The following is a 72,089-nucleotide window of genomic DNA, read 5'->3' on the forward strand; positions in this document are numbered from 1 at the left end:
ACAGACAGGACAGACAGACAGAGAGAGATACAAATGAAAATGCAAAGAGAGAATGAAGAGATGGAATATAAAAGTAAAATAGAGGAAATGGAGCTGGCAAGTGAAAAAACGTATTTCCTTTTCAAATACAAATTTAAGTTTTGATTTTGCAAAGAATATTCGATTAGTGCCACATTTTAGAGAAAAAGAAGTAGACAAATATTTTACTCGTTTTGAAAAAGTTGCTGAAAATTTGAAATGGCCAAGGGAGCATTGTACGCAATTATTACAATATATACTCACTGGTAAGGCTAGTGATATATACAATTAACTTTCAGTTCAGCAAGGTGGCGGCGATGATACGATTAACGAATGCATATTGAGGGGATATGAGTTAATCTCTGAAGCTTATCGGCTAAAATTCAGAATCTATAGAAAAGAAGGTGGACAAACTCATGTCCAATTTGCAAGAGAACAATAGCAGTTGTTTGACAGATGGTGCTTAGCCAAGAAAGGTGAACGAGATTATGACAGTCTCAAAACAGTGGTATTACTTGAGGTTTTCAAAAACTGTGTCAATAGTGACATTAAGTCTTATTTTGACGAGCATCAGATTGAAACCTTGTAAAATGCTGCTCGAGCTGCTGATGAGTATTCTTTAACTCATAAAGTTCCTTTTGTAAATAAGACTTCTATTCAACAACAGTCTTCTGGCAGAAAAGTATTTCAATCTAATACAAGCCCTTCTAAAACTCAAACTGGCTCTTTTAAAAATCAAGCTTCTGATAAGCTTTATTCAAGATCCAAGTCTCTTCCTACGTGTACCTATTGCAAGATAAAGGACACGTCATTTCTCATTGCTACAAATTGAAAAATAATCATCAGAATCAAGACAGACCTATTCTAAATGCTTTTATTTCTAAGAGGTCAAGGTCACGGTCATGTTTTGAAAACAATACATTTGTTGGGTCTACAAAAACCTTCTGATTTGATTATGGAGAATTATGAACCATTCATATCGAAGGGTTCTATATCACTCTTGGGTGATTCGCCCAATCCTATCCCTATCAAAATTTTAACGGACACAGGAGCTTCTCAGGTTCTTTTATTGTCAGGTATTTAGCCTTTTTGTGAGAAGTCTTCTTTTAATGAGAGTATTATTTTTCAGATAGTAGAGTGTGGCTTTGTTACGTTTCATCTCCTTGTGTAAATTTGCCCTCAGACTTAGTGTCAGGAACTTGACAGTCGGCATAGAGTCTGTTTTACCCATTGATGGCATTCGTTTGCTACCAGGCAACGATCTGGCTATAGACAAGGTTGTGGTTAATCCACTTGTAACTAACAAGCCATGCTTGGATCAGAAAGTCGATCCAATTGAAAACAAATTCCCTGATTTATTCCCAGCTTGTGCAGTTACCAGATCTATGGCAAAGAAAGTTCTTGAGAATGATGTTGATAACGAAATTATTCCTTTAGCTGACACAAGTATCGGTCAGGCTTTTGATGAGATCGCCTTCACTCCTTGTTTGTATCAATCAGAAGGTATTGATCACAGTGATTCTCTTTTAGCAACTCATTCTCTTTATTCTAATCAGGGTAATAAACGACAATCACTTGTATTCGAATAGGTAAAATATCCTGAGCTATCATGTTCGTTTCAAAGGGTCATTAGTGAAACTGAAGCTACTGAAGTTCATGTCTGTTATTTCATTAAAAAAGGAAATCTTATGAGAAAATGGAGACCTTCTGATGTACCTGCTAATGATCAGTGGTCAGTGAACTATCAAATTGTAATTCCAAAACCTTACATGCAGGAAATACTTATCTTGGCCCAAGAAACTCCTTTGGATGGTCGTTTAGGGATTAATAAAACTTATCGCAAGATCTTGACTCCCTTCTATTGGTCAAAAATCCAACGTTATGTTGGTAAATACTGTTGATCTTGTCATACTTGTCAAATGATACGAAAACCCAATCAGAAAATACCTAAGGCTCATCTACTAGGTACTCCTGCCTTTAACGAACTCTTTAGTAGAATTTTGGTAGACTGTGTTGGTCCCAGACACAAGACTAAGTAAGGTAGCTAATATCTGTTGACCATTACGTGTGCGTCAAAGGGGTTTCCAGAGGCAATTTCTTTGAGAAATATAAAATATAATACAATAGTAAAAGATTTGATAAAGTTTTTTTACTCAGTTTGGTCTTCCCATATCTAACCAGTCTGATCAAGACTCAAATTTCATGTCTAGAATTTTTCAGCAAGTTATGTACGAATTAGGCATCCAACAATTCAAATCTTCTGCATATCACCATGAGAGCCAAGGTGCATTAGAAAGATTCAATGAGACTTTGAAAGATCTGATTCGATCATATTGTTTTGATACTGGTAAAGATTGTGATGAAGGCATTGATTTACTATTGTTTGCTGTTAGAGAATCAGTTCAAGAATCTTTAGGCTTCAGTCCCTTTGAACTGGTGTTTGGACACAATGTACGTGGATCATTGAAGATATTGAAAGAAAAACTTCTTTCTATTGAAGATTCCGTAATTAATCTACCAGATTATGTTTCCAATTTTAAGTATATCTTGTCAAAGCTTTTGAGGTCGCAAGAGCAAATCTGCACTCTGCTCAATCAAAAATGAAGTCAAGATATAATAAAAACTCGAAGGAAACTAGCTTTCAGCCTGGTAATAGAGCCCTGGTTCTCTTGCCCATGCCACAAAATCATCTTCAGGCTAAGTATTATGGTCCCTACACAGTTGACAGGAAACTAATTGAATTAAATTACATCATAAATACGAACAAAAATTTCCGTGATGATAAAATTGTAAGTTCCAAACCTAGTAAACAACACCCGTACAGGATGAACCCTCTCAAACAAGAATGCTTGAAGAAAGAAAGTCAGTATTTGCTGGATAATGATTTTATAGAGCCAATTAACCTTTTGGAAACCCAAAGTTATCGTCAAGGCTAAAAAGCTCTTTCTGAGAGAATTAAATGCGGTCTGTATTCTTTGAATCATAAATGCTTGTTCATTAAAATAATCGTTATTGCCAAGAAATCTATAACAAGATACTTCAAAAGCTCAATCTGAGACTGATAATTGGAGATGTTAATACTGACAACGGAGATAAATGTCATAGTAATAAGTGTCGCAGTAACAAAAGAGTTACACAAATATCAGTCATGTATCTTTAGTTTCTCTCTCCAGTTCCCAGTAAGAAGTAAATGTATCTATTACATTGCAGAGGACAGATGACACCCACTATCTAAACAATATTCATTGACGTTTTTTTCTATTCCTCCATCTTTAACAATCGATTAGGTCATACAGTTGCATTTTTTCTTATTTGAAGGTTACACGAATCAGTTAATCAAATTCATATGACAGCCTTGAATGTTTTATATCTATTACGACTTATTATCTTTTTGTCTTTAACTTGACTGAAGCCATCAGCGGAACCATGAGCCTTTTTAGAACTTGTAAGATGGACTATATGATTGTTTGTGGATTCTTAAAAGCGTTATTTCTTTTTTTCTCAATTTAACCCTAGTGTGGCATTTTTCGTAAAGGAAATTTTTATTCAACTATTCTGAGAAAGAAAAAAAAATTGTTTCTCGATAATTCCTTTAGGTTTATGCTATATTATGCTTATTATTATGTTCAGTTAATCTAACATCGTTTCATATGACCATTTAAGAACACAAATCAAAAGTTAATTCGTAACGTTCGATTTTGATTGAAGTTAACCGCTAAGTAACTGAGCTAATTGTTTGGGGACAAATTAATGCTTCACAATAACGTAAATAATTCGACTAACTTGGAGCTGGTTCAGGTGTTCTGACGCTTATTTTCAGGCATGTAAGATTCTATCTTTTTAATATACAATTGATACATATAGATGTGAAAAAGAAGACATTAGGAAAATAATTTTTAATATTAATCAAATTATCCCGAAGATGACGTACGTGTAATATTAAAAGACATACATACATTTAATCAAAGAATTTGTGTGCGTGGTTTAGGTGCTTTTAAACGTGTTTGTTTACGTAATATCTTGTGTTTGTGTAGTTCATCTATTTGGGGGAGGTTAAGGGAATTAATCATCTACTACTGCAGAGAGATAGACTTGACACATTTAGGTCCCTCGTATTTCCATTGATTATAGTTAACTGTTTGGCATCTGGTGAAGAGCAGAAAATGCGATATAAATTGTGCAAGAAATACGTGGAAATGACTTCAACAAAGTAGTTACATTTAATCGTGTTATTTCAACCAACGGTGGCCATTGTTGGCATGTGAGAAAGCTTGCCAGTAGCTTCTCGTGGGTCGGTGGTTGTTTCCTTGGTTTTCCCGGGTTCTTCCTCCACCATTTATACTGGCCGCCGTATATAGCCTATCTTGTGCTGAAAAATGGCGTTAAACCCTACAACAACAACAACGACAACCAACGGCGTAATAAATTTGTAGAAATGTACACATAGGATGAATAAATTTGTACTCGTGTTGCACGCATGCTTGGAAAGAAGAGCGGGGAAAAGGAAGGACCCAATAAAATTTCCATTTCATTTTTAGTTAGTTTTCTTTTTCTTTTCATACACAACTTGTTGTTTGTTTGTTCGTTTGTAACAAACACTCACAATATCATCCTAGTCAAACCCAGAGAGCAAACACAACATGATATTTTACAGCTTTTTGATACCCTCATCGGTCATAATCGCTACTCCCAGCCACATCGTACGGCTTTGAAATTAATAGTTAATGGGTTCTTTGATATGCTCTTCAGGTGTTAGACTAAACGAACATATGCAAGTGCATGTTTTAGACTATATGTCAGTTTTCAAACAGGAATTCTTCTTATTGAGCTGATGCTATATAATGATTGCTTCCATCCTGACAACATGTTGTTGTTGTTGTTGTTGTGGGGTTTAACGCCATTTTTCAGCACACGATAGGCTATACATGGCGGCCAGTATTAATGGTGGAGGAAGAACCCCGGAAAACCCCGGAAAGAACCACCGACCCTCGAGAAGCTACTGGCAAGCTTTCTCACATACCCACATTGGCTGAATCTTAGACTCGAACCGGCGCAGACAGAGGTGAGATGGCAGTGATCCGTAACGAAGAGCGCTTTAGACCACTCGGCCACTCGGGGCCCCGGACAACATGTTGAAGAATAGTATTGAGGTTTCGTTACTAATATCCACCGTCACTTGTATTACCCCATTAGACAGTGGGTTTTAACTTGTCACAGATTGGTTCAGCTATAAAACGGGAAGCATTTATGAAAGCTAATTCTTGTTTAGTGCGTTATGATGTGACTACTTTTATTTTGAACTAATCGGGTACTTCCTTGTTGTTCCGGTCAAAGCGCATACTATAATAATTTCGGAATGCATGTCAATCATTTTGATGTAATTGTATTCCAGATCCATATAAGAAAGCACATCTGATTGTTCATTGGTAGAAGTGGTGAACTAACCAGCCGGTGCTATACTAAATGAATGGGTATAAGAAGGGGACGCTAAAGCAGCTTTGGTTAAGAAAGAAGGTTTAATTCACAGACAGATGCAGGATTCAACTATTACATGCATAAGTTATGTATAAACAAATACTACCTACACAAATAATTTATTATACACAAATAGGACTTGCTAGCGTGCTGTGATATCAAACTAGACTGCATTCAGAATGCTAAACGTTCTCGTCTAAAAAGGATTCGTTGTAGGATCAAATTCACAAGATCTACATCGATGAATTGCTAGCATTCGGCTTGTACAATTTACTTCATTCGGACATACATATATATTAAACAGATGAGTCAGGGGGTGAACTTGCGATGGTACAATCCTGTCTAGTTTACGCATACGAATGAGTCAGGAAAAACACCGACACACTGGAGGTTACTAGCAAGCTTTCTCACATATCCAAGTTGGTCGAGCCGTGACTCAAACCCACGTGAACAAAACAGATATGAGTATATTTAAAGGCGAGCGCCTTAGACCACTGTGCTCTCAGTTCTAAACAAACGTACATAAAATCAATAAAGAGGTTAATAAGTAGACCACTTTCTCCTCCTCCTGAAATTAATAAATAGTCTTAAAAAGCTAAATCCCACAGATGGACAATAATTTGACAAATAACCCTGCCTTAATAGGGTTCCCCATCTACTTTCACTCTCGTCCACTTAATATTTTAATCTTTGTTTCTTTCCTAATCCACCCTCTCCTGCAAATAAAGAAATAAAGACACTGATTTGAAGAAGAAAAAAAATAATGTATCTTTGTCATCTTCGGGCAAGAAAGGATTTCCTTAATATGTAAATCTGATTATCCAGAAAAGTGTGCAGGACAATGTTGGTCGGTCTTCAATCAAGAGTAATGTTGACTGGAGGTGTGTGTCGACAATGGAACCGTGCAAAACGATAGTGTTAATCTAGAATACAAAATGTAAATAATTTGGTTCAAATAATTCAGCTTATGAGATCTTTTGACAGTCTTGTTTAACTCCGATATAGATTGCATAGTGAATGGACAAATATATAGGACACATTGTATAAGTTTGATTGACCGATGTTCAGTTTAGTCATCATATGTCTAAATTTTCCTTAGAAATACATGATGAAGAAAATGAGTTTTCAAACATATCTTAGTTAGATATATCCAGCGAGCACACTTTGTTTGGTAAAACACGCAAGAAACTTATTGGTGTGTAGATACACCAGACTGCAGTTGTATCGCGCATGCCAAATCCAAAGTAACCGCTGACCAATCATGTCGACTTAACGCTATGTGACCGACAATTCAAATATGGTGCGGATATTTTCTTACTATCATTTAGTTCTTGGAAATAATTCAGTTTATATTATTACGATGAATTCTATAAATCGGAGTCAGAGTATTTTATTTTCAAGTTGTTTAGGAGTCGGAGTTATTTTTCAACCAAAATCTCATCCCCCTCCGAAAATTAGATGGTCGGTTCCTAGTACTTTCTCCTCAGAGGGTACTATAGTCAGCAAAAATAGATTATTGTGACTGGATTTTCAAAGATCAAGTGAACAGAAGCACATTTGTATATATAAATTGGGATGGGTGTGTTCATAATTGAAATCACCATTGGCTGACGTTCTTTCAACTGTCGGGTGTTATCAAATCTACATCGAGGTTAATGTGGTGCGAATTGGATCAGCGACCGTTAGCGAGCGAAAATAAGGCAGAAGGTACTTGTAAGCAGAATTATATTGCCTGTACCATTTATGCCAAATTGAATAACACAATTTTTGGCATTTGCAAGTATCTCAGTTTCCTGGACAGTGTTCCGTGTGTGGTCATGAAATACTATGTGCATATTCACCTTTATCACTTACGTTAACGCCCATAAAAGTAAACTGTATTTTTAATGACCTACTTGTTGGGCTAAACAGTGATCAATTTTTGGATTTTGTTTACGGCGAAGCAGGAGAGTCATCACTTATACCAAATCTCATGTTCGTTCATTCTTAGTACAATCCTTTTTTTTCTTCAAAAATTCTTTTATAACCACAAAAAGATAAAAGTATTTAATTTGTATTGATTTAATGAATAGGGTACACGGTAACAAATCTTTTTTATGCAAGATTTCACTTGCGTCCTCTCTCTGTACGTTTCTAAAGTTGTTTATTCATGGAACAGGCAATCGTGAATTACGTCTGACTAGGCAAAGAGTTAGAGTTAAAATTCCCCTCCAAGAGAACATAGTGCTATTAATTTATTGGAATCATTAAATATGTTCATTTTAATATTATAAGCTGAAATAATAAATAAAGAAAAGAAGCATACGAAACAAAAGTACTGTAAAGACAACTTTTCCGGAATCTAAAATAACCCGAGTTCTAACTGCTACTATGAAGAGCAAACGTTCATTCTTACCTCTCAAAAAAAGTTCCGGATTTAAATAGTTATCTTTTACAAATCCTCCTCCATATTATGACAGATTGTCTTTACTAGCTCAGTTTCATATAAATTAGTTTTTATCTATTCTAATAAGTTCCAGTAGTCAAGATTACTACTTGTTATTTCGTTGAACTGCATGTTGTATTTGCGTGGCGAAAAAATATAGTTACGCCGTTTTTTTCAAGCTGACTCGTGTATAGTAAGATCGTGGTGCAATATTTTAATTATTTTTGAAATTTCATCATGCCTAGAGGTTAGGATAAATTGTTGATTGTCTTCTGCTACGTAAATGTTTAATTGATTTGATTGATTTCGTAACTGAAACGAATGCTAATCATTTATATTTTAACATAGTACGTCCTCACCTAACCAGATCTAGTCCCCCTGTGAAATTCCAAGAGGCCGCTTACTCAGAATATCTTTCAAAAACCTGTTAGGACTTTAAATCTTCCGCTAAATCCAATTTTTGTTTATTTATTCATTACATACACGTACGGAGGAAAACAGCAGCGTCCATGTTAATTGCCTAACCAATCATTCTTTACCGTCCATTTCCAATTTCAGCACTCTACCCCTACCCCTAATACTAATATTAGTATCTCTGCTTAGTGGATGGGGTACTAAAGCGTTCCTATGTGTCATCAGTGGAGCAGTCTGGTGTGATTCACTCTGTGCTTTTTTAGCATGTGAGAAAGTTTAAAGATGGTGCATACGTATCCTGTAGTCCTACAATATAAGACATAGCATATTATTTTTGTTTTAATGCTAGGTCTTCCTACCCAAACAACGGGCTTGTATAGCGTGTTCCAATGTCGGTTGACATCGGAACGAGTAGTCAAAGTTTCAGGAATATCTCACACACTTGGCATCCCATATCAACACTTTTCCACAACTTGATATGTAATTAATATACTTACTGTGCTGGTTTTATCCTGGTAGAATTAAAATTTGACACTAGCAAATGGATACATTTTCATGTTCCGGTGACATACATTTGAATTTGTTGAAATGCTATGGTAGTCGAGGTATGTTGAAGTAGGTTCATGCTGGGGATATGTTTCTTGAACAAAATGAAACGCTGCTTACAGTTCCAATAGGCATAATATATTTATATTCATTTCGTTAAAGATATTTCATCTTACCCGATTTTGGCATCCCTGTCTTTCATTGGTTTCTAGCCAACTGAAATGTAGGCCAGCAAAACTTGAAAACAGGTCCATTTCTTTTCTGAGAATTTGAATTTATTAGAGAAAAGTCATCAGAGTAAGTAAAGTTTGACTAAATCATTATGACTTTACTTTGTAGAAAAGCATCATTATTTTAGTTGCCAGTTTTATGAGATATTCCTGAAAATTTGACTTTTGTTACAATGTTTGTCCATCAAAACATGCTACACATCACCGTTAGTTAGGCAGTAAGACCTTGACACCCAAAACACAAATATCAGCATCGAGGTCTTACATGTAGGACTAACATATCCTTAAACAAATCAAGTTTAATTTGTAATTGCATTTGACATCAGAGGTCTCGCTAGGATTTTAAAACTAGGAGTCCAGGACTCCCATTTTGGTACAAATAGGAGTCCCACCATCAAAAGTTGCAGTCCCTTCTTTCCTACAGAATCAACACAGACGTGAGTGCATCTGTTTTTAGATGGAGAGGTTTTTATAATGTAATCACTCACTATAATATAGCTTGATTACAACAGTTCATTGACAGGATCACAAATTTATGGTTTATTTATTTGTATACATACTTGTTGTAATTTTAGGCAAATAAATAGTATCTGATTTGCAGTTTTTTTCCATATTTTTGCAAATACGTGTCAAGTCAGAAAACAGCTTAGACATTAAAGTGCATCTCACGAATTCCACAACATAGCATTGTCCCATACGTTTTTGACCTACATAATTTGCATTTTAAAGTTGAATCTTTAATAAAATAATACCTAGGCTTTGATTTCAATGATTTGTATATTTTTTCTGAATATATTTGCCCGATGATTTAAGAAAACAGACAATCTAATAAACTGGTACATCCCAGACTTAGCAAAGTCCGCCATTATTTCCCATTAGGCCTACTGGTTCACTTACAGTTTCAAACTAATTTTGTGACGAAATATTGTATAAGAAGCAGTTAATATATATCCAGATCACTGATTCTGATCTTAAAACACAAGTTTGTTTGTTTTATCATCAAAGGATAGCATGCAGGAAATTGATAGTTGCTGCCTTACTCGGAAAAGGCTTAATGGTCAATCAGCTATCAAAACAATGCTTGTGAATGGGCAAGAGTTTGTTTGTCAACGTAATTGATATAAAAACTAGGCCTAGCTACTGATGCCTTGATGAATACATTTCGCTACAACACTAGGACTAACCAGGCTAAGGCGAGGGGCATTTAAAAAAATATGGTATGGTCAGTGAATGTCGTTTTCGCTTTCCTAACAGAAGAAGGCGAAGTTTACATTTTTAGGCGACTTGTCACCCACTTATGAATAGCATTTTGTCTAAGTCTCAACATGTCTTGATTCTGAGGTCACGTGCACTGCTTATTCCGCTAAATTCAGAAATGAACACAATAATGAAAGCTAAAGTTATTTATTTGATGTACTTTTATAAATGACCACATGTACATCTCTGGGTCTTTCTGCCTCTGAATTCAATCACTGTAAATATCAGTACATTTTCTCACCCGGCCGCCAGACAGAGCCTTTGAACTTGCCGCCCAGCTATTGCATCATGTTCTTTTTTATGTACTCTTATAAAATGGCATCATGTATATACATCAAGGGGTCTTTCAGTCACTGAATTCTGTCATTGTAAATATCAGCACAGCTAATTGATCAACACTTTTTCCCATAAAGCAGGTGGCTGGAGCAGGACTGGCAAGTCTTTGAATTTTGCCGCACACCTATTACACGCGTATGGAGGACTCCTGCCTCAGTGATTTTCTGCATCCCAGATCAAAAATTGGCTTCCAAATACGTGTAATTAAGTGTTTCCGAGATCTCTGGACATAGTTTTTTTTACATAAATTTGGTATAAACTATCAACCCCAATCTAACATGGGCAAAATGACAGTTTAACTGGAAATCTGATGAAACTGTTGACCAAGTGTAGAATTTTCATTGCAGAATCATTACATGTCATCTGATTGCAACATGTTTTATGAATTGTAAAAGCTAATAAAATTATCTATAATGGGCATGTTTTCTTTTTATATTTGACGTTATATTAATTGAATTATTACTTTATAATCATGTACAGTGACAGATTTCATGCTTCACTGGAAATGAGCCCTAATCATGTCGTGGTTGCGTGACATCTCTCTTTGTTACAAAATGCAGGTTATTAAAACTTCATGGATATTCATGAACTTTTCAATCCAATGAGAGGAGATGTAAACAATTCAGTCAGCGGTTTTAGCACATTCCAGTGATATTCCTACACAAAGAAATAATCCTGCAAACTTTACAAAGATTTTACCAAAAGTTTTGCAATTTAAATAAATTCATCATATATCATCAGAATCTGCATATTCCAAGCTTTATTTTGCTACCAAATTTATAAATCAGAAACATTTATAAACCAACCGCAGTGAGAATTGAATTTTTGAAAACATTTGAATCTCCCCATTTTGACATTGTCCGACATATTTTAATTTCTAAGAGCTGACAACGATGTTAACTTTAATATCAACTGATGTTCCAAAACTAAACTTATTATTAATTTCGTACAAATTGGTGTGCCAAAAGAACATGCTGAGATGATTTTTTTAAATAGTTTTTATTGTATTAACACTTGTTGTATAGCTTACACAGGATACAGCCGCAAAATGAACATGCAGAGCTTATACTTTCATCCACTATAAATAGGCTGAAGTTGTTGATGCTGTAAATATCTGAACTGACAAACGGTCATCGGTTTTAAAATGTTTTCAGGCTTATATTCATTATGTTATTGCATTTGTTTAAATTTTGTAATGGGACATTATCTGATGAAATGATGAAAAATCGCATTACTATCAGACAAATGCAAAGTTTCGGTATGACAATTTTTTTTTATTTTGACAAGCATAGCAAAGTAACTACATGCACACTTAAAGTGGGTTCTTAAATCCCCAATGCACTGATAACATTTGATAGGATCAATAATGTTTTCAAAATACAAAACCAAAAAATGCAAAGTCTGAAAGTGATAAATTATTTTGTAGGTATATGATATTGAAACATTAGTTCTAAGTGAAAGATGGCAGCATTGCCTGGTCCATTCTGCAATTTAACAGTTTTTCAGTCATATAGCTATGATATCTGCAATGTGGCAGTTTATAATGACGTCTAGCACTGGGGCATCATGCTGCAGACATGTAGCATGCTGTCCCACCCAGGCACATTATCCTGACACCAGGCCGGCCAGTCCTAACACTAACCTCTTAATGCTGAGTGCCAAGTGAGGCAGCTGTAAGTACCATTTTTTATAAGTGTTTGGTGTGACTCAGCCGGGGATCGAATTCATGACCTCCCGCATCTGAGGCAGATACTTTAACCACTAGGCCACTGGCGCGCCAAACGATGCAGCTATTAGTACCATTTGTATAAATCTACAGTATGACTTAGCCAGGGATTGAACCCTTGACTCCCGTATTCGAGGCAGACCCTCTAACCACTAAGCCATTGGAGCGGTCCTCACTTTATCTGTCATGGTGGTCAAAGTATGGTTAGTGTAAACATACCAATGTATTGTACCTTATCTAGGCTTAATAACTTTATCACTAGCCAACCTTGCTGAAAAAGATAAATTTACTTAGTTAGTAGATTTTTACTCATTTCATATTTTTTTGTTGTTGTTGTTCTTTAACAATAGTTTTAATTACTGAACTGTAAAGTATAGGATTACTTCTGTAACCTCAGCCTTGTTGAGACTATGAACTTTCCTACCGCAGCAAATTAATTTATCATTGGATTATAAAGGTGGTTTACTTTAAAAGATGCTATTTAATGGATATGTAAGTTGACCATAAAACATGATAGCTAGCAAGATTTTAAAATTAGTCAGTAGGTGTGTTTCGTGAAGTTTTGAAAAGAATATCTACATACATAAATATATATAATTTTAAAGGTATTGAGTCATTTTCAAAAATGCTTTCCTTTTAAAATTGAGGTTTCTGTTTCCCAGTTGTATGAAACTGATTATTGTGTTAAATAATTAAAAAGCTATATTGATTAACAATAGGCATTTAATTTAGTATTTACACAAGTAAAGTAATGATACAGTACAGTCTCTCATGCAAAAATTGTTATGGAATAAAACATTTTAATTCATCAGCTGATGAAACAAATTTTACCTGGTGCTGCCGTCTCTGTGAGTATCCTACAAGTTCTGACAAGTAGAATCTACTCTGTTAACACCCGTGGTTTTTAAATGCTCACCTTCACATGAATACATTATTTTTTTTGTTTAAAACTAAATATATAACAGTTCCAATGTTGTTACGAAGAAAAACACATCAAGCCAGTGTTACCTTGTGCTGCTATTTCTGTGATTACTGTACATGTTCCAATAAGGGGAAATTACTCTTTACCTATTATACCCTGGGGTCTTAAAGCCACATTTTCTCATGAATACATTTCATTTTTTTAATTAATTATATAATAACATGTAAGAGTGATTTCAAAGAAGTCAAAAGTAATTGTAAAGTCATTGTACATGCTAAATATCAGTGATAAGTCCATATTTCCAAAAGTAGTTGAACTATGTTTAATTCAGTGTTACATGAACCAAATACACAGGGACAAATATTTCACCCAAACAAATGTAAAAACTTTACATCTCCAGAACACAATTCAGTTACTGTTTAAAGTTAATCCGTTTGTGTCACCATTCCTGTAATATTTCAAATTAAGCAAATTCAGAGAAATGCAGTATACTTTGTACTCAGTAAGCCATTCAGCTATGGAAAGCCTGGAAGTGTCATAGTCTTAATCTAACAACCACAGTGATAATGTCTAGAACAACAAAGAATATATCACACTTCTATACAAGGTTATGAACAACTTGGTCATCATCCCTGTGATACACAATCGTTTGCCAGCATCTATATAATCAAAAAGATACAGTCACTTTATGAAAGTTAACATTTAGAGTACAAGCACACGGTCTTTCCACAGACATCAGCACTCTGGAATCAGCTGCCTGCAACAGTGACAACCCTAAGTCTGGATGCCTTCATGTTAACTTCAGCGCTGTACCTTCCGTTAAACTATGAAACTATGTGTAGTTTATTTACTTGTTTGGGTCTTAACTGCATCTGGAACAACTTGCACAACACTGCACACTGTCTTTTCTCACCCTGAAAGGAAGGTCATATACAAGTTGGGTTTTCACTGGAAGATTTCCTTCGATGTCTAGACGATCATAAATGAAAATGGTGTCACATAGACATACATTATGAAAATCTTGTTATTGATATTTCTTCTGAATGGAGGGTCATATCAACATTGGAATTTCACTGAAAGACGTTTTGTGATGTCTGGTTCGTGCAAGTCATCTTGAAATCCATTTTATCGCTATTCCTTCTGAACCAAGGGTCATGTTGATATGGGCTTTTCACCTGGAGACTTCCTGTGATGTCTAGTTGTTCCTAGATGAAAATGGTGCCACTTGGACATCCAGTATGGGCAACACAGTCACAGCACAATAGCCAAGTTGAATTACATCAGTATAGGTTTTTACTAAAAGACTTCTTATGATTGCTGGTTGATACTAAATGCAAATGGTGCTGATCCCACACCCAGGATGGATGCTATGGCAGACATCTTGAAAATCTTGTCATCACTACTACTCATAGATTGAAAGTCATATTGACATGGGGTTTTCACCAGAATGATTATGATACCTAGTTGATTCTAAAAGACATTGGTGCCAAATCTAACCTCAAATATGGCTGCCCTGGCATTACATCTTGTAAATTTTAGTATTGCTATTCCTCCTAAATGAAAAGCCATATAGACATGTGGTTTTCACTGGAAGACTTCTGAAGATGATATGACCACCATGATGTTGGACCTAAATGAAAATGGTGCCAATCTTGCATCCATCATAGCAGCTAATTTGGGACACTATAGCATCAAGTATGTGTGTGTGCGTGTGTGTGTATATATATATATATATATATATATATATATGGAGAGAGAGAAAGATACAAGGCAGTGTTCTTCATCAGGATGACAGTCTGCTTTGAGACTGCTAATGTGGCCGTGAGACAGTCTGCAGTGGACCATGTGTTGGTTTGGTTATTAGATATGTCAGTTTGTATACATGTACTTCCAGAAATATTTCACCTGTTTTGTTTTGCTCTGTCACTATTATAGGTAAATTAAACATAAGGGTGCCATAACTCGCAGCTCACAAAGGATATACCATATATACTTGCTTATAAGTCTATCTTTTTTACTGAAAATTGTATTTGTGCAGAATAGGATTGTATTATAAGCACAACATTCCATAAAAATCTATGAGTAATGTTGGAAACATGGGATGTGATACACAGAAATATATACAGTAAGTGCCAACTATATATGCTGCATGGTATAGACTTTGCACTTGAGGTCCAATCTTTGTAAACTGTGTATTGGATGGTATTCCCAGCTTTTGAAAACTTTTAGCCCTGGTGCTATATTTATCAAACTCCTCAACTTAAATGCACATTCAAAACTTAGTTTTTATTTTATTTACTAGTGTAATATACATGTGAGTTTTTCAGTTGATGAATGTTGTTCAGTTTATGGAGTAATTTTATGAAAATAAAATATGTATGACTGAGTTCTGAGAGTCAACTTTTGAGTTTGAGTATGCACATAAGTTACGGAATTTCATGTGTACATTATTTGAATTATAAGTCATTTTGTATAGATTCATTATTGGCTTTTGATGTTTCACATGGTTTATGTTTAATTTTCTCATCTTCTTAACAGGAGGAGCAAGAGGGAAAACAAATTTCAAAGGTAAGAGAAGGGTTTTTACAAATGAAGAGGATCTTCAAACTCAACTAGAAAAGGAAGAAAGAGAGAGGAAATGGAGGGTATGTGGATTTAGTTATTTCTTGATTTCCATTGATAATATATGATTATGTGTCTACTTAATATGCCCGTTACGATTCTCACAAATATCTTTGGGTTGTAGAGTCCAGTTTGTATCCATGGAGGTCATGGAAGCTGAGTCAGGAGAGCATCAGACTCCTGATCCAAAGGCCATGGGTTTGATACCCACCCAGGCCAGGACATGTCAACTGCTTTTGTGTCCTTGCCTTTTGCTCATTTTTCCTCAGAATGATTTAATATATAACATGTTGAGGGTGCTATTAAGACCAACAAAATGAGAACCAGTTTTTATTCAAATGTGATTTCAGTTGCAACAGTGCATAGACATAAGTGTGTAAGTTTGTAAATGTGATTTGTAGTAGCTAATTAAGGAAATAGTTTCTTCAATTCTGTGCCATTGTATTGAGTTAAAAGTACATGGTTCTCAGTAGATTTAAAAACTGAAGAGTCAGTTGTCCCTTAACCCAAACATGTCATGAGTAAAAATGAAAATCTCAAGAGTAAAAAAACTGAAATCTTGAGAGTCAAGTCTTTTGGATAGTTAATGAGCCCATAGCTTGTTATTGGTAGAAACAAATAATATTTAAGACTACTTGTTTCTTGCTGAATAATAAGAAACACTTGTACAGTATTTTGTAAGAAACATACAATCTGATTTTTGTAAAAAGCATTTCTTTCTAACTATATGTTACTGTGTGTATATTTTGTATATGAAACAAACAGGATTACTTTACAGTGCCCTCACAGTCTTTGAAGGTCTTTGACAGTTTGTGAAAAATGAGGTAGCATTTTCAAGGCCTTGAAAGTTTGGGAAAATCTAGCAGATTACCCTGAGGTCTTTAAAAGTCTTTGAAAATTGAAATGAACCCAAACATTTAAATTTCTTTCCAGCATAATCACAAATAAAATTGTCCGAGGCTGTTAGATTTGGATGTAATAGGGTTTTCCTGGTTTCTTTCTTTTGAAATTAGGAAATTAGTTATAGTTTGAATTTCATCATTAAACAATATTGTATTTTGTGCTCGCTGTTTTCTCATATAAGACCACTTTGATGGTCTAGTTGTTAGAGCGTCCGCCTCGGTTGCGGGAGGTCATGGGTTTGATCCCCAGCCGAGTTATACCAAAGACTTACAAAAATGGTACTAACAGCTGCCTCGCTTGGCACTCAGCATTAAGAGGTTAGTGTTAGGACTGGTCGGCCTGGTGTCAGGATAATGTGACTGGGTGGGACATCATGCTACATGTCTGCGGCATGATGCCCCAGTGCTAGACATTACTATAAACTGCCACATTGCAGACATCGTAGCGATATGACTGAAAAATTGTTAAAGCTACGTTAAAAATCCGAATCACAACACACTTCTCATATAATATAACTTGTATACAAAATGTTAGTGAAAATAGTCTTGGAAATCTATGTTTGTGGTCTTTGAAAGTTTGGAAAAGTCTTTGAATTTATCATTCAGAATTCTGTATGAACCCTGTATTATCCTTTGTTATATTTTCAACTTCACAACATATTCTGTTATCAACTTCTGAATTCGTTTTATATTTAAAAATTTGTCAATACAACCATGAAAGTTATTATTTAAATATCAAGGATGTACATAAAAGAATTGTCAGTTAATTTTTTCCTCCTATTGTTACTTAGACAAACTTGGCTACAATCCCTTCTGCATCAAATTCCTCTACAGATAGACCTTCTTCACATTTCCTGATGAGTTTTGCCAACTTCTTCAGATGATTCTGGCTAGAAAAGCCACGCTTGTAAAAGGAGCCACCTGGATATACTTGGCCAGTATACAATAATCTGAAAACATATCACTATTTTTCAACTAGTTCCTGACACATATTTCAGCGATTGTCCATGGAAGTTCTTGGGCACTACCTTAAACTGAAAAATGTCCTATTTAATTTTGTCAGTGTCCACAAGTACACCATAGTATCCCTTTGTCCCAAGCCATTCACAGATGATATTCAAGTCCTGATGTCAGTGAGATGATATACCAGGGGAGGGTGTAGATATCAGGGATTAAGGATTCAGTTCGCTTTTTGAATATTATCCATGAATGATTCTTCAAGTCTATTTGCAATGTTCTCCTTAAGGTTGTCTATATAGTCGTTTGCAGCATTCTGAAAAATATTCTGTCATGCTTAGTGGCCACCACTGCTTTGTACTGGCTCTCTGCAACCAAATCCTACACATTCTGTAGCTCTTCACCATTGTTAATTTTCAGCTGTTCCAGTATCTCATCAGTACATTTAACCATGACATTCACAGCCTCAGTGTCTAACTCGTATTTCTGAAACACACGACACAACTTGTTCACAGTCTTAAGCACATGTATCAGTAATGCTGTGTGCAAAAAAACATGACTACAGTCTTACTTTCAGAAGTAGTCCTTTGGCCTCTGGACAATTAGCTGCTGATTGGTTTTTGAGTGTGGTGACTAGAGCTGGATATAATTTAAGATTGCTTTCACTGCATTCTTCATTGAAGCCAGCAGGTTCCTTTAGGGAAATCTGTTTTTTCATGTCTATTATGTCTGCAAGAACATATTCCATTTTCCTCTGCTCATACCAGATGGCTGAATTGTGATAATAGCGGTACGCATTCTTCATGTTGGTGTGATACTCTTTGAGTGAATCCACATCTTTGCAAGCTTGGCCAGGACACAAAGCTTGACAATGTTTCATACAATGAATCTGCAAGATTCTGTGATTATGCAATTCCCTATTTTAACACCGACATCATTTTTCTGGCCTGTCATGACAGAATCACCATCACTAGCCATAAATATAATCTTCATCATATCCAAACCTATCTTGGCACACAACCTTTCAATTACACACACATGGGTATCAGCTTTTCCATTCGGAATGGCTACACAAGTAATGAAATGAATGACAGTTTCAGAGGTTCCTCTTTTGAAACATTTAGAGTACACATTCATTCTTCTTGTGGATAGTTATGTCTGTTTGTCTCATCAGTGATGATGCCAACAAAATCACTGTGGCTGACATATTCTAAAATGGAGCCTTGTCTGTCTTCATCTATGAAATTCAGTATTTTGTTTCAGGTACCTTCACCAGTATACAATGTTGATTTGTTCTGTAAGGCTGGAGAACCATTCTATTTCTAAAAGCAGGAAGAAAATTAAATCAGCCTATATCTGAGAAACCTTATAGTTATACCATCATCACAGTCCAAAAATTCTTGTAATTCTATTAAGAAATATGTCCATTTTATTCCATAAATAATAAATTATACCAATGAACCACCATCAGAAACATTTTAACTGTAACGCCTACCAAATTTTTTTCTTTTTAGAGACCAAAGAAAAATGAGCTGTGACTGGTCATATTTTTGTATTCCACATTATTCATTATGTCAAGTAAATCTGAATAAATGTAGGACATAATCAAAGCTGTCCTGAAGACAACTTATAAAACTTTTGGCATGAAACAGAATACTTATGTACTGTACTAAATAATTACCTGCAACTCAATGAAGCCATTCTGAGTGTCAAGAGGTAGACCATTTTTCACCACAAAATAGTGTCCTGAACTTTGCAGTCTTTGACTTTTTACTTTCTATAACAAATTTGTCAACCTGCTCTTCTATCCAGTTAGCTATAGTATGGTGTTTTTCATTGCCCTGCGAGTTTCAACAGCAATCAGATCGTCAGGATATTTTTAATGGTCATTCAGGACACTCTTTTGAACATTGGAACTGCCTTCAGTGTCAAATGCGTCTGATTTTTCACTGTCCTTACACCAGTCACATATCATCACTCCATTTCCATCTCTGTCAACATTTCTAACGCATGGAAATCCACTTTTACACTTGTCCTTAAATTTTCTTACAAATTTGAGAGATTGACTCACTTCCTCCTCAGAGCTCACACTATCCTTCAGTTTCTTAGGAGTCTGAGGGCCAGAAAATTTATCACTGGTGGGTCATTCTGAGACTGAGGCAGACCAGAAAATATTCTTTGTGCCATTGAAAATTAAAAGTTTTTTTATATGCACTGAGTATTATGTCTGTTAAATTTTTCCTGAATGATCCATTAAATAAAATGCTTGAGGTTTTAAACATTTGCTGATTGAGGCAAATTAATCACCAATAAAACACAATCCCGCTCAAAACGGCTTCATGAGAAGCCATGTTTTCCCTGTTTTGTCTGATTATAATTCGAGGTGCTATCAAACAAATGCTGATAATTTATCAGAAATGAATCCAGTAAAGTCTGCCAGATGAATCAAATTAATTGCCAATAAACCAATTCAAGTTGGTCCACTTACCTTTCTTAAACCAATTACCCAAGTGCACATCATTTCACTTGTCATTCTACTGATGAAACAGTTCCATCCTCAATTGACTGGTTCTTTCTGGTTTTTGTAATATATGGATAGAACACAGCAGAATATCATCTTTTCTCCTTCTTTTCTTCTGTCTTGTAATTTTCAAAAGCTGTGGATTTCAACCGTAAAATTGTACATGTGGTAGATGGCTTTTAAAACTGTATCTTTGGTCTCCCGCCAGTAGAACCAAATGTATGTGATGCGGACTGGACCGTGTTTTGACTTGATTATTACATATGCTAATCAGTATACATGTATGTTTGGAATATCCTCACCTATTTTTATTTGATTCCATTGCTAAACAGTTCTAATTCTCATCAAGGCATAGTTTTCTTACTTTGCAGAGAAGTGAAATGTATGCTTGACTATCTGTCATCTTGCAGTTGATCTAAAGAACATAAATTATATTGCTCATGTGGTACTTATACTTCCTAGTTGTGAACAATTCAGATTGCAATATTGCAAATAATTTCACCACACAAAATTCATCATTCGGTCATCTTTATAAAAGAAGTTAGCAGTGCTTTGTTACTCCATGACGAAGCACTCCTGTGAGTAAAGAAACAAGCATGTATTAAGGAGACTACCACTAATTTAGTGGACAGAAGGGAATCTCCATCCTCTTGCTCCAGTCAGTGAATATTCTCAGCAATTAAGTAATCATCTAAGCAATACATATTATTATTAATGTGTAAAATATTGAAATTCTACATTTCCCAGTTTGACTATTATACACATACAAATTCCCAGTTTGTGCTATTAGGGGCTTATTAAAAAAATGTTAGAAAAGTAAAATAGTGCAGAACATTTTCAGTTCTGTATTGCATTGAATTCAGTCTTTTGTTAATTGGATATGTGCGAGGCCCAGAAACCATAAAAAAAAGTAAGAGTCCAGTTGTTGAATTCAAAAGTTTGTATCTTCCATTGTTAGCTTAAATGGAGATAACTTTTAATTGTAAAATTTTAATTATGTAAATTGTTGCATTTAATTTTAATGTTGTCAACATAAGTGGATGTTGAGAGGGTTGGGTGGGTTGGGGCATGGACTGAAAAAAAGCAAATTTATTCATTCAGTTGCATATGAGTTAAATTCTTATATAAGGGGTGACCTCTCATCAGTGAGTAGGATTTGCATTTTCAGAAAATGAAGAATGTAAATTTTCATTAAATGAAACAAAACTAATATGAAATACACTGCATATTGATAACTTGCATTTTTGTTACTTTGTATAATACAATCTATAATGCATTAAGTACATGTAAATAAAAATCGGTGAATTCTGTTATAGGTCCCATGTTAGAAATTCGTGTATTGGACACATCTTATTATAAAATATGTATTAAAAGATGATAGTGCTTGTTTGATCTATACCATATTGCCAAGCAACACATGTGACTAAACAGTTGATTACAATGTCCATTTTTGCCGGTAACATGTGACTATTGTTGTTATTTGCATGCTAATTAAATTGACCTTGATTTTGGTCTGACTGTAGTGTGGCAGCCTATCTAATTATATAACTGAGGATATTAAGGGGATGGAGCTATTCAAAGGAAATGAAAACCTGGTAACAAAATATAAATTCTTGAGAAAAAGCAGTACAAATACTAATGAGAAATGATCACAAAAAAATTTATTGACATTCTGCAAAAAAGTAAACTTTTCTTGTCAAAGTAAATGTGTTGCAATCACCGATCACTTTGGAAAATGTACCAATTGATAAGATTCCATTGCTTTTATTAAAGTTTGAGGATGACTTCTTTTATATATGAAGATTTTGCTGTCTTGCTTTGATGACGGGTGCAAGCGGGGGAAAGTCAGTCTTGGGGAACCAAACAAATGCTGTTTTGTGAATTTGACAGCAACATTATGCCTGGTAGAAACATCAAATAGAAAAGTGGGCTGAAACTGGCAGATTGTTGACATAAATGATTAATAAACAAAGGATAGAAGTTGTGGCCAAGGACTTCAGTCAGCATATACATTTATTTTTTTATGTCACTGTTGAAATAAGCAAATTTGGTAGTTACCAAGCCATTGGGCGGGGACTTTGCTTTTTTTGTCAACATAGGCAGATTGTTGATCATACGTGGTGTTGATATACGAGGGTAGGACTGTACACCCTTGTATCTATCACAGGGATGGAGTCCTTTTAGGACACCCACTATGGTCTGAGATTGTTATGGAGAGGTCACTGTAACTCCATGCCTTATTTCTCACATATCTATGGTAAGATATTATCTGTATCACTTTTCCAGTTAAGATTGATTTCACTGATTGAACTTAAATTTGATATAAACTCACTGTTTTGCCAAAAGTTTGAAACCAGATGTGAGTACAGTCTTGGCTTTGTTTGCACACATGGTATGATCTTAATGATATTCAAAATGGACAAAGAGTGAATTGCGGAACACGTCTTGTTGTAATGTGTATTACTAGGCAATTTACTCTTGTATGAAAAGATCATATGACACACTTATACGTCAAGTTACACTGCAAACATTATTGACTCTGACCTGCTATTACCTAACACATTGGCAGATTAGGGTCTGTGTTGTTTTCTTTTACTACTGATTACTCGAATAAACTTAACCGATTCAGATCTGCCAGTGCATTAGACAGCAGCAGATCTGGCTCTTCACATTTGAACTAGACTTATAGAGGAGTATTATGGTACAGCAAACCACTTAATTTTCATTATTATGTATACAGGAGCAGCGTGGTGAGCTTCCAGACGATGAGGACAAAGAGGGAGAGGGAGCTACTGCTAAGGGGTCAGGGTCAGAGGAATCGGAATCGGATTCAGAAGATGAAGAGGTACATAAAGAAAATTCATGATCAGTAAATGTCAAATTTATTAAGTAAGGCAAGCAATACTGTTTACCATGATATACACCCAACACAATATTCATAGCTCTCTGTAGTGAGAATCGATGCTTTCAGGACTTCAGTTTCAGGTCCTTGGTTCTCAGTTTTAAAATTCGGTCCAGATTTTTCTATGGTCAGGATTCACAATTTTTAAAGAAAGCTGGTGCATAACTTTGATTCCAAAATTCTTCAGAGAGCTATTATTATTTTTAAAGAAAAACACTTTTTGGGATGTTTTGAAGAATAAGGAGAGATTAGAAGATACCTTCATATCAAGTGAAATTGAAATTAAAATTGAAATTTAGGTATCAAGTTGAAAGTTGTTACAATTGCTGTGGCAGTTGCTTAGTGGTTAGTGCAGATGACTCACAATCAGAAGGGTCTGGGTTCGTATCCTGTCCAAATCTGGCCATGTTGTTTAATGTGGTATGTGTCTGGACAAGGCATTTTACTCTCAGTACCTCAGCATTATATAACCTTATGTGTTGATGTGTAGGGCTGTCAAAAATCGCGAAAAACCAACCCGGGTACCCGTTGCGAAATTTAACGGGTACCCTGGTACCCGTTAGCACATGAATGACATGTACAACCCTAGACCAACTAATTGTTACCCCCATTTCTTTAATATTTTATATGGCGATAGAGGCTAACCATGTAATGCACTACTCGGTCTGATGCGTCCACACCGATGTAGCTGCGAATGATCTGACCGCACGCTATTAATTAATAAATTTATTTAGAATGACCTTTGTACACAGATGGTAGGTATAATCCAACTTTTAATGATCACTGTGATCAGCCGCGTTAAATCCTTTAGAACACTCACCTTTTTTTAAGTATAAGTCCTTGTTAGAACAGACCACGTTTATTCATCGGCCTTTGACCGCAGATTTGAAAGCAGCTTTACCACATGTCAAGAGTAATGCGTTAAAACCGTCTTTGTGTGTGTGTGTGTGTGTGTGTGTGTACGAAGATTTCAAGGTGTCTGGGTGATAATTGTTCATAATATAAATTGTGGGATTTCTTCGACATGTGTGTTCGGAAATCAAAGGTATCCCTGTGCATTTCATTAAAAGAGCACGCAATGTACCGATCATTTAGCACCCACAATCAATAGTTATCGTCTACAAAGAGGTTTATTACCTGTAGAACAATGCTATGTTTTAACCTTGATATATAATGCCTCGGGGATAACGGTTTGTCCTGTTGCACAATGCCAATGAATTTTATTAATCCAAACTGACTCTCTGATGTATTATTTATTTATATTAATCAGGGATCTGGTTTCTAATTAAAGCCATAGCTGTCACACCTGTTTGAAGTGGTTGGCGAGTGTGGCGATTTTTTTTTTACGGGTACCCGCGTTTACGTTTCAATACCCGGGTTTTTCAATATGGTCGGGTACCCGAGTACCCGTTGACAGCCCTATTGATGTGCCATCAAACACCAATCAGTCGATAAAGAAAATGTAAGCCAGAACCTGTCCTTCAACTGTTGTAATCCAAGGGCTGTACAAAAACTACCTACCCAGGCCAGCTGTTTTGGTAATATTGGGAATGGCACTTAGCTTCTATTTCCTCGGTTGTTTGAGTAAAACCTTACATGGGGACTCAGGGAAGGCACTTGCAGTGTAGAGTAGTCAACTGTTGATCCAAGTTAGAATTTATATTTTAAAACATCATCTGATTTCAGAATAATTAGAGTTCTCAGGCAGGAAGGTAGCCATACATACGTATATATATATATATATATAGATATATATATATATATATATATATATATATATATATATATATATATATATATATATATATATATAAATATAACTTCCCTGGGTACCATGTATGTTTACATGGATCAGCTCTTAGCACGATTTAGATGTTAATGTGATAATAATAGTGCTGTTGAATTAAACCAACCAACTATACATACATATTCATTAAATGACTTCATCAAGAACAGTTTTAGGAAAAGCAAACTTCAGAAAAAAAATACTTTAAATATTTTCTGTTTGTAAATTTATCTCATTATTGCATATATAATGTATTTTTTTAAAATATGTTTTTAATTTTTATTTTTGCTATATTTTTTAGAGCAAACATAAAGGAGTTGAGCACCTTATTGAAATAGAGAATCCAAACCGAGCCGCAAAGAAAAATAAAAAAGTGACAGAGATAGAGGGGACCGAAGCTGTTTTAACACGGAGAGAAAGGTGTTTTCTTTTTGTTTTCAAACTTTTGATCATTTATATTTTGGTGAAAGCTTAACTGTGTAGTATTACTATTCATATTTAATAATGATTTGTAACTTTTCAATAGCGTACACATACAATATTGAACCGCTTCGGTGGCCTAGTGGTTAAAGTGTCTGCGTCAGATGTGGGAGGTCATGGGTTTGATCCTTGACTGAGTCATACCAAAGACTTATTTTAAAAAAATGGTAATTACAGCTGCCTCACTTGGCGCTCAGCATTAAGAGGTTAGTGTTAGGACTGGTAGGCTTGGTGTCAAGATAATGTGACTGGGCGGGACATCATACTAAATGTCTGTGGCTTGATGCACCACTGCTAGGCATCACTATAACCTGCCACACTGCATATATCATGGTGATATGACTGAAAAATTGTTAAAGCTACGTTAACAATATAAATAACTCACACACAAACAGACAAACAATATAGAAAAAGATAACCTGGAGCTTTCATCCTCACGTTAAAGACTTCATCGGCAGACTGATTTAATCTCTACTGACAGTTAACATCGCTTGATGGAATGGTGAGCGATGTTAACAAATTGTCCCAGATCATTTGATCATTTATATTATCAGTGCTTTTTTTTTTTAAAAAATCATCATGTCTTTTAAGTCATCTAAAAACTTTTTCATTTCAAACAAAAGCGTATCATTCTTGATTATTCAGTTTAAGTTTTATTATATTATTTAGTACAATTAAAGATGTTTGCAAGCTATTGTCAATATCTTTACACACAGTAAGACTTATCTCACAAACATTGCACAATACTTGTAACATAACGTATCTACTGGCTTTCGATGGTGTAATTATGCCATCCACAATGTATGCAGTCTACATTGATTTTCATCTGATTTGTTGGCACTAGAAAGCAAAATATATGCAGATTTCTAACTTTACAGACCTCCAGACCATCCATTATGAAGACATAATTTTTGTGTTGAGATTTTAAACGTCATTTTGGGGTGTGGTTTGAACGATTGCAAAGAAAGTTTTTTTTCTTCTTTAAATTTGCCAAGCAAATATGCAGATTATTTGTACATTTTAGTATTTTGTTCATCTTACAAGCTGAGTTTTGTGAAAAGTATATTGGATTGACTGTCATCGAACTGCATGATGCTGAATAATGTTTAATAATTGAATAATTAACTTGCCATAACAAATATCATATAACTCCATATAATAAATACCCACAAAGGACCCCATTGAGGACATAAAGAGAATACTTCATTACACCAAATCTCATATTATAATGATTGGTATGGACCCAAATTGTTTGTTCAGGTGAGGGACTACTCATATATGTAGACATTAAACATTTCAGCTAATTAGATAATTTCAGCTTTGGTTGAGAAAAATTTAGAATTTGCAAAAATATAGTACAAAATAATGAGGATTTGGGCCATTGTGTCTGAGTTTTCAGATATTCCTCAAATCACCTGGATGACAGTACTAAATATTATTTGTTTAAATAATATTGACAGTCTCTGATGAAATATTTCAGGGAAGAACTGGAAAAGCAACAAGCTAAACAGCGATATCAGCAGTTGCATCTTCAAGGAAAAACAGATGAAGCGCAGGCAGATTTGGCCAGGCTTGCAATAATACGCAAACAAAGGGAAGATGCTGCCAAGAAAAGGGATGAGGAAAAGAGAAAAGGTTGGTATATGTTTAAAGATGGAATATATATATATGAGAGATATTTCTCAGTTGGTCTTTTACTTTACACTGGAAAGTGTTTGTTTGTGACCAGTTTGGAGTTGCATTTTAATTTTTATTCAAATTATTTGGATTCAAAAAGATTAATTCTTTTTTCTGGAAATATTTGAGTTCTCATAAAGACTTCTTGGACAAAGACATTTCTTGAAATGTTATTCTGAATTCAAACACTGGAATATTGTATTCTGTGGTTCACAAAGAACTGTAAAGACATCAGTGCTATACTGATTATAGTATATGTCATCACCTTCCATTTTGGATTTTTCAATAGGACTCGAACTTGAACTTCTGGGATTTCTAAAATTTAATTCATGGATTATTTTTGGATTATTTCTGGATTTGATTTCTTAAAACCATAAGTTTCTATTTTTTGCTTTTTAGTGTTTTTGCAGGAAAATAAATTATTTTTTAAGTTTTTCAAAGCTTGCTGTTTTCACTTTTTCTTAGTTACTGTTTATTAGAACCTAAAAGCGTAACATAAGAAATTGGGGATTCATCCAGGATATTTTAATTTTGGCTAAAATATTTCAGAAAACTTTATTTTCTTGAAATTTGAATTCCTCTTGTTTTTTAAATCTTTTAAAAATCCCAAGTATTCTTTTCCATTTTTGAAATCTTTTGTGAAATCGGCAAACTTTTTCTAAAATATCATGAAAAGTAAAGAATTTTTTTGAATATTACTCAGAAGGGGTTTTGAATTTGAAAATGGAAGTACAGCTAAAAAAGTTTGAATTAGAGATGAGACAGATTCAGTTTCAGATAGAAAAGATACAAATGGAAAGAGAGATGGAAGTAAGATAAATGCAGTATCAGAAAGAGAAAGATGAAAGAAAAATGGTTTCAGAAAGAGATGGAAGTAAGTCAAATGCAGTTGCTAAAAGAGAGTGAAGAGCAAGAAAAACAATGGCAAATGCAAAGAGAGATGGGTGAAAGGGAATTTCAAATTCAGTTAAAAGAATTGGAGCCGGCAAAAAGAAAACACTCCCCTACTTTTGATGTTTTAAGAAATATCAAGTTAGTACCTCCTTTTCTGGAAGAAGTAGACAGATATTTTCTTCGTTTCGAAAGAATTGCTAAGAGTTTTAAGTGGCCAAGATAGTACTGGACTCTGTTGCTACAATGTGTACTCACTGGTAAAGCTAGTGATATTTACAATTCATTGACACTAGAACAGAATGCTGACATTGATGTAGTTAAGGACTATATCTTGATTGGTTGTGAATTAGTCCCTGAGGCTTATCGGCAAAAGTTCAGAAACTATGAAAAAAAAGCTGGACAAACTCATGTCGAATTTGCTGGAGAAGAAGAGCAGTTATTTGATAGATGGTGCTTAGCCAAGAAAGTTGAACAAGATTATGTAAGTCTCAAACCACTTGTATTACTTGAAGAGTTCATGAACTATGTCCATAGTGACATTAAGACTCTTGAAGAGCATAAAATCAACCTTGAAAAATGCTGCTCATACTGCTGATGAGTATTCTTTAAGTCACAAGGTTCCTTTTGTAAATAAGACTTGCACTCAGCAGTCTTCTGGCAGAAAATTATTTCAGCCTAATACAAGCCCTTCTGAATATCAAACTGGCACAACTTATAAAAATCAACCTTCAGATAAGTTTGACCAAAGATCCTTGTCTCTTCCTATGTGCACTCATTGCAAGAAGAATTGACACACTATTTCTCGTTGCTACAGATTGAAAAATTGATATTAGAATCAAGGCAGACCTATTCCAAATGCTCTTATTTCTAAGAGGTCATGGTCATGTAATGAAAGCAATACATTTATTGGATCTAATAAACCCCAGTCTGGTTTTGTTATGGAGAATTATGAACCATTCATATTGAAGGGTTCTGTATCACTCTTGGGTGATTTGGCCAATCCTATCCCTATCAAAATTTTAAGAGACACAGGAGATTCTCAGAGTCTTTTATTGTCAGGTATTTTGTCCTTTTCTGAGAAGTCTTCTAATAAGAGTGTTCTTATTCAGGGAGTGGAGTGTGGCTTTGTTAATGTTCCTCTCCATTGTGTAAATTTGTCATCAATCTTAGTCTCAGGACCCATGAGTTGGCAGAATGTCTGTTTTACCCATTGAGGGCATTTGTTTATTACTAGGCAACAACCTAGCTGGAGACAAGGTTGTGGTTAATCCACTTGTAACTGGCAAGCCTTGTTTAGGTCAGAAAGTCGATCCAGTTGAAAAAGAATTCCCTGATTTATTCCCAGCTTGTGCATTTACCAGAGCTATAGCAAAGAAAGCTTTTGAGAACGATGTTGATAAGGAAAGTCTAACTTTAGTGGACACATGTATTGGGCAGGCTTTTGAAGAGGTCACTTTCACTCCTTCTTTGGATCAATCAGAAGGTATTGATCACAGTGATCCTCTTTTAACGACTCATTCTCTTTATTCTAATCAAGGTTATAAACAACAATCACTTGTTGTCGAACAGGAAGAAGATCCTGAGATCTCCTGTTTGTTTCAAAAGGCCATTAGTGAAACTGAAGCTACTGAAGTTCCTGTCTGTTATTTCATTAAACGTGGAATTCTAATGAGAAAATGGAGACCTTCCAAGGTACCTGCTGATGACGAATGGTCAGTGAACTATCAAATTGTAGTTCCGAAACCTTGCAGACAGGAAATACTTAGTCTGGCCCATGAAACTCCATTGGCTGGTCATTTAGGGATCAATACAACTTATCACAAGATCTTAACTCACTTGTATTGGCCAAAAATCGAAAATGTTGTCGGTAAATATTATAGAGTTTGTCATATTTGTCAAATGGTAGAAAATCAGAAAATATCTAAGGCTCATCTGCAGCCTATTCCTGCATTTGACAATACATTTAGTAGAGTTATGGTAGATTGTGTTGGTCCCTTACCTAAGACCAAGGCAGGTAGCCAATACCTGTTGACCATTATGTGTGCGTCATCATGGTTTCCAGAGGCAATTCCTTTGGGGAATATTAAATCTACAACAGTAGTAAAAGCTTTGATAAAGATTTTTTCTCAGTTTTTGTCTTCCCAAATTTGTCCAGTCTGGTCATGGGTCAAATGTTAGGTCTGGAAATTTCCTTCCTATTATGCTTGAATTTGGCATTGAGCAGTTCAAGTTAAAAGTGAAATTGTGGTTTGACAGAACTACAATGGAGAGAATGTTTGAGTCTGGTAATAGAGTTCTGTCTCTCTTGTTCATTCTTCAAAATTTTCTTCAGATTAGATATTATGGCCCTCGCAGAGTTAAGAAGAAAATGAATGAGTTAAATTGTAATATTAGTGCCCCTGGGATCTAAATAAATTAGAAGAGTACCAGTATATTGAAAGAGATCGCCAGTTTAAACATAAAATCAGTTTAGTTGTACCTGCCCCACTAAGTTAAGATTTTAGTGAAGGAATATCATCAGATTCTACTGATATTGGAATTCAGACTGTATGAAAGATTTGGACCAGAAACTTTGACATTTGCAAGAGCAAGAAAGAAATGAACTTAAACAGTTATTATCTGAATATGAGCACTTATTTCCAGATGTTCCTACATCATAAAAAAAAAACTTTTCCATGACGTTGAAATTGTAAGTTCCAAACCTGTGAAACAAAACCTGTACAGGATGAACCCTTTCAAACAGGAATACTTGAAAAAGGAAATTCAATATTTGCAGGAGAATGATTTTATATAGTTCAGTAAAAGTGACTGAGTTCACCATGCATACTTGTTCCAAAACCAGATTAAACTCTGTATGTGCACTGACTATAGAAAGGTGAATATTGTGACAAAAACAGATTCATTTCTGTTACCAAGAATCGATGACTGTATTGATTAGATCATCACCAAATTTGACCTTCTGAAAGTGATGTCATCATCTACAACGACACCTGGAAAGAACATTTAGCAACAATTCGAACATTCTTTGACAGACTCACAGATGCAAGTTTGACAATTAATCTATCCAAAAGTGAGTTCTGCCATGTTAGTGTAACTTTTCTAGGACATATCGTGGGACATGGACAAGTTTAACTAATATTTGCCAATGTCAAGGCTATCTCTGAATTCCCTGTGCCTGTTAATGAAAAGCAACTGATGCGAGTTTTAGGTATGGCTCGATACTATTAGACAGTTTGTTCCAATTTTTCTATAATTGCTGAACCCCTTACAAGTTTATTAAGTAAGAAAAACAAGTTCCTTTGGACTGAAAAATGTCAGGAGGCTTTTGACAAGTTAAAAGCCATACTTACAAGTGCACCAGGAAAACTTCAGGAATAAGAAAAATAAAGTCTTGATTGTGAGGTGTGTAGTTTATGCAGATAAAATGAATGTAAATAACTGATTGGAATTTTAATTTCTTTAAATAAATTACTAGAATTTCAGAAGATATAGCCATATTCAGCCATTTTGTTGTACAGTTGTTGCACATGTTACTTCGGCCCATGCAGGTTTCTGTTAGCACCTTGTCCAGTCAACTACTTGTATCCCTCCTGCTCTTGTTAGTGATCTGTTCTCTTCATGGTTCCCAAAACGACGGATTTTTAAATTTAATTTATAAATTGTCTTAGCCTTTAGTGTCAGTCAAAGTAAGCTTGAAAAGCAGTGATCAGCATCGTCTTCAAGATATCTTTTTTAAAAAGTCACATTAGAATCAACGAACAATTCTTGTTCACTTAGCTTTATGAGGAAAGCATGTGCTGAATTCATGCATGCCAAGTAGAAGACAAATAAGGGGAAGTAATAAAAGACACTTATTATGCCTACATGTCATCGATGGCTAAATTCACAGACCTGCCAACCCTTAGCCGTTAGTCTTACGAAAATGACCCATAAAATACTGACTTAAGAATAAAAGCAAAAACTATGGGAAAATGATTGTTGACAAAAATCGGATAATTGGTTCATCCAGGTTTCATATTAGATGTAATGGAATTTGTCAGGGAACCAGACTACTTTACCTCAGACACTTTAAACTGCACATACTTTTTTCATGTAAAGCATTTGATACTCGTTCTTGATAAGTCTTTTGATTTTCATCTGCAATGGCATGCATGAAACAAACTGCCCGAAAATCCACAGGATTTTAACACAGGACTGGAATAACAAATTACAGGTTTCTTATTTTTGTGCAGTTGTGGTAATTAATGAAGGATAAAATTACATATAAATCCAGAATAATTAAAAAATTATAAATCTACCAGAACAAATGAACTATACTCACGTGCTGCACGAGAAAGTCAGGAATGGCACACATCAGAATACTCTAGGAATTGGAGAAACATTTTGACACAGATTTGGGGAGCATTTCTAGAATGTTGTTAGAAAAAAGGAACACATTAAATTGATATGAAGGTTTTACCTGTAGAAAAGAGACCATCAGTGACAATGGTTTTGGTTGGTTTGGGAGTAAGTAACCCAGATTTCATTAAACAAGCTTAAGCACTGACCAGAAGGGGAGACAGGGCCTACATTCTAAGACCAAATGGGAACTCAACATTAGTACCCTATGGGAATATAGAAATAGGATGGCAGATTGTTAGTATCAAAGAACCATCATCAATTCTGCAGAAAATTAAAAAAAGAACAGGAGAACACTGTATAACAGACATACTTCTAAATTACTGAGATATCCTAATGTGTTGCTGTAATACGTATGTAAACTTGACACCACTTTCATACTAAACTGCATAACTGAGCATCAGAAAATATAACCACAGATAGTTTTCATTTTTTTAAAGTGAAAACTATATCCTTATGTCTGCATATGTTACAGTACAAGTTCTGTGTTTAACTGTTTTTGATTATCAATTAAAATTCCATAAATTTTGGAGTTACATCTCTTTGACTACATGTATTCAAGAGTTCATCCTTTTTATTTGTTCACTTGATTTAGAAATATTAAAACTAGACATTGCAAATATTTGACACAGATGACACAATTATTACTGAAATGGACTGTTCTAGAAACCAGAAAAGGACAGTGAACAGTATGTATGTTGCTTACATCAAGAGCTTCCAATGGCTTTTATTTGCCAATAAGTCGACAATGTTAGGGAGCTCCTTAGTGATAGTCAGATTAGAAATTACAAAAATGTGAATGAAATGACTAATTTTCAAAGCATATTTTATATCCTTGATGCTTTTCATTTTTAAAATCGGTAGTGAGTATAAATCAAATGTGATGGTATACAAATACTAGAAGGTTAACCAGTAGAACAAACATAACTGATCTTTGTTCTGGCTCACTATGCGATTGTTGTTGTTTGCGCTTGGACTGGACTTGTAAGCAAGTATATACAGTCTATTGGATTTTGACCTTTATGTATTGTATCGAATGATTAAATCCACAAAACTTTACACACATCAAATTAAACATGAATGAATAGTTACTCCTTACTTTAACTGAACAGTAATTTAATTTGATTTTCATTTACAGCGGATGAAGCAGCTGCAAAGACAAAGGGCCAGTCTTGATAGCATGAGGAATCCAATTAATAACCTGCTGCACCATAAATGGCTTGATCACTGAAGGACTTGTCCAAAAGCATTTTGTTACCGTGCTCTTAAATTCATCAAGGAACTGGACTCAGGACTGATTGCCATGGTTACTAGGATAATGCAAATTTGACATTCTTTGTTCTGTTTTTTTTTTCACCATTAGCCATAATGGTACTTTTACGTACTTGTACACAGGTCAGATGTTACATGAATACATAAATACCAGAATGAATACGTAAATACAGGAAGTCTTTTGTTAGGTTCGGGTCATTTCAGTCTATATGTTGGTAGCAAATAAGAAAAAATGTACCGTAATGCTTCGTGACACTGTAAGGAATTTGTTCTTAAGGCCTATCATGTCCATAGAAAAGATGAGATGTTGTTGACTGTCACATCAAATAATGAAAATGAATTGTGAATATGAATAGTAAGGTGTTTATTTTCTCAATGCAATCTTAATCTTATTGTCAGATAAACAGAAAACTCTAAAGACTGAAACCTCTGTAGGCCAAAGTCGTTTTGAGCTAGAGTCATGTTTCTGGTTCCAAATTTGTTCTTTATTAATTGCAATAAAACTGAACTTGGTAAACTGAAACCTCTCTATTCAGAAAACTGAACTCGGTAAAGTGGAACCTCTCTATTATGAAAACTGAACTCAGTAAACTGAAACCTGTCTATTCTGAAAACTGAACTCGGTAAACTGTAACCTCTCTATTCTGAAAACTGAACTCGGTGAAGCAAAACCTCTCTCTTCTGAAAACTGAACTCGATAAACTGAAACCTCTATTCTGAAAACTGAACTCGATAAAGTGAAACGTCTCTATTCTGAAAACTGAACTCAGTAAACTGAAACCTCTCTATTCTGAAAACTAAACTCAGTAAACTAAAACCTCTAATCTGAAAACTGAACTCGGTAAGGTGAAACCTGTCTATTCTGAAAACTGAACTCAGTAAACTGAAACCTCTCGGTTTTGAAAACTGAACTCAGTAAACTGAAACCTCTCTATTCTGAAAACTGAAAGAAATTTTTGGACCCTTGTGTAAATTTTACATACAAATTGACCTTAAACTGAAACTTAATGTGACCTACAAATTGTCTTTAAAGAGCCTATGGCTATGCAGAGTACAAGAAAAGACAGAATAGGAAATGAAATCATTATTATAACAGTTATAAATTCTGAACATTGACTCTTGATATTTTGTTAATACATATCAACAATTACCTGGTCACATCTCTTTGTTGAAAACTGAAAATCTCAGTTAACCAAAAATGACACAAAACCAAAATTTTTGTTTGTTCCTAGGGTATTTCAAACTTGTGAAGTTTCACTGTATATCAAGGAATTGTGCATCAAACACCTTTGGAAGCAATTAAACTTTGCAGAAATATGAAACATGAATCTTAATTAGATCTGTTGGAAGATCTTTCTTAATCTTCCTAAAGTTGCACAGATAAAGTTCCGTGACATTTTTGTGGACTTAACAGGGTCCCTATCATCATGGTCTGTGCTGTCTTCCCTTTTGGATAAAATATTCCTGCCTTAGTAGATAACAGTCTGACCGTTTTAAAGATCATGATGGAATCACGAGTCTAACGGCCATTCTTTTCCATCATAATTGCATAATGTGGCAACTTTGTTATTGTATTTGAAATTCCAATACTTTTAGTAGATGCATATGATTATGTCAACTTGCAGTATGTACTACATTCTTCTGTCATTACACTTCCATAAAATTATAAATCATGCATAGAAATGACTTGTGGTTTTTCAATATGTGTTTTGATACTGTGTGTTGCTTTTACTTTCATTTAGAGAGTGAATCTATTTCCATAAATGCCTGCCATTCTAATGTATATTTCTGTGGTCCAGTGTATTAATTAGGTCCAGCATGAATAGCCAGACAATGAAATAGGAGAAGTAGTAGTGCAATTAGAACCAATTTGGCTGATCACTAATTAGTACCATAATTACCTTTGTACCTACTAGTAATATAAATAGTTTAATTAGTACTAATTTGGCTGATCACCAATTAGTACCATAATTACCTTTGTACCTACTAGTAATATAAATAGTAGTTTAATTAGTGCCAATTTGCTTGATCACCAATTAGTACCATAATTACCTTTGTACCTACTAGTAATATAAATAGTAGTTTAATTAGTGCCAATTTGCTTGATCACCAATTAGTACCATAATTACCTTTGAACCTACTAGTAATATAAATAGTAGTTTAATTAGTACCAATTTGCTTGATCACCAATTAGTACCATAATTACCTTTGTACCTACTAGTAATATAAATAGTAGTTTAATTAGTGCCAATTTGCTTGATCACCAATTAGTACCATAATTACCTTTGTACCTACTAGTAATATAAATAGTAGTTTAATTAGTGCCAATTTGCTTGATCACCAATTAGTACCATAATTACCTTTGAACCTACTAGTAATATAAATAGTAGTTTAATTAGTACCAATTTGCTTGATCACCAATTAGTACCATAATTACCTTTATTCCTACTAGTAATAAAAATATTAGTTTAATTAATGCCAATTTACTTGATAACTAACAAGTGCTATATTTACCTTAGTTCCTTCTATTATCCTAGTAATGTAGATATCCTTTAAAAACCATGGTTCAAGACAACCTTGAAAAATCCTGCGTGTATTTGTGAAAACAATGGGTTTTAACCTTGAAAATCATTGACTTTGTCGAAATGCTTCTTGATTTTATCTGAGGGAATACAAAATGTTAAAGCTAATATACATATATCTCCCTTTTTTAATGACGAAATTTTGTTGTAAACTAAACAATTTCAAAATACAAATAAATCAATAAAATAGGATAAAGTTCTTTGAATCAAATGACACATGACATGGGTAGTTACAGTATGGAGTAGACCTCTTTGCTATTGAGGCATGCATATTTTCTTTTTGGTTTTTTTTCTTCAACTTTTGTACCCATTTATGCAGTGATAAACATAAAAAAGCCTACTGAAAAAAGTTTGATTTCCATAACATAAGGATTCCTTGAACATTCATGGAATTTCTTGATAACTGATTGGAAAAACAACTATGTGCGTCTGTACAAACCAGGATGATACCCATGAATAACTCTTGGAGATGGTTGGTATTTTATGTGTTTCTCCTTTTGCATTTTCTTAAATATATTTGCAATGAGCAGACTCTCCATTTGAATTTTTGATCTTATATCAAGATTTGTTTGGTCTCATCAAACTTTATAGCATTCATCAGACAGCTCATTGCCATGGACAGAATTTGTGTATTGTTACAAATGCAGTAGAGATTAATAGGTTTTGAAGTCTGTCAGGGAAATGAAGAAACCAAGATGAGCTGTTTTCTTAAAGCCCCAATGCCATTATTAACATGAAAAATTCAAAATAATACTGAATCTTGAAAGAGATTGGTCCTAAACATGACTGGATTCCATTAAAACCATATAACATCAGCTTTTCATCACATTATGAGCCATGTCAGGGATGGTCCTGGCTTTTAAAATGGCGTCACCAAAAAAATCGGCAATCTCAATATTTTGTCGCCAACCTCAAGATTTTGTCACCAATTTTCAAAAATGTTGGTAGAACAAGTAGTGAATATTTTCCCAAGCCTATTAATGTAATAGGCAAAGAAAATTGAAAAAGATGGGATAGTTATTACTTTATTGACAATAAGCAATACATCCGTAATATTACAAAATAAATCATTGCATGACTGTTTTGCACTACTTCCATGGTCTTTGCATCCTGCATTACCAAATGTAAAATATCTACTTTCCTGACATCAGCAGTCTCTGTTTTTAACAGAAACATCAGGCATTAAGCATATCTATATTATGTATATTATTTTCCAAATAATAGTTTTGTAAGTAATTTTAGTCAATGACATTTTAATGCTAAAACCCAGTGATTGTACTTTGCAATGTAAGATAAGTGACGTATAATGCAAACGTCGATTTCATGCATTCAGGAATTAAATCCCCTCTTTTATGGCTAGCTTCATGAAGTACATCTCCATCAACTAGGAGTTCAGAAATTTATTTTTGCCATGCTTTACATGCTTTGCTTGCAGTGAATTGCTTCATAAATCCCAAGAATGATCACTGAATGCTGTAATCAACACCTGGCATTAATGTACCATATATATAAGTATTAATTACCATCATTAAATTAAAAGAAGGAATGAAGAAACATATCACAGAGCATATGTGTCCCCATAAAACTAATTCGGAAAAAAAATATTTAGTAAGCGGTGTTATATCAGTTAACAATAAGGAAATAAGGTGGGATATAAAATGTGGAAAATAGTTATCACATGTATGGTAGCTTGAAACCAGATTTGAACCTTTAACAAAAATTCACAACCATTTTTGGCATTTTGACTTATAACAGAAGAGGGCATTGTTTATTTGTCAATCCAGTGCTTTCACTCACTGTAGAACAGGCAGTTTCTTTGAAGTATGTTGAAGAGGCTTGAGTTTAACCTTTAGCTATTGTGCAGTTTGGGTACAGCTGACCAGAATATGACATGGGGGCATGTTTGGGGGGGATAAAGCACTCTGCAGTGAGAAACGGCATGTCCTTTGAGAATTTTACGTGTATTGGACCCGAAAAATCTGAATATTTATTGAAAACAATGCTAAAATATGCCATAAAAAGCTTCCTGTTTTCAGGTCTCAATCTGCGTGTTTTTGGATTCAATCTCTCATCTTTGTTTTGTAAAAGATTTATTTTTTGCATGATATTCTACAATAACTGATCAGTATTAACTCAATTTATTCAGCGACAAATTTAATTCTTTGGTAATCTTTCTGTACATTTGAAACTTCAACACAGAAGGGTCATTCTTCATTGGAACATATTTGGATTTCTTGGAACTATTGGAATTGAAAGGACTTTTAGGAAATAGGAATTCATTCACCATGCTTTAAGTTAATTTAATTCTTTAACTCCTGTAATTTGAGAAATAAATTATTTCTGTTATGCAAAACTTGTTTATTTTGCTATTTCTTGTTGCGTAGTTCAAGTCCCTTGAGTCATAACATGGGATTGATGGCAAAAGTAAAAGATCAATGACCAAAATTAACATATATTACTTACCCTGCCTGGATTCATGTTTGGTGACACACTCCTTCTTCAAAATATCACAGCCAGTTGTAAATGAATTGACAACTTGTGCTTTGATACATATATCACAGAACATCTGCTTTAACTTTGTATATATCTCAGCCACTCACGCCCAAGTTTCCAGCTGTCGAGAAATTTTCGGGAACTTTTAACCCTTTCATCATGATGTTTTGCACTTGAAGCATTACTACCATCACTACATGTAGATGATATTGGACTGCCGTTTCAGTGACTGTGTTGTCTGATGAATTTGCACTAAATCCAAATGCTGTTAATTTTGTTAACTTACACTTAGGATGAGACAATGAACATGCAACATCTAACTTACGTTTACCCATTATAAAGACGCACTGTTGACTATATAATTCTGATTGAGATTTTTTTCATTTGCTTTGTATTTACCTTATATACTCGTATATAAGCTGAATAATTTAGGAAAAAATAAAGCTCTGTAAGAAGAGGGTGTAGCTTATCTACGGGCCAATGTCTAAACTTTACAGTTTGTAAGTCTTTTTGTTGACTACTTTAATGACTGTAAATCTTGGGACATGAAAAATTAATTTTTTTTCGTGTGCTAAGACATGTGCATGTAAAATGATATAATTTTTGGTGTCCAGACACATATTTAACTGCTATAAAGTACTATAATTAATTTTGTTATTATTTTACATGTGCATATTTTCTGACTTCTCCAACACGAATTTAAATAAAGGTAAATGCAGACTTCATGGGCTGCTTGATTTTACGGGGGGGGGTCAGCCTGAACTATAATGTACAGTGCTTATACAGTGCAAAGCCTACATAGCATCACTTAAGTCCTTATTTATTCCCAGACATATTAGATGCAGAATTTGCTTTATTCATTATTTTGACCAAATTGCATTCTTCCAGATAACATTTCAGCTAGCCCTTAACAGCTGTTTCATTTACGTTGAATCACGCGCTCACAAGTTACTCATTTTCAATGATACAAGTGCTCCTACAAACTGAGGTAATATTTATGAAAAGGTACACAGGTTTAATTTTACAAGGCACATAACATGCATAAATTACATGTTCACGAAGAGTGGTATTAATAAAGGCTAAAATTCTCATTATAAACAGCTAAGATCATCATCAGTCTACTTTAGTTTTGTCGTTTTGGCTGAACAACATCGTAACTTTCCACACAATGGAAAGTTTGATGTTTTGGCATCTCCATTATTGATAGTTGGCCAGATTTGTCTTTCATTTTCCAACAACAGTACAGGCCAGTTAATCATTAAAACCCTGAAACTGGCTTGTGTTAAGAGGGAATTTTGACTGGCAACTATACCAGTACATTGATATGTAATTGCCTTTCATTCCATAAGATTAGCACGATTACCTTAGTTTTGTAAAACGGGATGTAAAGCGTACCTGTAAACTTTTCAAAATCCAAGTAGAGAGAGAGAATAAATAAAATAGGGAGATTGGGACCTAAAATCAAGAGGTTTTTCATGGCATTTTTAAAACCTTGGTGTCACTAAATATTGACCAATCTTCCGGGTCCAATATGCATGAAATTTGCAAAGGACACACTGGTTTTCCCTGTGACACACTTATTTTACCCCAGGACATGCCCAATTTTCATATTCTGGTCAGCTGTGGCCAAACTGCCCAATAGCTAAAGGTTAGTCTTAAAAAAAACAAGCAAGAAAGCCAGTGCAACTAATTAGAAGTTAATTCTGCTTATCAATGCAACTATTTTGTGAAAATGACTGGCCCTCCATCATAATTCAAATAAACCATGTTCTACACTACTGTGTGTTATGCAAGTACCAGCAGTTGATTGGCAAATAAAAGATTCCCAATATTTTTGAACTAAAGGTACCTAAATATGCAGCCTTGCAATACCATACATGTGGTAACTAATTTCCCCTTGTATATCTGACCTTATTTCCGAATTGTCAACTCGTAAGGCATTTAGTATTGTTTACTATAAAACATATATTCTGAATTAGTTTTTTCTCTTTCCTTTTAATTTAAGGATGGTAATTAATGTTCATATATACAGTATAAAATTACCATGTGTTCACTCGTGTAAGTTTGTTTCATGGGAATGGCGCTACAGCATAGGGAGTTAAAGCATTCATAGTGATCATTCTTGGGATTGAAATTAATTGTAGATGATTTTATTGTTGTGATTTATTGTTTTGTTCTGTTTATTTTTTTATTATTTTTATTATTTGTATAGGTAAAAAAATTATGAATTGACGTAGTTTAAACTTAACATTCTATTTAGTGAAGAAGCGAATTCTCTATAGTAAAGTAATTATTTTGTCACAACAATAATTCACAGGTGATACAACAGAAAATAGCTTCCATGGATTGCATATGATAATTCAATTTATGTAGGACTTTTCTTTTTAAGGATAAATGAAAATTGAAGACGTAATGTAATAATCATGAGTTCTCTGTGAAAATTGGGAGACATTATGAAATCGGGAGGTTTGCACAGAATGACCCTAAGAATCAGGATTTTCTTTTTCCTCCCGGCATGAAAGTTAATGGGTATGGTGTAAGGTCACTTACATCAAAGCAAACTACAGCTCAACTTTTACAGCATTAGCATAATTTCTGAAACATTATTTCTGAAACTTTATTATTTTATTTTGGAGATATCATTCAAGTTAAGTGCAGAGGTGCCCATGATTCGACTCCAAGAGATGTACTTCATTCAGCGCATGTTTAAATCTACAATGTACATGCAGTGGCACCATTCTATAAATACTTTCAGTAACCTAATTGAGAGCGTTGAATCAAACCATTGTTGTGTTGTCATACTGGGATCACATTTTAAAGAGTTAGGTATTTACAATTTCGATTTCAGGGCAAAATAAAAATGTAAAATTACTGGTGCACTGATGTAAAATGTCTGATGCAGTAATGCAAAAACAAACAATACACCTCTCCCTCGATAACTCGCGCACAACGGGGTCAACAAACATAGACCACACTATAAGTGAGGGTGCAAATTATTGAGGGACCTAAAAGATTTTTTTAAAAAATGCTTATACATCGAGAAAACCATAAGGGCGGGGTAGGGAACTGGGCTGTTTAATTACTGAAATTTCCTTTTACAATCACATTGATAATAATTGTTAATGACATTTTTTCTAATGAAGTTATTTATTATTATGTATAAATAACATTAATTTGCAAAATTTCCAACATGTGAAAGATTGTTCCAAAGGGTTTCAACAACCATCATGTGTTTGTGAAAACATGTGTATTACATCACCGATTTTTGTTGTGTTGATTAGTCTGGTTCCCAGAGTGTAATTAGTATACTAGCAAGTCCTGAGTCAAAGTAGCCAGAAACTAGACTACCTGTTGATATATCACCAAACAAGATTCCTTCTTTTTTTAAAAATGGCGACATTGTTTTGTGAGACATTTGCCTACGTTGAAACTCAATTTTGTATTGTTCAGTTAGTACAATATTGATGTTGTGATTTCATTGAAAGTAAGAGTGAAACTTCTTATCGTCCTTGAGGATATCTCTAAGTGCCAGTTCAAGAATTCTCTGAAAATCACTTGCCCACAATGGTCCATATATGTGAAACCAAGCTCTTTATTTTATGAAGTATTCATTTCGCTTGGTTGCCTTGCTATCTTTGATCGCAGTTATGAAAGAGTTGGTTAATTTAAGGTAGTTTATGTTACATACACAATAAATTTGACAAGTGTTCGATTGATCAACTGAAGTGAGTTCACCCGATATACAACCATGGCCACAAGATTTTAAGTATGTAGGATTTGCGTGCCTTTTAACCTTTTTTTTATTATTCCACCTCCTTTATTTGATTCAAAAGACATAATTAACGTGATAATAGAAAGGAGACCAGCTTTTAATTCAGTGCAAGAATACAACAAATACTTAAAAAAGTCAGCTTTCAAAACACAGTAGGCATTTAATTAGGTTCTCAGAGAAACGCTTGAGGACATAGCTGTTATGGTAGTTTGACACATTTTACATTTAAATACACATTGCATTTATGATGATTATGCTTAAGTGAAACTGAAAAATAGAAGTAAAACACAAATTTCACTTAATACAAATTATTTAATTGGCATTTAAAATTGTCGTTTGGGAAAGAAAATGTAACCAATTATATGACTTCTTAGTAAATGTTGATAATTTCAAAATGTTATTTAAAGTTTCCAGGTCATATCTACTATTTTCTACCATAAAACTAGCGATATAATATATCAACATTTCAGTTACCAATTTTGATTGCGATTTTTTTTCAAGTTGAAGAAATAGGGATAATTTTTTTGGTGGTATTTTTTGGTTTAAAAAAATGGAATCCATGCCTGACCCTGAGTTATAAGCGGGTTCACGAGTTATCAGGGTGCGAGTTATCGAGGGAGTTGTGTAATTGAGTCGGAAGGGAGAGGTAGTGTTACAGCAACTCACAAATGCTCAATCCTTGTCATCGTTTGATCAAGTTATACACAAATCTAAATTAGACAGAAACAACAAGAACACCGAAAATTAAATTACTTTTCAAACAAGTTTATACCAATTTTTTAAAATAATCATAGCTGACAACCTGAGAGAAGTATGCATGTAATTTATGTTAATATAAGTTTGCCTAAATAAGTGCATTTAGAAGTTACTGCATGCATCTTATGATAGCACGAAGTTGTGGGTCACCTTTTATGTAGGTCATGCACTTTTTAGTGTCTATACTTATTCAGTTTGGGGGAGGGTGACTTATACGCAAACGGGCTTATATGCGAGTATATACGGTATACAAAGCAATCATTACTTCAAAGATAATTAGTTTTCTATGAAGTTTCAGAAAAACTTTTATTGGTACATTTAAAAAAACAACAGAAGGAATAGCCATCATTCAGTTAATAGTAGCTGTTTCTGTTCACGTCTTCAGAGGTTGGTCGATTGTAGGTGTAGTTCATTAGCATGACTGAGTGTATCACAGCATACAGTACTCAGGCCAGATGTCAACATAAGCAGATTATGATGTAACAATGCACTGTAATGATGGGTTTTTCAATACAAATAAAGGATTTGTTTATGCAACAAATAGATTCCAGTGCATTGTGTATCCAAGTTTGTGGCTTCCTTCTGTGATCCCTTTGAATGTCTCCACTCCAAATCCATTATTGTATGTCCAAATTAAACAGCCAAAAAGGTAGCAAAAAAATCGCCAGATAGTATATTTTGTCACCAATAGGAAAAAAAAGCAAAATTTGCAACATTAGCGAACCCCAGGAAAATCCCTGCATGTAATTTCTTCCTTGAACTGAGAAAATCTAGCTATTTTTTACATGTATATGAATTAATCCAATGTTGGTTGGCAACATCTGTGTGTTAGATGATTTCAGATAAGAGTTGGAACACAAGATTTGATGATGTCACCCTTGTAAACATAAGATGTCAACACCGTGCTAAGTTGGATTGTCTTCAGCCCAAGTTGCCCATCAAAGCATTTCAGCGCCCTAGCTGATCACCAGTCTTCACCCAAGTCTTAATTTTATCTAAAGCATGCTCTTTCCTCTCAAGTCCACTTAAAAAGTGGGCTTGCCTCGTTTAATTCCCTTTTGAATCAATTTGCATGCCACATGTGAATGTTGATATTATTAGGTTTGTCATTAAAAGAATTTATTGAATGTATCACTACTTTTCAGGCACTCTTGAAAAAGAAGGGAATTGTGGGTGACTTCTTTGGCTGAATTGGGGTGGCACCTCGTAATTCTAAAATGAACGTTAAACCTAACATCTTGATTATTTCATAGAACAGTTTATGTCAGGTAAATTTTTTAACAAATCATTTTCAGACTTCCAAACTTTAGCCAGATTCTTCAGAGGGGTGAAATTTATGATAAATAGCAGTGTTGGGGCTTCAATATTGAATTGTTTTGTAACCATTTTACCATGTCAACCGAAAGACCACGTATCCTTCATAATGTGTATTTAAACATTCTTTATGACTATAGAAATTAAAACTGTACCAGTCTTTCACATCAGTGACAAACACCAACATATATTAGAATATAAAAATTAACGGTACTTTTTTAATTTTTAAGGTGTTGAATTAGGCTAAAATATTTTTTGGGGTGGGTCTTGATCTTTTACTGATTACTCAGGAAGCATGCACAGTTATATTGTACAATTTTAGCGTAGCAATAAACATTTCTTAATTTTGCAAATAGGAAGAAAGTTCAGTTTCGATTTTTATAATGTTGCCAAGGAAGTACATGAACAAGTTTTATTATAATAATTAATAATAGTAGTATGGTCACAGTACAATATGTGCTCGCTTATATGTCCAATTGCTGACTGCCCAGACCTAGATCTGTCATTGCATCATGTGCCAGCAGATCTTGATCTGTGTAGTTTGGTAGGAGTAATCAATATAAGAAATAACATAGACCCTGATCTGCAGGCACTTTATGCAAATCAGGATCTTGTTTTTCGCAGTTTGACCTTTAAGGGAGTATATATGGTAAGTATAAAGGTAAACATGCGGATATGCGAGATTCATTTTATTTGTAAACTGAATGGCCCTGATTATTGACATTCACCTTTGTTCACTCAAAGTGGCATAAATGGAAATGTACATGTGACATTTTACCGGCTGATTAATGAGCTGATTTCTTGACAGCAGTTTATGAGTTTGAAATGCTGAGTTGATGGCCTAGAAGTTTCAGGGTTTTTTTAAACAAAGAGCACAAAAAGAAAGATAAAATCAGATACAAAACTAGTGTTCTTATGATTTGGCATGCATCCGGATTGAAAGTTCTAAATCAAAAAAGAACAAGGAAGGAAAAAAATGTTGACATGCAATGCATTACTATATCCAACTAAAATTTGACTTTAAAGAATACCATAGTTATGGCCCCTTGAACAGTTTGTATATTGCCTTGATGAAGCTTAGAAAACGTATTTAGTGTTGGCATGATTAAAAGCAAGATGTCAACATACTCTCTAATGATTGATTTTACATGCATTACTAGAAACAAAGAGATTTCAACAACATGATTTACAATCTATACAAACATGGCATAACACATGATTACTATGAGATAAATGAAATGACACAGTAAAGTCTAAGCAAACAAACCATTTTAAAAGGGACAGTATCTAAAGGTGAATTTATATATAGGTATTAAACAAGAAATGTGGAATTAATATGTAAATTAAAAACGTGCCCTCCTTCCCCCACACACATGTACTTAACAAAACAAATTTGGTGTCAGTTAAAAGTAAGGACAGGTCAGGATTAGAAATGCACCAAGATGTAAATTCAGTCTGAAGAGGAAGAAGTTGAAGTTAATAGTAAGAAAATTGATGGAATGTAAGACAGATCATAATGACGGGACTAGGGGATGGGTAATAAATTATTTGCAAATATTTAATTTACATGTCTTTATCATTCAGTGTTATAGATAAAGATCTAATGGAATTCAAATTTGATTTTGTCTAAAGCAATTTAGCAGCTCATTCATAGAATTGCAGCAACAGAATTTTTGCCATATGCTACATTCAGATTAAATGACATAAAATATTTGGAGCAGATGTGAGAGATAAGCACCCACTTTCCATGGAAATCCCACCAATGGCTTGTGTCTGATAGAGCTTCTGACAACCAAATCCAGCTCCAGGCCTTCATGAGTGGCAGAACCTGTTTAAACTGACTGGAGAAGGGATGACAGGCGTGTTTTTGGTGCCTCAAAACCAGACACTTCGGGCAGATGGGGCTCGTTAACCTAGGTTGGTCGCCCATCTAGGAGAAGGAAAACTCTGATTTCAAACCTTCGCTGCCTTGCAACTATACCCTTTCATGGGAAAGGCTAAGGGAATAAACCCCAACAGAAAATCCGGAGACGGAGTCCCTAAGGCGACTTGGCATTGCTTTCAGTGTCATCTCGGCAACTCCTGCGACCCAGCTGGTGCCATAGATAAAAGCTTGTCTTTTCCCTTGGATCCATCAGCTGCATGGAGAGGGGGGATCAGCTGCATGGGCAACAGTTGATTCTCCATATCATCCTGCCTAGGCTTGCACCCTATAGAGGACACTCTGGTTTCGCTCTACATAGTCGAGACAACACGGAAAGCAGCAGTTTACCGGTTATAAGTCACTGCTCGATTGGTGTAGAGCCAGACAATGGGTTACTTCTGACGGTGGGAGAGACCAGGTTTCACTGGACAGCTACCGCCCGCCTTAAACTGGGCAGCCCTGAGCCAATAAGGTGCCGTCCCGCCACAGTTCGCCTGCCTTGATGGATGCGTAAGGCTTAAGGTACGTGAGTACCTGACAAGCGAACTGCAACGACTGCACCTAAAATAAGAAAAGAAAACTAACAAGGAAACCTCCAATCCTCAAGCTAGGTACCTGGAATGTCCGGACCATACTGACTGGGCTTTCAGATGATCTCCAGGCAATCAGTTATGTTCGAAAGACTTCATTCATCAAAGACGAACTTGCAAGACTCCAGGTCGACATCGCCTCGCTACAGGAGACACGACTACCGTATTCCGGGTCCCTCAGAGAAAAGAACTACACGTTCTTCTGGCAAGGAAAGAGCGCCGACGAAGCCAGAGAGTTTGGTGTTTGATTCGCTGTCAGGAACACTCTGCTGGGGCGATAGAACCCTGCAAACAAAGAAAATGGAAGACTGCTATCCCTCCGCCTCCACACCACAACCGGGCCTGTCAACCTGATCAACGTTTACGCTCCCATACTAGGCACCACCACAGATACCAAGGATGAGTTCTACGATGAGTTAGACTCGCTCATCGACAAAATTCCAAGGAAGAGAAATTGATTTTGCTGGGCGACTTAAACGCTAGGGTGGGTGCCGACCATGACTTGTGGCTTTCCTATCTTAGCAAGTTTGGCATTGGGAAGATGAATGAGAACAGTCAGCACCTTCTAGAGATGTGCTCGTACCACGAACTCAGCATCACCAATTCATTATTTCAAACAAAGCCACAGCATAAAGTGTCTTGGAGGCACCCCCGGTCTAAACACTGGCACCAGCTGGACTTGACCATTACAATACGGTCTGCCATGAAGGGTGTGCTTCTTACCCGTACCTTCCACAGCGGTGACTGCGACACCGACCACTCGCTGGTGTGCTGAAAAATGAAGCTTCAGCCGAAGAAGATCCACCGCTCTAGGTAATAGGGTAAACCATGCATTAATGTGAGCAAAACGTCATATCCAGACAAGGCTGAGGAATTCACCTATGCTCTTTCCAAGACGTTTGATTCAGAACCTCGCAACGGCAGTGCCAAAGAGAGATGGGATCACATCAGAGAAACTGTATACAACACAGCCACACTGACCTGTGGTAAGAAGCAATTAAATAACTATGACTGGTTTGAGGCTACCTCCGCCACACTCATGCCAGCCATAGAAGAGCTTCGCAGTGCTCGCCTGCAATACAAGCGACCCCCCTGCCATAAGACACTACAGGCATACAGGTCTACCAGAAACAAAGTGCAGAGATTAGCACGGCAGTGTGCCAATGAATACTGGCTTCAGCGCTGTCAGAGCATCCAGTCAGCAGCAGATATCGGAAACATCAGAGGCATGTACGATGGCATAAAGACAGCAATGGGTCCCACGAAGAAAGTGACAGCACCACTGATGTATGCCACAGGCGATACCATTCACAACAAGGGCAAGCAGATTGGGAGTTGGGTGGAATACTATTCTGAACTGCACTCCAGAGAGAACCACGTGATCATCAATGCCCTCAGCGCCATTGAAAACCTCCCTGTCATGGTCAAACTGGACGAGAAACCTACTGTAACCGAACTAAAGAAGGCCTTAGAGAAACTGTCCTTAGGTAAAGTCCCAGGGAAGGATGGCATCTCAGCAGAAGTCAAGTGAGGCTGTAGCGTGCTGCTAACACACCTGCACGACCTCCTATGCCAGTGCTGGGATGAGGGTGCAGTGCCTTAGGACATGAGAGACGCCAACATCGTAACCCTGTACAAGAACAAGGGCGACAGAAGTGACTGCAACAACCACAGGAGCATATCCCTTCTCAACATCGTGGGTAAAGTTTTCGCACGCGTCATCCTGAACAGACTGCAAACACTTGCTGACATAGTGTATCCAAAGTCATAGTGCGCGTTCCGCGCAGAGAGGCCCACAATTGACATGATCTTTTCCGTCAGGCAACTGCACGAGAAATACAGAGAACAGCACAGACCCCTCTTCCTGGCCTTTATAGACCTGACCAAGGTGTTCAATCTGGTCAGCAGAGACGGACTCTTCACAATCCTGGCGTAAATTGGATACCCTCCAAAGCTGCTAAGTATGATCCAGTCCTTCCACGATGACATTAAAGGCACAGTGCAGTACGATGTCTCAACATCCGACCCCGTTGACATCCGCAGTTGAGTGAAACAGGGCTGCGTTCTTGCCCTCACGCTCTTCGGCATCTTCTTCGCAGTAATGCTCATGCACGCCTTTGGGACGTTCACATAATGGATCTACCTGCACACGCAATCAGACGGCAGACTGTTCAACATTGCACGTCTTAAGGCAAAGAGCAAAGTCCGTGAAGCAACCATCAGGGACATGCTCTTCGCAGACAGTGCTGCTCTAGCCACTCACACAGAAGCGAAGGCCAAGAGAGTGGGATCGCCCTTGTGCAACAACTTCCACACTTCAAAAGCTCTCCCACATAGGTTTTGCTGTGCAACCCATATGTGGCGGTACATAAGCTTTTTGAGAATAAGGGATGAAATGCAGTGTCATTATTAGAAGGTGTGTCACAAACCACATTGGAGTCCCATCCCTAAGGACACAGTTATGGGTCTGTATTATAAGTTTCTTCTTTGAATAAGTTATCCAGTCATACTATCATAAGAGAAATATATCTACATTGCAAATCCTGCTCTACCAGGCTAAAAACTTTGCTAAATAGCGTTTAATGGGAAAGATCATTACAATGGAAGTTGTTATGCAGAACCAGACTCGCCTCCTGAACACATAAACCACTTTAACAAGCAACTTGACAAAATCAAACTGTAAACCGAATTTTCTAGTTATCATGCACGTATTGGGAAATTTGCACAAGCCCATATTTGATTGGAAAACAAAAATAAACAAGGAAACTGGCTCATACTTGTCTATGATGATCGTGCTCTACACTGAACGAACCCAGATGTGTTCGCTGAGAACCACTTTATTTTTAAACTTGATGAACGATACCAATCTCTGCATTTTTTAAAGTTTAAATTATCGATATCCAATCTCTGGAAAACATAACCGATTTACTCCCAAACTCGAACAATACAATTCAATATCAGTGTAGAACCTAAGCAGCAGGGAGGGTGAACAGACCACTTTTTAGACAAGTCCATTCACAAAAATAAAACTTCCTACAAAAAAGGAAAAAATTAAAGGTCAATAACGCCAAAACAAAGCCTCTAACCGACCTAGATTTCTCTAATTGGGTTACTTTATTTTTGACGCTCATGTTTTTGGGTGTTTGTTTTTCCCAACAGGACACTCATTGTTGGTCGTCACCTTCCCTGCTGATATAGTGTGTAATTAAATTATTGTTATATCAATAAGGGAATCTCGCACAGCTAGACTAGCTCGAGCGCGACTAGAAGCAATTAAAAATAATATTCCAGTCCGTGATTCTGTCAAGCAAAAATTACAATAGTGTCAGGAGTCTCAGGAGGAATTTGCAGGAGGTGAAGAACAATTATTTAGACTTGTTACGAAGGTTACCGAAGGAGTTGCAGAGGCTAGCAAAGGCCTTCTTCCAACGTTGGAGGAAACCGTTAAAGCAACTGGAAAAATAGCAGAAATAACTAAAAAACCAAGAAAAGATTCTACAAGATCTTCCAGGTAAAATAGCTGCTGATCAACCAATACAAGAAATACTTACGGGTATTGACCAAACTCGTGCTGAAATAGGGATTGCAAACCAGAATCAAAACCAGAACCGGAACAAGCAAGAGATAGAACTGAAGTGAATTATAAATTTGCCGAAAAAAGTATTGCCTTCATAATAAAAAATGACAGCATGGAAGAATTATCTTCGTTTGCCGTGAACAGTTTTAATCAGTGGGAAAAAATGTTTTGTAACTTGGGTCTGCTGATGATAGTGTAGGTAGTACAGTTTGGTACAAATGGAGCAGCAGAGAGAGGGTGAACAGACCACTTGCTGGACGGTCCGTTTTTGAAAAATAAAATTTTCTACAAAAATGAAAATAAAAGGTCAACAACGACAAACCGAAGCCTCTAACAAAAACCTAGAGTTTCTCTAATTGGATTAGTTTATTTTGCTATTCTATCTTTGTTATTTGTGTTTTTCAAAAAATGTTTGTATTTTTGTTTACCCCAACGTGACATTCATTAGTGGTCTGCTGCTGTATAAGTGAGTAATTAAATCACTATAATATAATAATAATAATAATGAGGACTTTGTTAGCACATAATCTTTAGAAGCTCTAAGCGCTTTACAACATTAGTCAACACCTATAGGATAAAAAACATATAATGATATGATTACAAAAACAAACACCATGAAATTAGAAAACATTAAAAAAAACATGCTGAGAATATTTAAGGTAGGAAACATTATTAGGTCTTTAAGTTTGTTCTTGCAGTCGAAATAAGTGAGTTTTGAGAGCACTCTTGAATGTGATCATTGTGTCTTTGTGTCTAAGTTCAGTGGGCAAATTCATTCCACGTTGCTGGGCCCTGGTATGCAAAAAAAAACGCTGTCCATATGACTTTGTTTTCATAGTGGGAATAATGAGCATACGATTATCAGAAGAGGAGTGTAAGTATCTTGCTGGTGTGTACACATGGGTGAGGTCGGATAGGTATGTTGGACTAGAGTCCGACAGTGAAATGTAGCTCAGAGAACAAATTTTGTGTTTGATTCTGGATCGAATGGATAGCCAGTGTGGGGTACAGAGCAGCGGGGAGGTGTGCTCTGATCGTGGTACTCTAAGTATGATCCGAGCAGCTGTGTTTTGAACTTTTTGAAGTTTCTGGAGTAGATATTGAGATGAACCAGACAACATTGAGTCACAATAGTCCAGTCTTGAAAGTACTAATGAACACACAAGTGTTTAAGTGGCATCAACTGAAAGATATTTGCGAATTGAGCTGATGCGTCTCAGCTCAAGATATGCAGCCTTGCATATGTTCATGACATGTTGGTGCAATGTGAGAGTACTGTCCAAAGTAACACCTAGGTTTCGTACTGATTGTGTGAATTTAATGTTGGTGTTGCTGATATTTATTGTTTGAGATAAAGGATGTGAATGAGAAAGTCTTTGTGTTGTGATCAGAATGGCCTCAGTTTTATCATCATTCATCTGCAGCTTGTTACATGTCATCCATTATTTCACATCAGAAATGCATCTCTCTACACCTTGAATGGTAGCATCAACTTCAGTTGGGTGGCTAAATTTGTATATTTGGGTGTCATCAGCGTACAATTGGTGAGACACTGGATGATGATCTATGACACTTGAGAGCGACTGAGTGTACAGAATGAAGAGAACAGGTTCAAGAACAGACCCCTGTAGAACTCCACAACAGAGATCAACTGGGCTGAAGTGTATTCCATTTGCACATAGAATTTGTGTCCTGTTGACCAAGTAGGACTTGAACCACAGTAAGGCTCTATCATGAATGCCAAATAAATGCTGGAGACGGTGAAGTAATATATAATGGTCTATTGTGTCAAATGCTGCAGACAAATCAAGGAGGGTGAGGACTGTAATCTTTCCACTATCCAACGCAGAGAGAATATCATTAACCCCTTTTAGAAGAGTAGTTTCAGTACTGTGGCAAGGGAGATATGCAGATTGTACATTGCTAAAAAGACTGTTTGAATTTAGATGAGATACAAGCTGGGATAGAACAACCTTTTCTAAGACTTTTAATATGAATGGGAGATTAGAAACTGGGCGGTAGTTCTTTAAATCGTTATGGTCTAGTGTTGGTTTCTTCTGCAGAGGCTTTACAATGGCAGTTTTGAAAAATGATGGGAATTCCCCGGATGAGAGAGAGGTATTAATAACATTAGTTAGTGAAGGCAATACTGGATCTAATCACTCAAGCAGCAGTGATGTTGGAATTGGATCAAGTTCACATGACTTTGCTGCACTCTTCATCAGGATTGTACGTACGAAATCCATAGAGACAGGTTCAAATGCTGCTAATGGTTGCCGCTCAAATTCTGTATCCCAGCTGTATGGTGACGACGAGTCAATTGAAATTGTGATGTAAAGCTTATCTCTAATGGTTTGTACTTTGTCACGGAAGAAATTTGCAAACATGTCCGGAAGGTCGACTAGAGAGAAGGTATTTGGAAGTGGTGTAGATTTTTTCCTTGATATTAGCCTGTTAGTAATCTCGAAGAGCTCTTTGCAGTTGAAACTTTCCATGATCTTAGTAGTGTAGTGGGCTGATGTCGCTGCATGGACTATATTTGTGATATTCTACTTAGCGGCTTCATAGATTATATCAATAATTGAATCTTACACTAGTAGATTAGCTCGAGAAAGATCAGAAGCATTTAGAAGATATTTTCCTGTTTGTGATGCTCTTAAACAAAAACTGCAACAACGCCAGGAAGTACAAATTGAATATGCAGAAGATAAATAACATTTTTTTAACCTGTTACAAATTTTACTGAAAGAGTTGCAGAAGCTACTGAGAGTCTCCTTCCCGCGTTAAAACAAACTTCTGAGCAAACTGAAAAGATAGCAAGAAGAAATAAACAGACAAAAAATATGATTTTAAGAGATCTTCCAGGCGCTCAACCACCAGCTCAACCTCCGGCTCAACCTCTACCTTCTCAGCCAGAGGCTGTTGTTGGCGAAACTGGTGCTAAACCAAAAAATAAAAAAGTTTTTTGAATTTATAGATAAATTTAACCCAAAAGGTATTGCTTTAATAAGAGAAAGTAAAGATTTATATCAAATTTCTGTGTATGGTTATGCAGAACGAGAAAGATATTTTAAACCTGAATATGTTAAAAGTGTTTCTTTGAACAATGGAGTAAATGGGTATTTCGTGTACATGATGCTAAAAATCAAGCACGAGGTGATAATTTTGATAAATATTTACAACAATCAGAGGACTATATTAATCTTAAGCAATTACAAGAAATTCAAAAACGACAATTACCTTCTAAACCACAAAAACAACCACAATCTCCTAAAGCACAAATTCTTCAGCCACAAAAAATAAACCACAATCTCCTCAACCACGACACCCACAAACTCAACCACAATCTTCTAAATAAACAATTCCTCAACCACTAAAGCAACTTCAACCTGAACCTGAACCTCAACAAGAAAAACAACCTCAATCTGCAGCTCATAAAGCTCAACCACAACAACATTCTAGTGCTGACTTTGAAGCTCTTATGTTACGTGTTTAGGCTGGAATAAACAGTAACACAACAAATGAAAACAACAAGCTTTGAAAAACACAATAATGTATTTCCCTGGAAAAATTCTGTAAAAATGAGAAACTTACTTACTGTTTTAAGAATCAAATCCAAAAAATAATCCAAGAATAATCCAAGAATAAAATTTTAGGAGTGCTAATAATAAAATGTTCTAATGATTTCAAGTTCGAATCCCGATGAAGAATCCAAGATGGAAGACGATGACGTATGCTGTAACATGTAGTGTTGAATTCTACAGTTCCTTGTTGAAACAAGAAATATCACTCCGGTTTTGAAAATCTGAATAAATTTTTATAAAAGCTGTCCTTGTTCAACAATATCATATCAGCACATGTATTTTCCAGGAATAAAGAATTAATCATTTTGAATCCAAGTAATTTGAAATAACTCCAAACGACACAATACCTTCCAGTATAAAGAAAAAACCCAGCTGAGAATATCTCTCCAAAACAAAGGTTATATCGTATTCTAAAACGCAAAATGGGTCACGTGATCATGTTCAAGAAACTCGTCGAAAGTATGTACTTGTTAAAGATCACGTACACCCAGTGCGGCCCTGACGAAAACCAATCATTTTACAATTAAACAAATTGTTCATGTCTTAAGTCAGTAGTTCCATGATGACCTCGACAACAACCGATCATTTTAACATAAAATATAACTTATTTACGTGGTTGTTACTAATTTTGAATCAAGGTCAGGATCTAGGTCAACACCTGGTGTTTACTAAAATGAACTGTCAAGGACAAACTATTTTCTGGAATATGTATCATCTCTAGTGAATAAATTTACATTGCAATAGCAAGTAATGAAAAATAAAAAAGAAATTAAAACTGACAAACAAAAAATTAAATTGAAATAAATGTATATTACATCTGATACAATTCAATCAAATATATAAAACAAAGCTAATAGTAGAAATAAATTTACACCTTTGGGTTCAAACGCTGCAAAATATGAAGAACGATATAAATATTTAAAACCTAAATATAGATCGTAGACAGAAATGACTGGATTAGAGATGTATTTATCATCAGATTTGGTTATCATCTTTATAATATTGAAGATTTAGTTCTAGCATATGGAGATAAAATAAGAGAGAAAAAAAACAAGAATTACAAAAAGAAAAAGAAGGAAAAGTAGATGTTCCTTGTAAACTGATGGGAAAACCTCCAAAAATAGGACGTGGGTTTGGAACTTGTCCTGACAGTTTTCTTTCTGATGTTGAACGATTAGAAATTCTTATCGGTGGAAAAAGGGCAGGAAATAATTCTCCAGAAATTATTAATGAAATATCTGATATTTGCCGAAGACTATTAAAAGGCGGTGTTATGGACATTAATGTTTATCGATTTCTCATTAATGAAATTGCTGACGATTATTACAGCGGTTGAAACTTGAAATTAATCAACTTATAATTTAATAAAGTCATCGTATATAATGCGCAACGTGGTAATAAATTAATAAAATCGCGATTACCAACCTAAGAGCGATTTACGGAGATGGACTTGGTGATGTTGTTTAAGGTTTATTTAAGAGAATAACTCCAAAAGCAGTACCGATTGCAAAACAATTTGGAATGAAAGCTATTGACGCTATTCGCGATAAATGTATCAGTGATGTTGGTGATGTTACCGGTAAAGCATTTGCAACAATCAAAGAAAAATTAGCTCGATTAGTACGAAGAAAGCCACAACCATTCAAATTACCCAGCACTGGAATTATGCCTGCAAATATCAGTAAAATAATAAATCAAGCTGCAAAACAAAAACTAGCAGAGTTGGCTGATAATGAAGTCGTTCCTGCAAAGTTGACTAATGAAATTATGCCGGTAAATGCAAGTTTTTTTCTGGAAGTGGTCTTCATGTTAGACGAGAACAATTATAAGACTTTTTTAGACGTTTATCCGAATCAGCGTTTTATATCGACGCACCAATTCTTAAAGATGAATCTATAATCGATTATCAGTATTATTCTTATGACGCACGTGTACCAAATCAGCGTGGTAAATTAGAACTACAAGTTCAAGATACAAGCATATTGTTTTTGCCTGCTGCAGGTTTATTGAAGTAGAAGGAAAAATTGTAACAGATGTCGTCGCTAATACACCATATGTAGCTGGTGCCATAGTTGGTTTTGATAATAATGGTTTTATGGCGTTTTTTGACAGCGCTACGTACACGATTGAGGGAATAAATATTTACACAATTCAAAAAGACGTTGATGTTGCAGCAACGGGATTAAATCTAGCAAGATATTCAGATGATTATACAAGATCAGCTGGCCTGTCAATGACGTTTGTTAAAGATGAGCTTAACAGTTCTGATGATAGACCACATCTTAAGGTAGAAGTGACACGAGATACTTCGGTTGCTATACAACCAAAAGGAACGATATCCAGACCCGCTGATAATTTTCCGATATTACAGAGAGCCAATCAAGAATATAACTTAGGATTTGCTACACGTCGATCAATGTTGAAAGATGGAAATAGAAGATTGTCATGCGTAATTCCACTGTCATATATCTTTGAATTTTGTAGAAATGTCCGAAAAGTTATCCTTGGGGTGAACAACACAGTTGTACTTGTGAGAAGATGCAATCTGGCGACTAGCCGCTACTGCTGTTGATGGTGGTAAAGTAATATTAACAAAACTTGTTTATACCAGTAATGACTCCATCATATGCTAAAAAAGAAAGATAATTACTTTTATGAATTCAGGTGGAAAGTCATTGTTATCATGGTTGACAATGGCAACAGAAAGAATTCAAAGTAATGTTGCTGGGTTATTTTTACATGGCATATAGCATCACAACAAGGAGTTTTTACACCAAGACATATATTTAATGCTTTACAAGATGCTGTACGATTAAATTCACAAACACATAGGCACATGATATGTGACGACCTTGAAGCTAATGAAGTTTTTTGCAGCTATACAAGCGTTAATAGCCGCTGTTGCTCCAGCTGTTGTAAAAGCAGCAACACTTGGTGCTGTTGGAACTGCTGCTGAGATGGCATTGAAGAAAGCAAGAAGCAATCTTTCATTTAAATATATTATTGTTAAAATTAATGTAGTAACTGAAAAAAGCATAGCTGTGTTTGATAGTAATGGAAAATTTAAACCCGGTGTTATTATGTCAACGATATTAGTTAATATTCGTCGTCCAGTACAAAAATCAAGTGATACAATGACTGGTTCTCTCAATATTTCTAATAATACAATTACCGATCTTGAAGAACCAGAATCAGACAATGACGCTGTAACGAATAAATACATCGATAATAAAAACCTTCCAATGATGAACTCGTTGGTTTCAATTAATAATGAAATGATCTCATTTCGATCTGATTATTCTAATCATGTACAATTGTTTATGAGTTTTCGTAGAAGAATAAATAGATCCATTAATGAATTTTTGGGACGTTCACAAGTCATCGATATTAAGGTCTCCGACATAAAAGAATTACCGAAAGTATAGTATATACAGTAGCGTATGGACAAGCATTATGGTCAACACTTAATAGATCTATCAAACATCGCGCTGAGGTTACCGGTATATACAGGTTCTCCGTACTTGGTGTTACGACATTTACAATATCTACCACAATATCACGGCGTTATCCACTGACTGGATCCTCTGGATCTATGTTATTGATGTTGGAGCAAAACAAACAGGAAACTTTACTAGTGGAATCCGAAGAAGAGAAAAAACATCGGGTTGTTTTAGTATTGGTGTCCTGAATTAGTAGGTAAATTCCCACGTAGTAAACATATAATGAGTATTCTGATCAACGTTCAACGTTTTAGATACAATCAGGCACGTGAATTGCAAAAATACTAAGAAGAAAATATCATTGACGATTATACAGTAAAAGTTTTAAAAAATATCAAAGAAGTGAAGTTGTTGTTGACATAATTATGCACTCGGCGTCTGCTGTTAGTGGTGGAACCGGCGAATTATTATCAACAATAACAATTACATCACCAGCAGTTGTAACAATTTGTGTTTCAGATGCAACAACAATTGTTGGCCTTCTTAATGTTATTTCACAAATTCAAAATTGCATGAGTATATAATAAATTACACACAGCGACGCTAACATACTCTAAATTATCCACGTTAATATCATCAAGCCTTAGTAATGGCACAATATCAGATTTTGAGTTCACGGATATGATTAAAATTTACAAGGAATTAATAACTATGATAAAATCCACGCCTGATTTAAAACTTCAGGATTTAGAAAATAATAATAATAATAATAATAATAATAATAATAATAATAGTAACAATAATAATAATAATAATAATAATAATAATAATAATAATAATAATGTCAACTCCGAACGAGCTACTTCAGCGAATTGTAGTTAATACAACTCCGTGAAAAACTACGATGATATCGGTGAGCTCAACTAATCCTGAACTTAGCGTTAACTTTCCAACTGCAATTCCAGCGAACGAAATAGCCAATTAAGAGTATATTATAACTGGCCAAATATCAGATCAAAATCATTTGGCGGATTGCCAGCAAATAATTTACTGGTATAATAATAAACCAGATGGAACTCACGGCGTGCAAGTTGTCTGTATTCCTGCAGGTAGTTATCAAATGGAAGAAATCAACGATGACTTACAGCGCAGAATTAAATCGATAACTGAAAGAGATTCTGCAATGGCTATCACTGTCCACGAACCAACTTAATCAGTTGCGATAGAAATAAATTCACCAGAGTTTTGGATATATTTATCAGTCATCGACCAGAAGTGTGTTAGGATGGCCTGAAACCGCCAGAACCATTGATAGATGAATTTTTTTACAGATAAGAAAATATTTATATCAACGACACATTATCTAAAAATATTACCTTAGTTGTATATAGGTAGAACAATAGCATATATTGATCCTGAAAATTATTTTACTACGTCTGATGGTAAACAACTTAAAATATTAGGTAGAACAGTATTTGATATTAGTCATGAAACTCCTTTACACATATCAGCAGATTTAAAAAAAGTTTTTCTCATAATATTAAACTTGAATACACACTCGTGATCGATCACAAGACCGTCTTCGAATATCCCCCTAAAACATTCGTAGACAAACCTATGACAAAACTATATTTTCTCCTCAGCAGTAAATTTGAGATAACCAGTATTACTAACAGCGTCGACTTGTTTCTTTGGTCGACATTGCCCGATTACACAGTCACGAGATTCCTCATAATTCCTTGATGATATGTTTTACAATTTTTTCCCTCCTTTTTGTATAATAATATTATTTGTCTAAATGATTATTTGGAAAATCTGGTGAGATAATATTCAGCATTTCTTTACAATTTTGTCATATTAATCAGTGTTGTTTTATATCATAATATCTTTTCATCTCTTTATATTTTTACTACCAAATTGCACATACAACCGCTTTTTCCGTCTAACCCCAACATCACATTTTAAACACGGTTTTTGTCCTAAACTCCCTCTCCGTACACTTTGTAAGTCCACATAATTCGTTTATGCAATTTCTATTACATGGAGTTGCAGAACTTATCATAAACCATTTGCATTCATTCTTTGTTCGAATCATTATATATCTATCTATCTATCTATCTATCTATCTATCTATCTATCTATCTATCTATCTATATATATATATATATATATATATATATATATATATATATATATATATATATATATTATTTCAATTTAAATATTTATTTCTCTTAATTATAATATGGATGAGTTTAAGATCTTATCAGCGATTAAGATTAAACCTTCTAAATATAGATTCGATCCTGATAGAACTCCTGACCCACGAAGACGAGCTCTGGTTGATCCTATGGAAAATCAAATTGAAAGTATTCATAATGCTAAGAAAGAATTTCGCGACGATGGTGCATCTCGTGTGGTCAACATTCAAAATCATTCGCAACATCGATGTTATGGATACTTCGATGAACGACTAATGAGCGGCGACGATTATTAATTATCTCGACAATCAAAGATATATTTTCAGAGTAAAGTGTATTATAGAAGTAAATGATACTTGGATTATCAGTGACAAACGTGACCCTGTCCTTCATAATGGAAAACTTGCCGTAATGAGTAAAAATTAAAAACCAGGAATGTTGACTGGTATTTACAAACCGTATTATGAAAGAGCATATCCTTTAACTGCGGTTATTTATGCAATATATCCGCTGAATGATAAACACAGAGTTCATGATGTAATCCCGATGACGTTGTCAAGGCTACATTGTGTAGCCAAACGAGTAACAGTACATTTTACAATGTCGACTCATGGAAATGGTTTAACGGATAAAAGGCGTAAAATAACACATGATTGGGCAGACATAGATAAATATATCGGAGCGTCTATCAAGAACGTAGCTGTGCTAAAATGAAATACGAATTTCCAATAATGCTTAAAGCGATAACTGAAGGGTATGTACGAATCGATGTATAAATCGAAAGGAGCTTCAATCTGATTTTTGATTATAGTGCGCATGCGTGGACTACTTCAGTAACAATATTTCCATGAAATTGAATTGTTAAATTTTACCAAGGAGATATATTTGATATTATTATCGAAATATGTAAGAATGATCACGTATCATAATGGTTATTTCAGAGTTCCGTTGAGGGAAACTATGATCAGATTATAGGACGTAATGGAGATATTTATCGCACAGAATCTCTCCCCGAACAAATGAAAGATATTGCGTCAAAATATACCCACGACGATGCCATGAATGAAAAGTTGCTCAGTAATTGTTTGACGATTCCATCAGTCGCAGCTCATTTTGCGAATGAAATTAATTCGTGGAATCCTACGAGGTTTGGTTTTCTCGATGATATAATACGGGCACGGTGGATCATGGAATTCCAGACACGATGATAAGGATGTTTTCTCGGTTGATATGGTTGCATGTTATCCTGGAAGATTTCTTGTAATGGGACAGTGCTCTAAATACTTTAAGGACATCTAACACACGAGATAACCAGAGTTGCAGTAAACGGACCTTTACCAGATTTTGACTTGACTGGATCTGCTTGCACTGAGTTATTCGAATTTGCTCAGGAAAACATTCATCCGATTGTCGCTGTTTGGTTTGAAAAACATTTGTTTTCAGAATAACACGGGGCTCCAATAGTTTTATTATGATATATAATGATGTAAAAATAATAATATCATTGATTGTAAGTGATGCAATTATATCATGTAGTCCGCAGAAACCAATTGAGTTACCACAACAAAAGAAATGTTCATTTGATGGAAATCCTAATGAAACCTATCTTGAGAATAAAATCGCAAAAAATCTTGGCAGAAAAATAATTGGCAAATTTACGCAAGAAGGATCATATGATGATAAACGACACTGTGCAAAATTGATTGTAGATGATGCTAAACTCGATTTTCTAATTGCTGTTACAACGGAGAGAAATACAGTTATAATTTGAAGTAATGTTAATTTATCGAACGGAAGCAAATTAGGTACAGTTGTGAGTTACACTGATAGTGAGTCATCGCTGTTTACTCTTTTTAGATATTTGATGCTTGCGTAAGTTTCGATAAATTTATTATCAATGGTAAATATATTTTCTGATGCTGCTCTTATCGTGTGTTGTGTTGTGATTTGGATTTCTAACGAAGCTTTAACAATTGTTCAGTAATATCGCTACGATGTCTACAATGAGGCAGTTGATAGTGACATCTATCACTGGGACATCATGGCGCAGACATGTAGCATTATGTCCCACCAAGTCATTATTCTGAGACAGGCCGACCAGTCCTAACACTAACCTCTTAATGCTGAACTCCAGGTGAGGCAGCTGTTAGTATCATTTTCATAAGTCTTTGGTCTGACTCGGCCAGGGATCGAACCCACCACCTCCCGCATCTGAGGCTGCCGCTCTAATCACTTGGCCACCGGATCGGTCAATGCTGCTATTATAGTCGCCACAGATTCATTTTTAGATTAGTAAGAAGAAATACAGGATTGCTAGAACATTTACATATAGACGTTAATGTATCATGGGGCGAATAGAGAATAAAACAAAAAAGGAGACTTAGTTATTCTGAATCTGCCGACGTTGAAAGTAATGACATTGTTTGCAAAAATAATTAAATATCAGAATTGTCATCTCCACCATTGGTATGTGATCATGTGACCAGACATAAAATTGTTTATCTCAATGGACCGGGAGGTTCTGGTCAAACAACACGTGTGATCGAATTATTTCGTGGATTTTATAAAATTGTGTTAATCCGTACACATAGACTTGCCAGAGAAAGAAACGAACGAGGAGTTAAATCTCATGCTTATCACAGCTTCTTCCGACAGAAGGGAGATATATGGTCTCTTGAACGAATGGGTGAAAAACATATTCCAAAGATTTTTACCTGGGATGAAATATGTACAGTGTCGCTGGAGACATTGCAATTATTTCTGGATTGGTTGTTGACAGAACATACTGCGGTTATCTTGTTGGATTGTCTCCGCATGAATGGTCAAAAACATGTGTCGATCATTATGAAGAAATCGTTGATCTTAGACCGCTTGGTCAATAATTGAGAGAGCTTATGAAGTTTACCAGACTACAACCAAATAAAATTCAGTGTGAAATAATGCGTGAGATAATTTCAGAAACACCTATGAAAAATATTTGGAAAATGTGGAGACCAGATGATTTGATAGTTGGAAGCATATAGTTTATCATACACTTCAACAACAATTATTTCTGTTGCATAAAGTAAAATTTTCTATTCTACCTGTACCATTGTGTTATCGACCAGCAGATACGCGACAGCACAATATTGAGGTTTAAATTCCAGGCTGTGGAAGTAAACAAAATATTTTGTTAAGTGATATTGTTTTAGTTCCTGTCAGTGTTGTTTAAAGCGATTTAACGATGGACTTAACTCTGTGGACACTAGGATATATTATGCCGATTGATTCGTCACAAGGATTAACTATTTCGGATACTAATATTTGGATTGTTGGCGATCGTATATAGTGGTCAAATTTAGTTTATCTCGCAGTGTATCGAGTCAGAAGAATATCTCAGCTGCAAAGGGTTATCATAAACTTCACAGAAAAAAATAATCAAACTCAGGAAACCATTGCTGGCAATAGCGATGATGTAGTAAGAAAATAAAACTTAGTTATAAACACTGTGACCAAAAATAAACACGAGTTTGATCTCGATGCTGAATTTATCATGACATTGTAACAACGACAGAATAATCATTGTGCGAGCTGTAACACAGTAATGTTGTGGCAATATTCAAATTATAATCCAGGACGGTTTACCGTAGATAGAATTAATAGCTGACTTGGTCACACTCGCGAAAATGTGATGCTGACCTGTCTTGAATGTAATCGAAGACGAGTCCCCAGGGCACAAAAGTGAATGTGGTGGTAATAGTGTATCCTCAGGATTTACCCTGTAACTCTTCGCGTACAAAGCCACGTTGAGGAGCAGGTGAATCTAATCTGTGGATTGCAGGTCAACGCGTGGCTCTTACCACGCTGGAAATTGTTTGTGTCGTCACACTCCAAATAGGATCAGTTGCTCTTTTTTATATTACAGTTAGATTACCTAGTACTGGTTGCTTTGAGAAGTCATGTCGTTGTATTTGTATATGCTTTTTGTGATCGCTTTAAATGGTTTCATAGAAATAGCACGAGTAATTTCATTATTTAACGCAGATGTTACACTTGGTAGTCTTGCAACCAATTCACGAGATCTCTTGTCTTTCTGAATTATTTCCTTCGCATACTTATATTCAAACAATCGCTCAGCAATGGTTTGATTCAATCGTTCAACAATCGCCTGATCCCTAAGAATTGCGGTATGTCCTCGCCTCATTTTGACGTTATGTTTTGTCAGCGGAGATGATAGTGCACTTAGAAATTCCTTGCCAGAACAACCTGTAGTAACTGTGGCCATATTAGATAACCATATCGATAATTTCGTTCAAACGCAGATGTAACTTCAATTTCTGCTTTAGTTGATAATGGTTCTGCTTCTCTATATATACTTGCTACGTCAACGACAGTTAACGCGTATTTGTATGTACGTGATTGACGTCAACCAATTTTAATGGTATCGTGTGGTAAAAATAAAATATCTGCCTGATGAACATTATTGGGAGCATTGACATCAAAATATGCGTACTGAATTGGATTATGTGGTGGTAGATAAATTTGCCATATTGTCTATCGTGCTAACCAGTTTGCAGCAACAGAGCGTGAGACATTTGCTGCATCAGCACGTTTACTAATCGCTGCTCTATCCCTCCAATATCGCATTGGTCTATAATAAATCGATTCCATTATAACAATAATTGGTTGAATTATTACCGGCCCCTAGCACTAGTTTACGCTTCATCGCAGATCCCACTAGGAAGCTAGCAATTTTTTTTTAAGAGATTTAGTTTTGATGGAATTTAACGAGTGAATGAACTTCACATCTGCAATATGTTCATTGTTGTAAATCTTATATTTTCATCAACCTGACATGCTTGACCAACCGCATTTGTTGGATACTCTCCAGGTCTTGGTTGATCCTTCTAGTCAAGTCGGATATCATTTCGGTTCCAGAACCACAATAGTTATATACATTAAGATGTTTTTTCTCCTGGATACTTACCCAATGGAGCTACTGGTAATTCTCCTAATGAAGCAGTGATATCACCACATGTTTTCCTTGACCTGTCGAAGAAGATAAATTTGTATCGTTGTTTACCTACTGGTGGGGTGGATTTTCTGCATCGAACACAATATAAATTCATATTATTTATTATATTTGTGTAACATATATGTCATTGATTTCTCTGCGATACGAAATCAAGAGCTAGTAAAACATCATCCAGCGCTTCCAAATTCTATCAAAGCAATTATCATAGGTCCTTCTGGGTCTGGTAAGGCACAATTATTTCTTAATCTGATAATGGGATGGCTCAAGTGGATAAATTATATTTAGTGGCACGATCCGTAGATGATCAGCGATGCTACGATGTGCTTAAAGATTTTAATGAAAACGCAAACTTATTGGACGAGGATGGTAATTATATTATAGATTTTATCACCGCTATTGATGAAGCCCCATCTGTAGATGACCTCGATGTATTTATTAATAATCTCGTAGTATACGATGACGTGATGCTAAACAAACAATCAAATCCAGCTCGGATGTGTTCTCGAGGTAGACACAAAAATACAGACGTAATTTATGTTATTCAGTGGTATATACACAAAGATCTAAAGTGATTAGAGATAACTGCAACATTTTAGTTGTGTTTAATGGAAACTATACACATACTCTGCGAAATGATCATCTGATTTGGTGTTATGGGGATATGATTTAGTTCCAAAACTTCTTTTAACGAGCTCAAGCTACCCCACACGGATATATCACGATGAATTTACACGATCCTCGATCGCGATATCGTGTAGGTCTTGACCACGTTTTTGGTTAAGAAACAGCAGCAGGGAGGATGACGACCAACAATGAGTGTCCTGGTGGGTAAACAAACACACAAAAACACAAGCGCAAAAAGTAAAGCAACCAAATTAGAGAAATCTCGGTGGGTTAGAGGCTTTGGTTTGGCGTTTTTGACCGTGTATTTTTCATTTTCATAGGAATTGGGTTTTTTTTCGTGAATGGACCCTCTAAAAAGTGATATGTTCACCTTCCATGCTGCTACCTCTTTGTTAAAAATTCGTTATTTATCAACCCTTATACACTCATGGAACGGTCTGCCACAGTCCACAAGAAAGTATACGTCTGACCTTAAAAAAATTACTTGGTGCAGAACTGATCAAGGTTATTTAGGATTTGGTAATAATTTGACATTTGGTTATAAGCAAGCTTCTATGTTGTAAGCCGGTTAAGACACGAGTGCAGTTTGCTGAATTATCATTAATTTAAGCGTAATCGTTTCGTCATTCCTTTTTGTTCCTGTGGATTTCTAATATAAAATAATGATAGTTTTCCATTTAATGCACGCTTTTGAAAAACGCAACACATGAGCTTTATCACTTATAATCTGTAATGAAAATAAAAATTTATACTGGTATACTTTCATTTAACAGAAAAGCTTGCCCACTAGAAAAAATCACTTGCTACAAAAGGAAACGCAGGAATTTATTATTAACCACAAAAGATTCTCAAACACTATCAATTTTTGTTCCATTATGACTACAGTTAAAATTATACGTACCGGACTACACTAGACACTATTCCTCTTATTTTACCGTTCATTCATCTTGTATGCATGCTTGTTAATGAATTATTTGTGTTTATAATAGAGAGGAACTTGTCGGTTGATAAACGTGTTTCCAATCCTTTTGCCCTGTATTCATCATTGAGCTCTTGGCAACAACTATGTTTAAACTGACATTGAACAAACACATATCAGAGCAAATTGTGTTATCTTTTCTAACTATGGAGGAAAATACACTATCCCTACGTATAGCAACACTACCTCGGATGGGGAATGTCGCAGTCAAAGTCATACCAAGGACTTATAAAAATGGTTTGCAACTGCCTCGTTTGGAGCTCAGCATTAGGTGGTTGGTCTTAGGACTGGTGGGCCTGGTGTCATTATAATATGACTGGGTGGAACATGATGCTATTTGTCGGCGGCATGGTGCCCAGTGCTAGACATAACTTTAAAATACAACATTACAGACATCGTATCGATATGGATAAAAAATTAATAAAGCTATTTTAAAAATCTAAATTACACACACACCAGGACAGTTAAATGAATGTGTACAGCAGTTATTCAATGAACATGACGCCGTTGCATACACAATGAAACGCTCAATATCAAACTTAAACAAAATATACAGAACAAATTTTCATTACACCAAAAGGGCTATGGTACGATGCCAATCGAATCGATCGATTCAACTCACAAATACTTTAATGGATATCAAAACAAGAGAGACCATGATTCAAACTGTAATTCAATTAAAGACTTTATATTAGAAAGCACCAAACAATATATTCCAACCAATACGTCTAAACACCGTCAGCTATTCTAAGGAAAACTAATAAGATCATTGAGATACGAGGCAGAAATAGAACGCAATCTGCAAAAGGAGTTATATTAGGCGAACAAAGAAAAAGTGACGATCAATTAGAACAGACGTGAAAAGAGAAGTGAACTTTTCCGATAACACCTGCATCAGCAGTATAATTATTGACATCAGAATGATAGAAATTCGTTCTAGAAATATAGTCAGAAATGAGACCACGTTGATCGATAGACACAATAAGGTTCAATAAATTGACGTACAAGTCACACATGTAACACGCTGGATATAGCCGTATATGTGCGCGTAATGTAACATAGGTAAATGACAGTGACCTAGGACTTGAACAAATCGTATGATCCAACCCAATGCACCACTTTTGAGGAATATAACGTTTTACACAAGAGACAACATACCTTTCATAAAGATGATAGTTCTGTGATAAAACTGATATCAGTTACGCATGACTGGACAACATTTGCAGACACAAAATAGGCATTGCTATTTTTATATTGGACTTCGAAATAACATTGGACAGTTCCACATTACTTACTAAAATAACTTACTACATAACTATGGTGTGTATGAAACCATTAAAATATGGATAGATGTAATTTAGCAGATCGACAACAATATGTCGTTATAAATGGTTCGAAATTAGAAAACTACAGAGTATAACCGGATGTCCAATAATGCAAACTCCTCGCTACTTTTCACTTTCGCGTCCACATCAATGATATTTCGTCAAATACTCAATCTGAGTTAAGGCTGCTTTGCGTATCATTGCTTGTTATTGTGAGATCAAAGTCAGTAGTGACTCTTAAAACTGCAGAAACACGCCAACATGCTAGACTTGGCTACCACCTAGGGATGAGATTCCAGACAGTTAAATAAAATACGACTACGCTCTCGACAAAGAAAGAACCCATCAAGTGTGATGCAATATTAAAATGCATGCACTTGTAACTTTTAACATCAATTGAACGTCTGGGAATCAAAATTACAAAGGCCCTAAACTGGAATAAACATGTAAACGAAATTTGTAACCAAGCATATCAGTCGTTGTGATTTTTAAGAAGGAACATATTATTTTGTTCTCAAGGAATGAAATTACAGGTATTCAATTATTAGAGCATGCAGTGCGATGTGCGATACATACAAAATTTGTCCCAAGATAAAGTCGAGGGTGTTCAGAAACGCGCGGGAAGGTTTATGGCTACCAACGATAAGATATGCTCGAACTGAACTAAAACTACCACCGTAGGAATAAAAAAGAAACAAATAAGGCTTGATTGTTCCATGCAAGACTCAAGCTTTGAGCATGTTGACCTTTAGATTGTTTAGTTCAGTCGAAACATTCAATCAAAACTAATCACTGCGAGCTCCTCCTCAGACTTTATACCCAAATAGTTACATTTAAATATTACTTTATTACAAACACTATCCACTTCTGGAACAATTTAGCAAAGGAAGTAATAAATATACACCATATATCTATAGATCCAGTTTCAACTTTAGCTAAGTTTGTAACAGGTTAAAGTTATTTAATCGTAGCAGCTTAACATACGGTCAGAACATGTTCGATATTTCACCGTAATCTAGTATATTATTAAAATCGAGAAACAATTGACCTCCTAAGGAATTTACAGGGCCCTATAAAAACTACTCAAGGGCTTATTTTTAAAAATTAAGATTATATTATGCACGTATATTATTATTATATATATCTCTGTGTGTGTGTGTGTGTGTGTGTGTGTGACCTATACTCGCCGTAGAGGGTTCTAAAACTGCTAATATGGAACCAGTTTTGCGAACCCGATATCTTTGAATATTGGAGTTTCCATGTAATAGTAATGGAAACATTTTTTGTTATTGTTATAAGCCGATTTGGAAAAGAAAATTATGGGAATATGATTAGCTAATATAGCCAGAGACTAATAAATCTTCAATTAAAATCAAGATCTCATACATACCAGAGATTTAACGGACTCCGATATGAAGTCATGGTTCGTTTGACATTTGCAGTCATCTATTTAAGTACAGCTTTCACATTTATGAAAGAGGAAAACTTTATTCGCATCAGTACGATAGCTCTCAATATCACGGAATATGGCACTTTATATGATAGGTTACTAGAAATGGGTGGATTGGGAATTCAAAGAAGTCAACAGAACATAAACCTTGATGAGAGCCTTTCATATCTACTTATTATAGATTTGTCTCTGTTTTAATTTAAATTGGACTAAAGAACAGAGTCCTTGATAGAATACAAACATATAAATATTAAACTTTCGACTCGTTCTCAAAGGATTGCCAACACTGTTCCCATCTACACTGCCGATCCTAAATCGGGAAAGAAAATTTGTCTCGGGTTCAATGATTATCGCTATATATTTTCAGTCCCGTTGCGTTTATTAAAAAGATGATTTTTAATTTCAGATTTCAGTATTTGTCGGATATTTGGCATACAGATAAAACTCAAAATGCTCCTTATGCAAATGCAGAAATAGTTGAGCATTAAGGCCATAATTAGTTAACAGCCATCACAGCAATCTACCTGATAGACTGACTGTTTCTATTGTAGCTTTTATACCAATTACATATGAATCATGCAATCTTTATTTGAGATACACTCTGTTGTAAAATATTGGAAATGTAATAGGAAAAATAATCCGATGAAGGAAATGGAGAAACGAAGTACAAAGTATGAGAGATCTAATGGTTTTGTGCGGCAGCGAGATTAATATGGTATTAGATTAGGCATGTAGGCGGTCCATGGACAAGTGGTTGTTCTCTTTTGCATCCAGGGCAGCATACGAGTGATTGAGCAGCCCCTTTTAGGACAGTACTGTTCACCTTGTACAGTGAGGTGGTCTAGAAAAGGTGACTAAACATTGTCGGCCCTATATAATCTGGGCAGTTTACCGCAACTGGCAGATCATCCTCCAGTGCGGTCGAAACACAGAAACAAGTGGAACAAAGAAACCGCAGAAAAAGAAACTTATCACAGGAGCATGAAATATCCGTATTCTCATTCTCACGGTGGTAAGCCCCAAAGGCGAACAGCCCTTATCACCAGAGTAAGTGTACGATAAAATATCGACTTGGCAGCACTCAGTGAGACCAGACCTGCTGGGTAGGGATCGCTGACGGAGATATGAGATGGGTACAACTTCTTATGGAAGGAAAAAAGCTGAAATAGAGGACAGAATTAATGGAATGGAACTTGTCATGAGGACAAGATGAGTAAGCCACCTCCAAGTCCTACCGACTCCGCCTCCCCACAAGCAGCGTTTGCTTCCTGACAATCATAAGTGTCTTTAATCCAAGCATGATATGTTCACATGATGCCAAAGAACGTTTTTACACTAACTTGGACTTTATCATCAGATCTGTTTTGGCCAATGTTCTTGTTAGGCGCTTTCGACGCAAGAGTTGGCATGGACGAAGCTTAGTGGAGTGGTGTGATCGGGAGACATGGAGTTGGCATAATGAACAGAACCGGTCTGATTCTCCTGAGCAATTGTGCTGAACACAGCCTTGTATGGTCTCCAACACTATATTTAGACACGCGGACAAGTACAAGACAACGTGGATGCACCAAATGATTAAGCATTTTCACTTCATAGACTATTTCGTCCACTAAGCAGAGGGACATCAGAGATATGCTCATCAATATAATCATGAGTGGAGCAGAGTGTTGGGCTGATCACAGACTTCTCGGAACCATGTGTAACCTACACACAATTCCTCACCACCACAAGCAACCCAAATAGGTGACGCCTGTTTTCAACACAAGCAAGTTACAACACTAGGAGCACAAGGTGAAGTTCCAAATCAAGCTCGACAAGATACTGTCTGCCAAAGTACCACTGACTGGAGGCCAACATGAAAAATGTACTCAGGCTAAACAGATGGTGAAGGTATCAGCTAAGACAGTCCAGGTTCGTAGAACAAGAGCCCGCAAGGACTGTGTAGATGAGTATGATGAGGACATCACGATCCTGATTGAAGACAATAATATGGTATTCTCTGAGTGGCAGAAATACCAAAACGTTATCTCCAAGAGACACAAGTTCAAGCACCTGCACCTGCAACGGGAACTCCGCAAAGTGCAGGATCGGGAAAATAAGGCTAAAGAAATGCAGTAATATGATGATATTAAGAACTTCAAATTATTCCATAGTGACATTAAAACTGTTTCTGGTCCTTCCTAATCGGGATCTATCCATCTGCCTTCAGAAGATGGCTCCTCAACCATCCAAACACGTGGAAAGTATACAAGCAAGATGGAAGGAACAATTCAGCTAGATCCTCAATCGCCCATCCAATGTAGACAGAGCAACACTATAACAAATCCCTCAAAGACCAATATGTGAAAAACTGGACTTGCTCCAATTTGAGAAAGACTTGTGGAAGACCATTGAATAAACAAAGTGCGACAGATCACAATGTATATATGAAATCTCTGCAGAGGTATTTAAGGCTCTTGGTACAAAAGCATTTGAACTTCCCATGACATCCTCGCTAGCATCTGGGACGTGGAAGAGATGCCTGCAGATATGCTAGATGCTATCAACATCTCAATGTGCACTGTACAAGAACAAAGATGCTAGTGTGTCGACTGCAATCGCTCTAGAAGAATTTTTCTATTCTCCATTGCAGAGAAGATTTTTGCCCACAACACCCCGAACAGGTTGTCCGCATCCGTATCAGAGGAACTGTTTCCTGAATAAC

The 72,089-nt window shown here is 35.6% G+C and overlaps 1 protein-coding gene across 1 annotated transcript; it reads left to right on the forward strand.

The window, feature by feature from the left end:
- Positions 1 to 8,030: 8,030 nt before the first annotated feature.
- LOC149802799 (28 kDa heat- and acid-stable phosphoprotein-like) lies at positions 8,031 to 35,443 on the forward strand. The gene is made up of 6 exons (XM_089952232.1): positions 8,031 to 8,165; positions 15,888 to 15,994; positions 23,092 to 23,196; positions 25,341 to 25,459; positions 27,000 to 27,154; positions 33,627 to 35,443. Exons 1-6 carry the CDS (start codon positions 8,156 to 8,158, stop codon positions 33,662 to 33,664), a joined length of 534 nt encoding a protein of 177 aa, XP_089808358.1. The 5' UTR covers positions 8,031 to 8,155; the 3' UTR covers positions 33,665 to 35,443.
- Positions 35,444 to 72,089: the final 36,646 nt, after the last annotated feature.

The sequence above is a fragment of the Sinohyriopsis cumingii genome, chromosome 3, assembly GCF_028554795.1.
Source record: "Sinohyriopsis cumingii isolate HCF-2022 chromosome 3, ASM2855479v2, whole genome shotgun sequence".
Taxonomy (NCBI): Eukaryota; Metazoa; Mollusca; class Bivalvia; order Unionida; family Unionidae; genus Sinohyriopsis; species Sinohyriopsis cumingii.

Bases quoted from the DNA above. Each gene is read 5' to 3' on its own strand.
- LOC149802799 (XM_089952232.1), top strand. The intron at 23,197-25,340 runs GTACATAAAGAA...TATATTTTTTAG, and splicing joins CGGATTCAGAAGATGAAGAG to AGCAAACATAAAGGAGTTGA. The intron at 25,460-26,999 runs GTGTTTTCTTTT...GAAATATTTCAG, and splicing joins GTTTTAACACGGAGAGAAAG to GGAAGAACTGGAAAAGCAAC.